At 35.2% G+C, this 72,089-nt stretch overlaps 2 protein-coding genes across 4 annotated transcripts; one reads left to right on the top strand and one right to left on the bottom strand.

Moving 5' to 3' along the window:
• The first annotated feature begins 20,992 nt into the window (after positions 1–20,992).
• On the top strand, positions 20,993–39,746 carry LOC104883223 (serine carboxypeptidase-like 51). Of its 2 annotated transcripts, XM_010667703.4 has the most exons (13): positions 20,997–21,294; positions 21,382–21,476; positions 21,632–21,739; positions 21,863–22,103; positions 26,530–26,573; positions 26,796–26,863; positions 27,890–27,995; positions 31,537–31,757; positions 31,865–31,934; positions 37,182–37,232; positions 37,758–37,810; positions 38,506–38,638; positions 39,343–39,746. In XM_010667703.4, the coding sequence occupies exons 1-13, from the start codon at positions 21,153–21,155 to the stop codon at positions 39,424–39,426; spliced, it is 1,416 nt and encodes a 471-aa protein (XP_010666005.1). In that variant the 5' UTR covers positions 20,997–21,152; the 3' UTR covers positions 39,427–39,746. The 2 variants fall into 2 exon arrangements, with proteins under 2 accessions (XP_048492324.1, XP_010666005.1); XM_048636367.2 differs by lacking the exon at positions 37,182–37,232 and having other exon boundaries at positions 20,993–21,294.
• Positions 39,747–42,255: 2,509 nt separating this feature from the next.
• On the bottom strand, positions 42,256–70,057 carry LOC104883225 (uncharacterized). 2 transcript variants are annotated; one of them, XM_010667705.4, is made up of 25 exons: positions 69,601–70,052; positions 66,385–66,552; positions 65,593–65,667; positions 64,659–64,737; positions 64,394–64,458; positions 64,187–64,276; positions 62,360–62,449; positions 62,146–62,232; positions 60,724–60,807; positions 57,141–57,260; positions 55,835–55,863; positions 55,612–55,750; positions 51,428–51,976; positions 49,429–49,976; positions 49,291–49,354; positions 49,077–49,179; positions 48,796–48,971; positions 48,009–48,134; positions 47,666–47,736; positions 47,476–47,538; positions 43,688–43,760; positions 43,017–43,136; positions 42,857–42,934; positions 42,731–42,781; positions 42,256–42,605 (listed from the first exon to the last, which is right to left on the bottom strand). In XM_010667705.4, the coding sequence occupies exons 1-25, from the start codon at positions 69,850–69,852 to the stop codon at positions 42,504–42,506; spliced, it is 3,402 nt and encodes a 1,133-aa protein (XP_010666007.2). In that variant the 5' UTR covers positions 69,853–70,052; the 3' UTR covers positions 42,256–42,503. The 2 variants fall into 2 exon arrangements, 1 of the variants encoding a protein (XP_010666007.2); XR_008967710.1 differs by lacking the exons at positions 42,256–42,605; positions 42,731–42,781; positions 42,857–42,934; ... (1 more) ...; positions 43,688–43,760; positions 47,476–47,538 and having other exon boundaries at positions 47,721–47,736; positions 48,785–48,971; positions 69,601–70,057.
• Positions 70,058–72,089: the final 2,032 nt, after the last annotated feature.

The following is a 72,089-nucleotide window of genomic DNA, read 5'->3' as shown; positions in this document are numbered from 1 at the left end:
AATCACACGCCTCCCTCCTTCTCCCCCCTCCCTCTCACTCCTACTCCTTCCTGCCATGCTCATTCTCTCTCCTTCACCCTTCACCCTTCACCCTCATGCGTTCTCTCTCCTTCACCCTTTACCCTTCACCATCCTGCATTCTCTCTCCTCTTTCTTCGCCGAAAATACACGGTCTTTGTCAAGTTTCTTCGCCGGAAATACACCACGACAGTCGTCGCTCGCGAAGCCGGCTGTCGTTCACCACTCGCCAAGCCGGTTTTGTGGTTCGAAGTGGTTCGAAGTTTGGTCCTCTTTCTGTGGTTACAGTTGTGGTTCGAAGTTGTGATTCGAAGTGCTTTTGCTTCCTCTGTCGTCCTCTTTCTCTCTTTCGTTCCCTCTAATTTATCTCTTTTTTTCGTTTTTTCTGTCGTCCTCTTTCTCTCTTTTTATGTCGCCAGATCTGATTTTTTTTTTGTAACCTTTAATTTTATGTAAATTTCTGTTAAAACCGCCAGATCTGAAGTGGTTCGAAGTGTTAAATTATGATAATGTTATTATGTACAATTTTTCTGTTTTTTCGAGTTTGAGTTTGAGTTTGGTAAACGTTTGTTATTATATGCATTATTTTGGTTGTAAGTGTTTTTTTTTTAATTTTGCTTTTTAATCTATTGTATTATTTATGTAACTAGTTCTTTTTATCGTTATATATTAATAAGATCTATATGTCATTTCATTTTCAATTCATATGCGAATTTTGTGAATAATAGATTGGTTTGTTGCCTGATTTTAATCTTACAAATCTGATTGCATAATGCAAAAACAAAAAAAAAAATTTGGTTACAAGGACCTATTGCTGCGGTTTTGGGCTCAAAACCGCAGCAATACTCTCTAATAAATCGCTAATACATAATAATATTGCTGCGGTTTGACCTAAAAACTGCAGCAATATTTGTCGATATTGCTGCGGTTTAAAACCGCAGCAATATAATTAATACCTATTGTTGCGCCCTTAATTGCTGCGCGTCCAAAACTGCAGCAATAGGGCACTTTTTAACCGCAGCAAATAACATTTATTCTACTAGTGTCAGGTTTACCCTTGCGATTATCCTGGTTATTCCTCCCTTGAAAATTCCCATTACCATTTCGGTTTTTCTTAAAATTCCCTTGGTTTCCCCCCAGCATTTACATCCTTCCTCTTCTCACCAACTATCCCATTTTTCTATCTCTCCTTGTCTGCAGTCCACAAATATGAGAAGCTCTCCCATACAACATATCTAAGGATGTAAAGGTCTCACCTCCTAATCCCAACTGAATTTCATCTGTTAGACCTTGCTCGAACCTCTGAGCCTTAAGCTCCTCAGTGGCTACAACCTCAGGTGCAAACTCAGACAGGGCTATGAATTTGCTATAGTACTCAGAAATAGTCATGCTACCCATCCTAAGGTTGATGAACTCTTGGGCTTTTTGTTTCCTCATAAAGGAAGGGCAAAACTTCCCTCTCAATACTACCACAAAAGCTTCCCAATTGAATCCTTCAGTGGCACTCAGTCTAGCACCATTTTCTCTCCATCATAGGTTAGCCTCATCCTTCAGATATAACACAGCCTGACCTACTCTCATATCAGCAGGGCAGTTCACTACCTCAAATAGCTTTTCAAATTCCCTAATCCAGTTCTCTAAGAAGGTAGGGTCATATTGTCCCTTAAAGTAGGGTGGTTTAACTTTGGCCAATCTTTCGAACAATTCTCCAGCAGTCTCAGGACGTTCAACCCTTTCCCGAGTCAGTTTCTCCCCCAAGAGGCGAATAGCAGCATCTAAATCAGTATTGTTGGCCATTCTACTCTGGGACCTGAAAGTAATATAACTCTACTTAGGTTCCAATATAACTTATATAGTCATCTAATAAGGCAACATTTGATTTGATCATTAAAGATCGCATCAACAAACAATTTCACTAGTTCCAACATGAAGTGTTCTCTAATAATCACATAATTGTTCACGTAAAATATATATTCATATCAACATGAAGGTAAAAATGAGCAAGTAATAGTATGATCACATAATGAAAATTTAAATAAAAAAATATTCCCATCACGTGCCCAAAATAAATTCTTACTCACTCAAATAAACTAAATAATATCTATATTCTTCCATAAAAGGGAAAAAACTATAAAAATAAAAATAACATCATAGCATCTATATTTTTCTAAAACATCAACTCTATAAAGCACCTCTATCCTTGTTGGCACACCTCCAACATTATTCCTATAACTAATATTCTATATATATCTGTATAAAAAAATATATGTAAGTATATATATGTATAACTCTATGGCACTACATTGCTGTCTTTATCCTCAGCTTTCTGATACTGATCAGGCATGAATGTAACATCATTAGCTTCCTCTTCTTCTTCATCCTCATAATAGTCAATGAATTTCCTTTGTATTTTGAATCTTCTAATGGGTATAGTGTCCTCATCCTCTTCAGGTTCAGTTTCCGTTTCATACCTGAAATAAGCATGATAAATGTCTTCTCTAGTTGTGCCCCTAGCATGGTCCATTTCTATTATAACCTCATCATCACTAGGTAATCCTTTCCTCAAGATGCAACGCATAGTCCAATGTAGATCCGTATACTCTCTATGGTCAATTGGTGCATGAAACTCGTCGACTTCATCGTCGCTCAGGATGATGGGGTTAAAGTAGCTTCCTAGATTAGCAGACATGATTGAAGAGCTACAATACAATAAACCATAGTGGTTTAGCACTCTCTCTAACGTGTTCCCACAAGAAATCATAAGGGTAAACAAAAACAAAGGCATGAAAAACATAACACCTTAGCAGGCAAGAAGGATATAACAGTTAGCAGGGAAGTATAATAGAATAATGCATCATCAACAGAAAGAAATGATAGTAATGCATTATTAGCAGGGAAGAAAAATAATAATGATGCTGAACTAACTTTCTAATGCAGGCATATAATGTTGCTATCCTATATGCCCTTCCTATACTACCCATTCTCACAATACAATAATAATCTGCAGACAACTTTTACTGAACTAAACTCAAAACATCATTTTAATTACTTTAATGAAATAGTTATTGGACGAGTTGACTTAACTACTAATGTGAAATGCGGGCGCGACTCCGCATTTCAGAGGGACCTGCGATATCGATGAACCTTTGAAACAAAAGAGGGATGGTGATCAATCCATTCCTAGAAAAGCCATGGGCTACCACCATGTACTCCAACCCTTAGTGTCCAACTCTAGACATGCACCAGTCTAAAGTCTATAACTTATTCTCGTTACACTTTACGTTATTACATATTATTACATATATTGACACGCACATATAAGTGACACATACATAAATAAGCAGACATTCACAACTGAACTTATTTTATCTTTGGATTTAATACGTGATCACAACTCACAATCCAAGACTACTTTAATTCCTTTTTACTCTTAGCTTTCTATACTTGTTGAACCTAGCCAACAACAATCTTACCTTTATATAGGTAAAACTTGTAACTTACCAAATAAGGTCCACGACCCTCATAAGATAATAAAATGATACGTCTCAAAGAATACATGCATTACATGATTCAATTAACATATACTAATTCTTATATGAATTAATAAATAAACTAACTTAACATACTTGCATCAATTATTCCATACAAACATTATAATTCAATAATCATAAACAATTCTAAGTCACATGTTGCACACAGGCATAGAACATGTAAAATAATTCCAGAAATCACATATACGAACAAATCAGGTTCCTATACATGACACTAATAATTTAAACCTTCCTTAAAAATATTACTAAGCCACATAGCACGTAAATAATGTACGTACCTCGTATATACTAGCCTGTAGGCCACTTTTAAATCGTTTAAAGTCTCCTACAACGTATTCTCCGCCTAGAAAATAAAGTAATTAAAATTAATAACTTGAACCAAAAATTACAGCAGCTTTAAATAAATTAAAACCCCTCAAAAACACATTTTGAAATCGTTTTTAAGTGTCAAACTTAAGTTATTTTTAATTCCTAGTATAGTACTACTATTCTAGCAATTAAAAATCCTTAAAAACTCCATAAATAATTCTTTTCTGGAATTACAGCACTTTTAAAATCTAATAACCATCCTTAAAACATATACAACGTATTTAAAATTACGTACTAAACAAATCTCATAGTTCATAATATATTTCTTTAGTTACTAGCAATTAAAAAACCTAAAAACTCTTATTTTCATGATTAAAACTAAAAATAAACTCAATATAATAAATCTGAAATTTCTGATAATACATTACTATAATAACCGAAAATATACATATAAAAAAAACAGTAATTTAACTAGTAATTATGATTAATAATAATAAAATAACATAAAAACCTAGTCTTTTAATGGAATCTTAGGAAGGAAGAAAGAAAACAACCGACAACAAAGGAGAAAAGGTAGCGCCGGCCAGCAACAGCAGCAGCAGCAACCCGGCGGCAACAAGCTTCGGTTTTTGAGAAGGTTTGTGACGTTTCTTATTGTAACGCCCCGACTCCTAAGCATCGTTAATTCACTAATTAACTCTTACTTAGCAGCGGAAGACTTAACTTAGTCGGTTCGTTACTGCCGTACTTTCCTTTTGGAAAATACAAGGCAACATAAGTTCGTTAAAGAACGTAACTTTAGAAATATTAAACTTCATAACTAACTTAGAAATGCGTAAATAACTAGGTGAAACATAATTAAGGTTCATAAACTAATGTTCTCAAGCTTAGAATACATATTAATAAGAGTCTGCATAATTTAAGTAGTAATTATTCCTCACTGCTACGCCATTCCGTCATCCCCGTCATTACCTAAAACAGAAAAGCAAAACGTCATGAGCCGAGGCCCAGTAACATACTACTCTAACATCGTAAATTCATTTCAATTCATTTTAGTTGCAAAAGGGAGGAGAGAGAATAGAGTAAAAACATTTCATAACCATTTTATGTAAACATAAATTCATTATTATCTTCATATCATAATCATCATCATTATTATCTTATTGGTAACTTGGCGAGTATAACATACAGGGACGTCTCCCATCATCATCATCATCATCATCATCATCATAATCATAGGGCAATAGCCACCAGGGACATCGTCCCTAACCAGAAGGTGGCATAAAGCCATGCATAGTGCGGTGCCACCAGGGACAATTGTCCCTAACCAGAAGGTGGCGTTTCCGCCATAGAATAGAACGGTACGTGCACGACCAACATAACATCGTACTGCCAAGAACCATCTTTCACTTTTGTTTATCATGTTTCATTTCTTTTTATTTTACATTATACTTCACAATCATCATGGAAATCATATAAAAAGATTTCATATCCCGCAATCCATAAAAGTATACATTTAACATAAACATTATATAAAGATCGGAATAAAACATATATTTAGAAAGGGAATGCGGGTGTTAGCAATAGACGTTACCTCAAATCCTGCTTAGTAACTTTGATTGCCGGGGGAGGCTTGTAATATTCCTTTTTCCTTAATCTAACCAATAATTGATAACGAGACGATTAAAATTGCAACCTTTCCTCATTTGTTATTACTATTGTTACAAAGTTGGCTCGTTAACCATATTAATTGTGAGACTATGTATAAGAACTTATTTACTAAACTTTTTAACCACCATCTTATTACTTGAATAAATAACCTTATTACTTAACTTTTCTCTAAATAAAACTAGAACTCATCATATGTATATTTTAATTAATTGAGGTCAATAATATTAAGTTAACAAAAAAAAAAAATATAAGATATGACTAGCTAGTATTAAATTTGATTAACTTGATTCATCCAACTTGTCCATTAATTAAGCTAAGTTATACTACTAAGTGGTTAGTTGTAATTAATAAGTCATACCTCCAATCTTATTAGTCTAAATAGCAACTTTAAAGTTATAACCTTGTACATTATTTGAGCCCAAGCACTAATCAGTAACATATGATCAGGTACATTAGGCCCAAAAGAGACAACAACTTAACAAAGGAAAAAAAAAATAAAAACAGAAAGGTATGTTCAGCATACCTTGCGGCAAGGACAGAGGGGGTGCGACGAGACGCGCTTCGCCGGAAATGGAGGCTGCAACGCAGCACTTGGTGAGGGTCGAGGTGGCGGAACCGCGAAGGTGGTTTCTTTCGTGGTGGAGGCTCGACGCAGGTGGGTTTGTGAGAGAAAGGGTGCTGCGGGTGGTTGTGCGAGAGGAAGAAAGGAGTGCGTGAGAGGCGAGGGTGGGTCGCTGGTGGTTGGAAGAAGTGCGGTGACTGGCGGCAGACTTAGGTGGCGAAGTGGCGGTTTGGTGGTGGTGCGGTGGAGGTCGCCCAAAAACAGAGGAAACAAAGCAGTGGTATTTTGTGGTATTTTGGCTAGCAAAAATCTGATTTTTGGTTTGCTTTGTTTATGGCAAATCCTGGAAGTCGATCGGTATTTATAGAACTTGTTGGAGGTTGCCATTGCCTTGTTGTTCAGTAATTCAAAGCATAAGAACTTTGGTCAAGTTATATTAATGAAGGAAGATGGAGAATTGAAAGTTCCAGATTTTGTGAGATATTGTAGAAAATTTTATTGACTAATGAAAAGATTTCTGACATGGGTGTTGAAATGTGGTGGTGAAATATTTGATTCATGTGTGAACATTGTAATATGTCGAAGAAGAAGGAAATTGGAGGGAGGAAGAAGATGGGCTAGAATTTTAGACTCATAGGGCACTTTTGTAATTTCTATTTTTCTTAAGTATATACTTGTTTTATTGTCCACAAGTTAGATCAAATAAAGGGACTTGAAATAGCTTAGTATACATTTTAATATCTAAAATTCTTGTTTTTGTTAGTTTGAAAAGATTTAATTTATAATTAATCCGACAATTAGTATTACTTAAATACGGGATATTACATCCTCACCCCCTTAGAAAAAGTTTCGTCCTCGAAACTTACTAAGTCAAAATAAGGTAATGCAATTCATACCAAAAATCACTATTTCATGCTTGAACATAAAAGATAATCATACTTTAGATAACATATGCAGATCAAACATGATAAACATACATAATAATCTAAGCAAATAGATGAGGGTATTTCGTTTTTATTTGATCTTCAACTTCCCAAGTTGCTTCAGTCGACGAATGGTTAGCCCATAAAACCTTTACCATGGGAATTACTTTGTTCTGAGCTGCTTTTCCCTACGGTCAAGGATTTCGATCGGTTTTTCTTCGTAAGTCAAGTCGTTCCTCAGTTGTAAAGGCTCATGCCTAATCACATGGCTTGGATCAGGTATGTACTTTCTTAACATCGATATATGGAAGACATTATGCACCTTATCTAGGTCTGTCGGTACGCCAGTCGATAAGCCACGTCATTCACTCGCTCGAGAATCTCATATGGGCCGATATACCTTGGACTAAGCTTACCAGATTGACCAAATCGCATGACACCTTTACTAGGTGAGACTTTCAGAAAAACATGATCACCCACTATGAACTCTAGTGGTCTCCTTCGTCGGTCTGCATAGCTCTTCTGTCGATTCTGCGCAGTCTTGATCCTGGTCTGAATTAATCGTACTTTTTCTGTCGTTTCTTGTATCAAGTCGGGTCCGATCATTCGAGCTTCATCAATATCACTCCAACAAAGGGGTGTTCTACATCTTCTTCCATAGAGTGCTTCATAAGGGGCCATTTTGATGCTAGCTTGGTAGCTGTTATTGTAAGAAAATTCTACCAGTGGCAAGTACTTCTCCCAACTTCCTTGAAAATCTAACATGCATGCTCTTAACATATCTTCCAGGGTCTGAATCGTCCGTTCTGTCTGACCATCAGTTGCTGGGTGGAAGGCTGTACTGAAGTCGAGTCTAGTGCCAAGAGCTTTTTGCAATTCTTTCCAAAACTTTGCTTGGAATCTTGAGTCTCGATCAGATACGATTGAACTCGGAACTCCATGTAGCCTGACAATCGTGTTCATATACAGCTCAGCTAGCTTGTCTAAGCTCCAATTATTTCTTATAGCTAAGAAGTGCGCGGATTTCGTCAATCTATCCACAATCACCCAGATAGAGTTCATGCCTCGAGTTGACGGTGGTAGTCCCATTATGAAATCCATCGAGATCGAATCCCACTTCCAAGTAGGGATACTCAAAGGTTGTAGGAGCCCTGCAGGTCTTTGGTGCTTATCTTGACCTTTTGACAAGTCAAGCATCTTGCCACAAATTCAGCGACTTCTTGCTTCATGTTGCTCCACCAGAATGTCTGTTTCAAATCTTTGTATAACTTGTTTCCTCCGGGTGGATTGAGAAAGGACTATTATGAGCTTCTTCTAAAATCCTCTTCTTTAATGTCTCCTTTTGGGGACACATAACCTTCCTTGAAATCTCAATGTACCATCCTCTTGGATCACAAATCCTGGCGACTTCCTCTTTCACATCATTCTTTATTTTCTCTAACTCTGGGTCTCCATCTTGTGCCTCCTTTATGTCTCCCAACAATGTTGGCCTCAACTCCAATGCATTCAAGTACGCACCTTCTTTTCTCTGAATGATCTCCACTTTCATTTTCCAAAGGTCATCGCTTATAGCTTTTGGTAGGGTCACGGTTGTGTTTAGGTGAGCTTTTCGACTTAGGGCATCAGCTACAACATTTGCTTTTCCAGGATGATATTGAATGTCAAGGTCGTAGTCTTTTAGGAGTTCTAGCCACCTACGTTGTCTTAAGTTCAACTCTTTTTGGGTAAAGATGTATTTGAGGCTTTTATGGTCGGTAAAGATTTTACATGAAACCATAAAATAGTGTCGCCAGATTTTCAGGGCAAATACGACAGCGGCTAGTTCAAGATCATGGGTTGGGTAATTTTGTTCATGCGGTTTGAGTTGTCGAGAAGCATATGCTATAACCTTCTCGTTTTGCATCAGCACGCATCCTAATCCATGCTTGGAAGCATCACTATACACTACAAAGCCATCTGTACCAGAAGGAAGGGTTAGAATTGGGGCAGAGGTAAGGCGTTTCTTTAACTCCTGAAAAGCTTCTTCACATTCATCGCTCCATTCAAACTTGACCGACTTCTTCACCAATCGCGTTATAGGCATAGCTATCTTTGAGAAGTCTTGGACGAATCTTCGGTAGTATCCAGCTAAACCCATAAAACTTCGAATTTCGGGGACATTGGTGGGTCTAGGCCACTCCATTATGGCTTTTATTTTCTGAGGATCAACGGAGACTCCATTCTCGAAATGATGTGCCCTAGAAAGGCAACTTCTTTCAACCAAAACTCACATTTCTTCAGCTTCGCATACAACTTTCTTTCTCTTAGTATTTCCAACACCTTTCTCAAGTGTTCTTCGTGCTCACTTGAGTTTCTTGAAAATACCAAGATATCATCGATGAATACAACAACGAATTTATCAAGGTAGGGCTTGAAAACTCGGTTCATCAAGTCCATGAAAACGGCTGGGGCATTGGTTAATCCAAAGGGCATCACCGTGAATTCATAATGGCCGTATCGAGTTCTGAAGGCGGTTTTTGAGATATCTTCTGGCTTAATGCGAAGTTATGATATCCAGACCTCAAATCTATCTTGGAGAAAATGGTTGCACCTCGCAGCTGATCGAAAAGATCGTCGATGCGGGGTAAGGGATATCTATTTTTGATGGTAATCTTATTTAACTCTCGATAATCGATGCACAACCTCATACTTCCATCTTTCTTCTTTACAAACAAGACTGGTGCACCCAGGTGAAACACTGGGTCGAATGTACCCTTTTCGAGCAATTCATCAGTTGCTTCTTCAATTCTTGCAGTTCAGCTGGTGCCATTCTATATGGTGCCTTCGAGATAGGAGCAGCTCCCGGAATAAGGTCGATGCTAAAGTCTATTTCTCTTTGCGGAGGCATACCAGGTATGTCTTCTGGAAACACGTCAGGGTATTCTTTTACTATAGGGATGTCGGACAAAGAGTCTTCAGGTTTTGTTAGGTCTATTACATTGCAAAGGTATCCGTAACAACCCTTCGCAAGTAGTTTGAATACTTTTGAGGTTGAGATAATACGGGATTTGGCTTTTCTTCTTCGATAAGAAACCTTGCACCCATCAGGTCTTCTAAGGGTTATCTCATGGTTAAGGCAATTAATGTCGCTTGGTACTTGGATAACCAATCCATTCCCAATATCACATCAAAGTCGGTTAATTCAAATTGAACTAGGTCAACTAGGAACTCATAGCCTCCTATAAGGATAGGGCAGTTTCTATACATGACATCACATGAGATAGATTCACCATTTGGGATGGAAACTGACATGGCAGAGAATTTAGGGCATGGTTTTGCATTCAAAGTTCTAGAAAATGCAGTAGATATAAATGAATGTGAAGCTCCAGAATCAAAAAGAACACAACCGGGTATAGAGTGGACAGGGAAAGTACCAGTGATGACGGTATCATCAGCTTCAGCTTCTTCTCTTTGCATCATGAACACTCTCCCAGCTTGTGGAGGTCCTCTCGGAGGATTACGATTGTTGTTCGCATTGCCGCTATAAGTGGAGTTCTGTCCATTCCCTTGATTCCTTGTGAAGCCATGGTTGTTCACGTTGTGGCCTCGTTGTTCTTGAACAGGACAATCTTTCACTATATGGCCTTGTTTACCACATCGATAACATTGGTCGGTGCCTTTACGACAGTCCCTTGCCCAATGGCCTTGCTTGTTACACTTGTTGCACCGAGGAACTTGTTTTTGATTACGATTCTCCTCCACGTAACCAGTATTCAACTTCTTGTGGAAAATGTTGCTTGATTGGCCTTCTTGAGGTTTTCCTTTCCTCTTACCATTCTCAAACACCTCCTTTCTAAGTTTCGTCTTGCGTTCGACATTGATGGCCCTATCATACAATTCCTGATAGGATTTGCTCATATGTGCTGCTAGTTTCTCCTGAAGGTCAACGTTTAAACCTCCTTCGAAACGATTCATTCGTTGGCGATCAGTGGAAACCAAGTCTGGAGCGAATCGAGCAAGTTCATTGAATTTCACCGCGTATTCCAAGACTGTCATATTCCTCTGTTTCAAATGAATAAACTCCGACTCCATTTGGAGTTGCAATGACTGAGGGTAAAACTGGTTGCGCATGGCCTCCTTTAGATGTTCCCATCCGAATCCAGGATGCTGTTGCATTTCCTTGGCAGTTTTCCACCAGAGATCGGCTTGTCCTTTCAGATAAAAGACTGCAAAGTTAACTTTCCACTTATCGGGGCACTGGGTAGCATCGAACAATTTTTCCATGCCGTTGAGCCATTCTTCAAACTCAGTGGGGTCTGGCTTTCCATCATAAGTTGGGGGCTTATGAGCCGAGAACCTCTTGAACATGTTTGAGCACTCTTCTTGTTCAGTCCTAGGCCTTTGTCGATTTCCTTGTAAAAGCTCCATCATCATCAGCCTCATTAAATCCATTCGGTTATCACTAGCATCTCCGGTGGCATCTCCAAAAACAGGGTCGCTACGCAATGCGTCAATCCTTGCCCTCATTTCTTCGAGCGTGACCTCGGATTCGTGGTTTGCGTTTCCTCCATTAATAGGGTCACTTTCGCTTGAGGCCATCGTCTAACACATAAAATATTTTACGTTTATGACATACTCATTTGCCAGCAACATACTCTGTCACAGCGTTAAAGTAGCGTAAAAGTTTCCCATTCCCGTCCTATCTCTCACACTCATATTCATTATTGTTTTCCTTATTTATCTACAACCATTTTATTTTTATTATTATTATCTCATCTTAGCTAAATTACTTATCCAAAACCATTTTAGTTCTTATTTGAAATACGTAAAACCTGTAAGGTTTTACTTAAGGTTTCGGAACCGTTGGCTCTGATACCATTCTGTAACGCCCCGACTCCTCAGCATCGTTAATTCACTAATTAACTCTTACTTAGCAGCGGAAGACTTAACTTAGTCGGTTCGTTACTGCCGTACTTTCCTTTTGGAAAATACAAGGCAACATAAGTTCGTTAAAGAACGTAACTTTTAAAGAAATTTAAACTTCATAACTAACTTAGAAATGCGTAAATAACTAGGTGAAACATAATTAAGGTTCATAAACTAATGTTCTCAAGCTTAGAATACATATTAATAAGAGTCTGCATAATTTAAGTAGTAATTATTCCTCACTGCTACGCCATTCCGTCATCCCCGTCATTACCTAAAACAGAAAAGCAAAACGTCATGAGCCGAGGCCCAGTAACATACTACTCTAACATCGTAAATTCATTTCAATTCATTTTAGTTGCAAACAGGGAGGAGAGAGAATAGAGTAAAAACATTTCATAACCATTTTATGTAAACATAAATTCATTATTATCTTCATATCATAATCATCATCATTATTATCTTATTGGTAACTTGGCGAGTATAACATACAGGGACGTCTCCCATCATCATCGTCATCATCATCATCATCATCATAATCATAGGGCAATAGCCACCAGGGACATCGTCCCTAACCAGAAGGTGGCATAAAGCCATGCATAGTGCGGTGCCACCAGGGACAATTGTCCCTAACCAGAAGGTGGCGTTTCCGCCATAGAATAGAACGGTACGTGCACGACCAACATAACATCGTACTGCCAAGAACCATCTTTCACTTTTGTTTATCATGTTTCATTTCTTTTTATTTATACATTATACTTCACAATCATCATGGAAATCATATAAAAAGATTTCATATCCCGCAATCCATAAAAGTATACATTTAACATAAACATTATATAAAGATCGGAATAAAACATATATTTAGAAAGGGAATGCGGGTGTTAGCAATAGACGTTACCTCAAATCCTGCTTAGTAACTTTGATTGCCGGGGGAGGCTTGTAATATTCCTTTTTCCTTAATCTAACCAATAATTGATAACGAGACGATTAAAATTGCAACCTTTCCTCATTTGTTATTACTATTGTTACAAAGTTGGCTCGTTAACCATATTAATTGTGAGACTATGTATAAGAACTTATTTACTAAACTTTTTAACCACCATCTTATTACTTGAATAAATAACCTTATTACTTAACTTTTCTCTAAATAAAACTAGAACTCATCATATGTATATTTTAATTAATTGAGGTCAATAATATTAAGTTAACAAAAAAAAAAATATATAAGATATGACTAGCTAGTATTAAATTTGATTAACTTGATTCATCCAACTTGTCCATTAATTAAGCTAAGTTATACTACTAAGTGGTTAGTTGTAATTAATAAGTCATACCTCCAATCTTATTAGTCTAAATAGCAACTTTAAAGTTATAACCTTGTACATTATTTGAGCCCAAGCACTAATCAGTAACATATGATCAGGTACATTAGGCCCAAAAGAGACAACAACTTAACAAAGGAAAAAAAAAAAAAAACAGAAAGGTATGTTTAGCATACCTTGCGGCAAGGACAGAGGGGGTGCGACGAGACGCGCCTCGCCTAAAATGGAGGCTGCAACGCAGCACTTGGTGAGGGTCGAGGTGGCGGAACCGCGAAGGTGGTTTCTTTCGTGGTGGAGGCTCGACGCAGGTGGGTTTGTGAGAGAAAGGGTGCTGCGGGTGGTTGTGCGAGAGGAAGAAAGGAGTGCGTGAGAGGCGAGGGTGGGTCGCTGGTGGTTGGAAGAAGTGCGGTGACTGGCGGCAGACTTAGGTGGCGAAGTGGCGGTTTGGTGGTGGTGCGGTGGAGGTCGCTCAAAAACAGAGGAAACAAAGCAGTGGTATTTTGTGGTATTTTGGCTAGCAAAAATCTGATTTTTGGTTTGCTTTGTTTATGGCAAATCCTGGAAATCGATCGGTATTTATAGAACTTGTTGGAGGTTGCCATTGCCTTGCTGTTCAGTAATTCAAAGCATAAGAACTTTGGTCAAGTTATATTAATGAAGGAAGATGGAGAATTGAAAGTTCCAGATTTTGTGAGATATTGTAGAAAATTTTATTGACTAATGAAAAGATTTCTGACATGGGTGTTGAAATGTGGTGGTGAAATGTTTGATTCATGTGTGAACATTGTAATATGTCGAAGAAGAAGGAAATTGGAGGGAGGAAAGATGGGCTAGAATTTTAGACTCATAGGGGCACTTTTGTAATTTCTATTTTTGCTTAAGTATATACTTGTTTTATTGTCCACAAGTTAGATCAAATAAAGGGAACTTGAAATAGCTTAGTATACATTTTAATATCTAAAATTCTTGTTTTTGTTAGTTTGAAAAGATTTAATTTATAATTAATCCGACAATTAGTATTACTTAAATACGGGATATTACACTTATTGAACAAGAAACGTTACTTTAAGAAGAAGAAACGAGATTTGAGGGAGAGAACGAGAATGGCGCACGAAGAGGAGAGAGAAAAAGTCGAAGGAAGAAGAGAAAAAGTGAATGACGTGATTTTGAGGAAAATAATTGTGTAGGGTGAAATAATTGGGTTTTAGGATATTTATATCAAGGCTTCCCTTTATGGGCTTAGGAAAAGAGATAATGTTTAATGAAATTTGATGACTAATAAGATGGACAACTTAAGACTTTAGTCATCAACATGACTCTTTCCCTTTATATCCTTTTAGGATTTTCGATTCCATTAAACTTCTTTTTTTTCAATATACTTTAATATTTAAAACCTTTATTAAAACATGCTTAATTAAAATATTTTTAATTTTATTAAGCTATGAAAAATAATTTCATTTGACTTTTAAAATGGTCAACCCTTTTTAAATAGTCAAATCACTTTCCAAACTCATTTGGAATTACATATAACGATATATATACTTAAATATATTTATAAAAATTCTTTAAAATTGTGGGGGATTACAGGTGGGCTCCTGTTTCGAGATTCATGGATATCCTACATGGTGGTAGGAGCGCCAGCAGGATCCTGATGGTCATGGGGGCCCTGCTGGGCATGGGGGCAGTCACACCGAAATTTGGGCCAATGCTGCTGCCACTCACGGTGTTGCTGCCACACCTATTACTATTCTTGGGGTTGCAGGCACGCCCTCTACACTCTTCATCGTGGATCAATAGAAGGCCTTGGTAGGTCTTCTTGGTAATACTAAACTTCCTGACGATCGTATGTACGGTATGTTTACTACAACTGATTGGATTGTTGATACAAGTGCTTCTAATCATATGACTGCTGATGCTTCTCTATTATTTGATATTGTTTGTATTACCGATTGTCCGGTTAGTCTTCCTAATGGTGTTGTTATTATGGCTATGCAAGAGGGTTCAGTTCGTCTTTCTGAATCTCTTACTCTCACTCATGTCCTCTTTGTGCAATTTACTTTCCGTTTCTCAACTAACTGCGACTCTGAATGTATTGTTCAATTCAATTATGACTGTTAGGAGGAATGGACTCTATTACTTTGAGGAGGGACTTCGGTGCTTCATATTTTTGTTGGAGAGGCTGCTACTTGATTAGATCTTTGGCATCATCGCATGGGACACCCTTTGAGAATATAGTGAAATTACTTCCACCAGTTCATAATTTGCCGGGTAGTTTGAATAAAAGTTGTGAGGTGTGTTTTCATGCTAACATCCTCGCACTAAATTTCCTATTAGTGACAACAAAGCCAGTAGAATCTTTGAAAAAGTTCTTTGTGATTTTTGGGGACCTCACAAACATGTATCATCATGCGGTGCATGTTATTTTTTTTTACTTTGGTGGATGATTATTCTCAAGCTGCTTGGGTTTATTTGTTGGTTGATAAAACTGAGGTTTTTTCGGATGTTTATGGCTTTTATTGCTATGGTTGATCGTCAGTTTTATCAGACTATTAAAGTTGTGCAAAGTGATAATGGTTCTGAATTTAACCGTCTTCGTGAATATTATATTGCCACTTGTATTCTCTTTCAAACCTCCTGTGTTAGTACACCTAACAAAATGGGCGGGTTACGCGTAAATATCAACATATCTTGAATGTGGGTAGAGCTCTTTTCTTTCATGCTAATCTTCCTATCTATTTTTGGGGTAAGAGTATCCTTAGACCTTAGTGTCGCTCATCTTATCAATCGCACCCCCACTCCTTTACTTTAAAAAACTCTCTATAAATTCTTATTTAGTCATCCTCGCTCTTATGATGCTATTAAAGTCTTTTGGTTATACTTTGTACATAATCAACGGTCTAAGGGGGATAAGTTTGCTAGTCGTAGTAGAAAATGCATGTTTGTAGGTTATCCTCTTGGTAAAAAGGTTTTGAAACTTTTTGAGTTGGATACTAAGAAGTTTTTTGTTTCCGGTGATGTGAAATTCTTTGAGGAAACCTTTCCCTTTTATGATCTTGAAGTTGCTAATATTGATTCATACACTCTTGTTACTAATCATGATGATACTCATCTTGATTTTGCTGACTTTGAGCCCCCTACTCCTTTTCCTCCTCCTCACAAATAACATAACCATCACCAACTCAAACACCACAATCCTCTTCAGCTCACTCCTCACAAACATCCCCAACTCATTCTCCTTGATTATTCCCCAACCCAATTCCTCTCCTTCCCCTCTAAATCATCCGTCCACTAATTTTGGATCTCACATCCCATCCACCCAGGTCCATCCTTCCCTCACATCTGTACCTCACGTCCCCTCCATTTCTCCCTCACATTTCTCGGTCCAATCTCCTCCTAATAATCAGCCCACCTACCCTCCCCACTCTACTTCTTCTCCTGCCAGCGCTCCAAATGAGCCCAACACGCGTCCTGAACTCAGCTCCCCACCTGGGCCTCTTATTTCCTCTAAGCCCAATCCTTCTACACCTTCTAAGCCTAGTGCTCCCCCTACACCTTCTGAGCCTAACACCCATGCCTCCCCTACCCTCAGTATTTCTTCTAGGCCGCAAGCTGAGCCCACTGACTTGGGTTATGGTCACCGAATGAAGACACCTTCTATTTTACTCAGAGATTATGTTACTAATTCCGTCTAAGTACAAAGTCTATCTTCTCCTTCATCTGCCCCCTTGCATTCCTCCGGTCAGCCTTATCATATTGCACATTACATTAATTGTGAAAGTTTTTCTGAGAAATATAGAAATTTTATTGCTGCTCTAACATCTATTAGGGAGCCCAAATCTTCTAAGGAGGCCATGTAGGTTGGCGTAAATCTATGAATGATGAGATTCGTGCTTTGGAGGATAATGGCACTTTGGACCATGGAGCCTTTGCCTCTTAGTAATAAGCATGCTCTTAGTAGTCAGTGGGTTTATCGCAACAAGTTTGATTCTGCTGGAAATTTGGAACAAAAAAGGTTTCATTTGGTGTTCCTTGGTAATCATCAGAAGGCATGCATTGATTACACAGAGACCTTTGCTTCTATTGCCAAGATGGTCAGTTTTCGTGCATTTCTTACCATTGCTGCTGTTGAAAATTGGGAACTCCATCAAATGGATGTTCACAATGCGTTTCTTCATGGTGATCTTGAGGAGGAATTGTATATGAAGCTCCCTCCTAACTTTGAATCCTCTAATCCCAATATGGTTTGTCGTCTTCGCAAATCTCTTTTCGGTCTTAAACAGGCTCCTCAGTTTTGGTTCGCCAAACTTGTTACTGCTCTAAAAGGGTATGGTTTCCTCAATCTTACTATGATTACTCTCTTTTTACCTTCACTAAGGATTCTGTTCAGATCAATGTATTAGTGTATGTGGATGATCTTATTGTTGCTGGGAATGATTTCGCTGCTCTGGAGGCTTTCAAAGCCTATTATTTTTATTGTTTCAAACTTAAAGATTTGGGTCCTTTGAAATATTTTCTTGGTAATGAGGTGGCTCCTAGTTCTTCAGATTTGTTTCTTTGTCAAAGAAAATATACTTTGGATATTATCTCTGAAGCGGGTTTCTTGGGTTCTAAGCCTGCTGGTTTTCCGATTTAGCAGAATTACAAACTTGGTCTTGCTACAGGTGCTTTGCTTGATTACCCTGAGCCTTATCGACGACTTGTTGGCCGTCTTATCTATCTTTCTGTTACTCGCCCAAACTTATTCCGTGTATATTTTATCTCAATTCACGCAGGCTCCGCACATTGATCATTAGGAGGCCGCTTTGCGTGTTATTCTCCATTTGGAGGGTACTCCGGGCCAGGGTATTCTCTTGCGTGCGGATAGTGCCTTAATTTATCTGGATGGTGTTACTCTAATTGGGCTGCTTGTCCTCTTACTCAGCGTTCTCTCACCTGGATGGCTTGTTTTTCTTGGTTGTTCTCCCATTGCTTGTAAGACCAATAAGCAAGCCATCGTATCTTGCTCCTCGGCTGAAGCCGAATATGGCTCCATGGTGGGCATTACTTGTGAGTTGAAATGGCTGAAAGGCCTCTTATTGATTCTTGCATCCATTATCCTACTTAGAGCTGATCATTTTGGCCCAGTTCGGGACGATTTTGGGCCGGGTTTTGGGCAGAACTTTTTGGCCTGCGGTCGGGCCCAACTCGATTTTTTTTCTTTGGGCGGGATTTGGGCAAGCCAAAAATGACTTTTTAGTCTATTTTTTGGCCCGACCCGATTTTGACCCGAAAAGTCCGCTCGTTTTGGCCTGAAATAGCGGGCTTTAGGCACAAAATGTCCAGCCCATGATCACCTCTAATCTTACTGCAATCTGCTTATTTTGTGACAGCTAATATGCGTTCCATCTTGCCAAAAATCCAGTTTTCCACGAGCGCATTAAGCACATACATTGAGATTGACTGTCACTTCATTTGTGATGTTATCACTGACGGCCTTATTGCTTCCTTACGTGCACACTACGGAGAAATTTGCAGATATTTTCACTAAGACTCTTAGGAAATTCCAGTTTGATTCTCTTCTTAGCAAGTTGGGCACTTATGATCCCCGTACTCCAACTTGAGAGGGGGAGGGGTATTGAACTATATTAGGAGGCCCGAACATGTTGATGTATTTACTTAGTTTAAGAGTCCTTGATTGGATATGATTGATGTATAATATATATTGAAAGCAGCATACCTTAATAACAAAGTAACATAAAATTAAACCTAAAATCTCTTACTAGAAGGCAACCTAAGGAGAGAGGAAGGATAAGAGAATCCCCTTCACCCAAAGTGTCCTCATTGTGATTGAACTTTTAACTTTGAGGTTGAGATTTGAAAAGCACAATCATTTCCACTACATCAAACCTAGCTTGGTAAAAAATATAATTGATCTACATAACTTTTGGATTTTTGAATTAAGCTCCTTATAAATTTGACTTTTTTTAAAAATAACCACCTTTATTTTTTTAGATTGCCACCACTTGATAAATTCAGTCGAATAAATCACCAATTTTTACACTGAATATATCCTTTTTTCCTCATAAAATCCGCCAATTGGTGGCAATCTAAAGCAAAGTTGCCTGTAACAAAAAAAAAGCAAAGAGAGTCATAAAAAATTATCATTTTTTCTTTTCTTTCTTTTTTTTTTTTTCAAAAAAAATGGCCACTTTTTTTTTTTAAAAAAAAGGTGTTATAAAATGATTGTTTACAAAAAGTGACTTAATAAGAGGGATAAACTCAATTAAGGCTATGTTCAGTTCATCTTATTTTTGCTTATTACAGATCTAATCAGATCAGATTAGATCAGAAAAAATAAGTTCATATCAGATCAGTTCAGATCAAATCATGCTTATATTTAAAAACTCATTATTACTATTAAATATCTTTCATTACATATTAGTAAAAATTATAATAATTGAATATTAATAAAGTACTCATTGAGACGAATCGAATAAGATCCCACATGACTATATTTTTTGAGAAAAATCTAAAAGATTCTCTCTAATCGTGAATAGTGTCAAGATTCTAAGTGAGAAAGATAAGAAAATACAAAAGGAGTATTATTATTATTATTATTATTATTATTATTATTATTATTATTATTTATATTATTATTATTATTATTATTTACTAGTACATTTGTTCAAACTGATTATTATTGTTGCTGTTGTACTTATTAATTATTAATATTGGTAATTATTATTAATCTTGTTGTTATCATTATAAATGTCATTGTTATCATTATTTTAAGTTATTTTATTGTTATTAGATAATAGAAAATTAAAAACCACGTGTTAAGGACATAAGATTGACGCAAAAATAAGAAATATATAAAATATGATAGCTCAAATTCATGACAAAGAAACTACTAAAATCGGATTACATTTCAAAATAAGCTAAGTGAAAGATACAAATTATAAATTAGATTCGGCATACCTCTTCCTACCGAATTCCAAATCTCTCTAACTATTTGAAGTTGCACACTATTTATTTCTTTCTTACGCAAGTCATAGTTGTTTGTATATCTTATTTTATTTTATATGAAAAAAAGAGTTGAGTCTGCCGACTTCTCAAGTTTGAAACATTCTTTTTAAGGAAAAGTGTGAAACATTGTATAAATGCTCTCTTAAATTAATGACTTGAGTTATATAATTATTTTTAGTAATAATTATTATTATTATAATTATTGTTGTTATTATAATAATGATAATTATTATTATTATTATTATTAATAAAAGTTGTGTAAAAGTTGTAATAGAAATAAAATGATAATAATAGTAATACTATAAATAAGATCTTATAATATATTGCATAATAATGAATTACAAAGTAATAATATATTTTATAAAAGATAAGATCTTGTAAATCAGATCAGATAAGTTCACATCAGATCAGATCAGATAAAAAAATTCAAATTAGATAAGTTCAAATCAAATCAGATCAGATAAAAAAAAATAAGTTCAAATTAGATAAGTTCAGATCAGAAAATTTCAAATGAACTAAACATAGCCTAATTCTACATGTAAAACAACTTTTATTATAAACAGGCTGAATCCCCTCTCTTTCTCATACTTAAAAAGGATTTGACAGTCAGTCTCCCAACAATCAAACCCCACAAACCGATTTATGGAAAAACTATTGTACCACACTATCATCATTCATTAGCAGAAGATATTAATTAAATACAACTCCATTATTAAGTGCATGTTAATCAAATCACTTAGTAATTTTTTACTAAATATATTCTACACGCCAAACTGTATAGTCAGTGACAATAAAAGCTTTTTTGGATACTCAAGTCTTTATATATACCCAAAATCAAGCAGTCTTTCTCTTATTGTGAAAACACTTCTAAAGTGAAAAATATATGGCAAAAACCTGTGTTTTTAATAAAAAAGCTCTGTTCTTTGCAACAATATTTCTTCTCTTCCACGGAAGCATTGCAAAAAAAGTGAAAAAGAATGATGGTATTGGGTTAGAAGAATGGGGTTATGTTGAAGTTAGACCAAGTTCGTTCAATTTTCTTCAAATCTTGCAACATTAATTTATATGAAGTTGTTGTTTGGTTGGTTGTGAATTATTTCTTTTCCTTGCAGAAGCACACATGTTTTGGTGGTTATACAAAAGTCCCTACAGAGTAGAACATCCAAACAAGCCTTGGCCAATAATCCTATGGCTTCAAGGTGGTCCTGTAAGTAAAAGTTCTCAAATCTGAAAAACATACCATTAATAATCATACTTTTTTTTTTCGAATTCCAAATATAAGATTGCGTACATCTGAACCTCCCCAGATCAAAAAACAAAAAAAAGATGTAATAAATGAAGTTTGGTAAATTTTAAATGCAGGGAGCTTCAGGAACTGGAATTGGGAATTTCCAAGAGGTTGGACCATTGGATACAAATTTAAAATCTAGAAATTCAACATGGTTGAAGAAAGCAGACCTTCTCTTTGTTGTAAACTCTCTTGAAAAACCTTATCTTTTTAAATCTTGTATTGTGTGTAAATTTTATAGTATTAAATTCTGGGTAATTAATGATATCTATTACTCTTGGTTTATAATAATTGGATTAAAAAAGGATAATCCAGTAGGAACAGGGTATAGTTATGTGGAAGACAAAAATATGGTAGTAAAAAGTGATGAAGAAGCAGGAGATGATCTGACAACATTATTGAAAGAGATATTTAACAAGAATGAGAAGTTGCAGAAGAGTCCATTGTATGTTGTTGCAGAATCTTATGGCGGTAAATTTGCTGTTACTCTTGGTTTATCTGCCCATAAAGCCATCATAGCTGGCCAATTGAAGCTCAAGCTTGGAGGTTAGCCCCTTTTTCTTATTTTAAGCAATAAACAAGATCTATTGTTATTGTATGGAGTAGCTATTAATTCTCTTAAGATCATAAATTTTTTGGTGGTCACTTTTTAAGATTGATCACCTAAATTAAGTGGTCTGAATGCAAGTAAGAGTTGTTGATATTATTTATACTGGTATTTGCTAGAATGAGACTTGTGAATATGAGAAACTTAGTCATAAGTAGACCTGGTTATTGGGTGGGTCGGGCCAGGGTCAGTGCGGGTCGGGTCATAAGAGAGTCGCCTCATTAAGAGTCGGTAGCGGGCTGGGCCAAATGGGTAGAGGGCTTATAGCGGGTCGATAATGGGCGGGTCGGTAAACGAGCAAGAAAAACAAAGAACAAAAAGAGCCAAAAGTAAGTATAAATGAATGCGAATCCGAATATGTAATTGTTTTTACAAAACTTATTTTATTTTTTTAAAATTATTGGGTTTCTTTGTTGACCCTATAATGACGCTATCCAATAATGATTCTGTCCAATAAAACCCTGTCCAATAAAAGCCTTGTAAAATTGACCCTAACCCTTTAACCATTGGGCTACCCTGTCCAATAACCACGTCTAGTCATAAGGTGATATAATTGTTGGTTTACATAATCAGAAAAATAGGAAAATATTATAGTATATACAAAAACCATGAGATGGACCATGTTTAGCTTTGTTATATTATGCTTTTTCATTAGAGTGAGTATAATGGTAACATCACACTAACATGTAAGTGGAAGTAATAATTAGACAAAATTTCTGATTTTAATGTGTATAACATTGTTTCTAAAGAATCACTGATTAGGATGTCTCATATATGCTGACAAACAACATTTTATAAAACTATTTCCTTAAAAAATAACATTCTATAAAACTATTGAGAAGATCCATCAGGTGATCAGGGCACCACTACTTTTTTTTTTTAAAACAAATAATTTAATAGGATATCTGTTTGGAGTACCAACCAAATTTTTGTAGTTGGTATAGTTGATTAAGAGACAGTTGATATAGTGATCGATGATGAGCTATCATATTTTATGATATTTCCTCTCATACCAGATTTTTAAAAAAATCATGTACTTAATTTAATATATTTTACGATATTTTCACTAACTTAATAATAGTTTATGAAAAGGTTTTTCAACATTTCACTATCAAACTAGTTTTTTTTTTTCACATGCGATGCCTCAAGTCAGTTATAATAAACAAATATGTTATTATTTTTAAATTTCATAGTTTATTTTGCTACTTTTCGTATTTTTTGTCTATTAAGAAATTGAAAAATTCACGTCACGATGTGATAAGTAAAAAAAAATTGAAAGGTTGAGTTTGAAAACAACACCTTAAAAAGAATTGTGGTAAGAGAATATGACATCAATATTCTCTTGTAAGTTACGTAATAAGAGTGTTAGAAATGTATATACTTGTTTAAGTCTTTTTAGTAGTTAATTATAATTATTACAAAACTTCATCATATTTTTTTTGAAACATTAGACAACAAAGGCATATATTGATGGTTAAATTCTTACTTTTCATTTCAAAGGTCACGTGTTCGATACCTTGCACTTACATATTTTTTCAAAAGTGAGGAGTACACATAAACATAAAACATTTGCATTAATAATTTGAGGAAAGTGACACGTGACACATAAGCTTTCTTTCGCAAGCCTTTTAATATATTTGTATAAATATAATAGGTAGATGATAAAACTATACTCCCTCTGTTTTTTTTTATCTTTCTCACTTGGAATCTTGACACTATTCATGCATAGAGAGAATCTTCTCAAATGTTCTCAATTTATAAGAAAAAATATAGTCACGTGGGGTCTTGTTTGATTCGTCTCAATTAGTACTTTATTAATATTCAATCGTTATAATTTTTACTAATATATAATGAAAGATATTTAAGTTTTAAAACGTGCATTGGAAGACGCGCACAGGAAAGTGAGAATGATAAAAAAAAACAGAGGGAGTATCAACATTCTCATTTTTTAAGCGTCTTTGTTATGACGAGTTCAGTCGTTTCTGAAATTTTTGTATCAGTTTAAGAAACTTTTGTATCATTAAAAGTTATATATCTACCTATTTAATTCATAAATTTATCATTTTACTTAAAATTTCTATTAGCTTGTGACTATTGTTTATAAATATTATTTATCGGCTCATTATGGGCAGAAACTCATCAGTTTATAGGCATAAACTATTAGTTTTAAGTTGTTGACCTTTTTATCTATTATTTAGGTTTTATTATCGACATAAGTTAATATATATACATACATAAACTACTCCCTCTTTTTTCATTTACTTTACTTTGGGGAGAACAAATGAGGAAGTACAAAAGTATAAGAAAGAAACTGAAAAGATGGATAGAAAAATTGAAGGGTGAGAGAGATAAACTATAAAGCTGATTAAAATATTAAAAATGGATGACATGGGTGGAAAAAAAGAGTAAGTAGATGAGACATGTTACTATAAATAGAAAAAGCAAAAGTGTGTGTAGATTAAAAAGAAACGGACTAAACAGAAAAGTGTGTAGATTAAAAATAAATGGAGAGAGTATTAGGTTATGGACATAGTTTAGGAAGCATATTATGAAACTGTTTTGTTTGGAGAAACAATATATGGCATGTATTAGAAACAATTACCTCCATTGCTTTGTAGAAACATTATAGTGGTTTAGGATCAAGGATGAGTGAGTCGACATGGACGACAAATAGATGTATCTTATATGCATTGAGGACGCGAGAGTTGTGGTTGTTAGTGTAACAGTTTCGACTAGCATAGTTTGGACATCACGGTATAGTAGTAGAGAAGGAAGAAAGCTACGACAAGCTCGACGATGAGAGGGGAGATACGAGAAAAGAAGGAAGCATTATCTCTGAAATCGCTAATTTAATTAAACACATCCACTAGTGGAAAAAAACTTTATATATCACAAGTTAGCTGATCTGGTTCAGGCAAAATCAGATCGGTTAGATCCGTAAGTTAGTTTGATGGTTCGTTTTTGTTTGCAATTTTTTTGGCCACAAACTGATCCAGTTTGGAGGAGAACCGAATCCATTAATAAACTGATTCGGTTCTCCCTCAAACTGGACCAGTTTGTGGCCCAAAAAAGTTTGACCCAAACCGACCGCAAGCCCATTTCTTTCACCCAACAAACCCTTGCTAACTTCTATTACCCTCACTCCCCTCTATCCTCTACAGATCTCCTCCCTCTCTCCTAGACTTCTCTCTCACCTGCCAAACCCTAATACTCACATTCTCCCTCTCTTACCTACGCGGTCCCCACTCCTCTCTCTCTCCTTTTCAAACCTTTTCCCTCCTCACACCCCCTCAAATCCTAAATCCTCTCTTCGGATCTCCTTCCTCCTCACCCTCTTCGTATTTTGATCTCCTCAACCACGCCCACGCGACAGCCAACCGCCAACCATCGTCTTCAAACGCCAACAAACCACCACATGAACACTAACCTTGAACCTTCAACCTTCTTCATCATCTAAACTCGGGTTTGGTTTTAGTTTCGAATCCCCGAATACACAATCTCATCGTCGAACTCCGCAGAATCCGCCGTCTTCATCGTTTGTCGCTCGAAGAACTCCGCTCAACCAGATTTTAACGTTGCTTAATTCATCTTCTTTGTCGTAATTCCAGATCTAGTTTTTTTTGTTTTGTTTTGTAGTTAGATTTGGTTTTTGTATATTTAGGTTGTAATTTTCGTTTCTATGATACAATTTTGCAAATCTTCATTGATATTCTAGATCTAGTTAGATTTCGTTTTATAATTTTTGTTCGTAGTTCACTTTTCTTTCATTTCTATAATTTTCGCTTTTGTAGTTAGATTTAGTTCATTTTCATTTTTCATTTTGAAATTCTCAATCTTCGTCATTTTGTTTCGTTCTTTAGTAATTATTGAATTGATTTATTAAAACTTTCGTTCACCTTGTTCATCGTTCATTGTTAAACTTGAATTCTTTGTCAATTTTCGTGTTCTACAAATTTTTTTTTTTATATATGTATTGTTATTGTTAAAGGTGAGCGTGAGACTTGAAAGGTAGTACAAACCTACAACCTACATGTCTGCATCTTTTTTTGACATAAATTAAAACCAATTGTTAGGGTTTTAAGGTAAAAACCGGATCAGTTAATGGTTAACTGATCTAGTTTATTTAAAATCGAATCTGTAAAATTATACATGATCAAGTACAGATCAGCTATTTACCAAACACTTTTATACAAATAACTAATACAATTAACAAGCTAAATCGGCTAATAAAGTAATATATCAGCTAACAGTTAATACAATCAGCTATCAACTATCCGATAATTGTTAAACAAGACATATAGTGTTTGTACGTATATGATTCTTATTTCTAATAGTGGATTAATTTTGTATTTGTAATTATTATAGGTATTGCCCTTGGAGATAGTTGGATTTCTCCCGAAGATTTTGTTGTAAGTTGCCTAGCTCTATGTATATGTCCTTTGTGCTGAAAAGTTAGTCAAATTGACCATTTTGCATGGACTATTGGACTTGTAGAAAAAATCATATCTTTTGATTACATTGTTTTTTTTTTTTTGGCAACATTTTGATTACATATGTGTAAGGCTGGACTGAGATGTTTTTATTTTCCCCTCTTTAACATTCAAATATTATTTGTATATTTATTGAGGCAGTTTTCATGGGGGCCTCTTCTTAAAGATGTTGCAAGACTTGATGACCAGGGATTTCAACAAGCTAACAGGTATGGATTTATTCGGGAATTTTGTGGTACAATTATTGCGCCACAGGCCCACATATATATAACTAGTATTTTGGCCTGGTAATTTTCCTGGTTATTTACAATTATCAAATATAAAATTATACATAAATTTCATAATTGATGTTATTAGCTTTTCATAATATTGTGTCTAGTGCGAAATTGGAAAATGGGTATTATGGCATTATGAGTTGTTTAAAAAAACTTTTAAGGAGTCGGGGATAAAAATAACAATTTCAATGGAATTTGGGTAAAATAATGTATTACTTGATAAAAGTGTTCGAGATCAAAAGATTTGTCTATATCTTTATAATTACATATAATTATGTTTTACTTTGAAACATTAAACACTAAACATTAAAATTATAGTGGATTAGTGGTTAAACACTCATATTTTGTTTCAGAGGTCTTGTGTTCGAATCTTAATAACTACACGATGTTAATATTTTAACATGTGTATTAGAAACTTAAGAAGAGTGCCATGTATCACCGTTCCTTTGATGAAAATGCCTTTTAATATACTTGTATAGATTCTCTCGTAATTCAGGGGAAATAGAGGGTGTTTTGGAAATTAATAGAAAAAAAATAACTTTCAATATATATTGATTGGTTAAAATTTATTTAGTTATATAGGATTTACAATGGTTTTATACTTTATTTTCTACAATTTTTGTATATCAAGTTAATAAGTTAGTTTAGTCTACGGGTGGTAGGCCTGTGTACTATACTTCCTAGTTTCCAATTTCCCTTATCCCCTTTGTAATTTGTACCTTCTTTGTGACTCATTTGTAACAAAAAAGATAAGTTATTGCTAAGTCTCTATTCTAATTTGTTTTTTGTAATTTTAAGTAAATCTTTTTTTTTCAAGTATTTTAAAATTGATGGGCTTCCTAATCTTGCAATAATTTATTACAACTCCATTACATATGTAAGATTTTGCCTACTAGAACTACATGATATCAAGAAATTATCCGAATGAATTTTTAATAAATTAAAATTATGTAATATCAGTTTAGCGAAGGAAATTAAGCAGCAAGTAGACAAGGGACAATATGAGGATGCGACAAATACATGGAGTGCACTAGAGAGTGCAATTAGCTCTGGTAGTAATTCTGTGGTAAGTGGTAACAACTTTTGAGTGTCCATGTTTTGTTTAGTGATAGAGTATAGTTTTATTTTTGGGGCCTCAATCATCAGTTTAAGCTTTTAATTAAGTTGGTCCTTTGACATGGTATCAAGAGTCAGCGTGACAAAAAGGTCATGGGTTCGAATCTCATCCACCCCTCCTTTCTCAGTGGAATATTTTGCACCAGGCATGAGGGAGGCATGTGTTGCATCCACACTTCAAGCTCAAAGGGCTCTTGTGTGAAGGGACGTGATAGAGTATTGATCTATTCATGGGACCTCAACCATCGACTTAACGTTTTGGTTGAGTTGGTCCTTTAACATTTAGCTCAATGAAATTTAATAGAAGTTCAAATAAGTGGATTCTCAAGTAAAGTTGATGGCTTTTAAACTAGTGAGCTAGTCGGGTGCCAGTCCCAGATGATATGATTAAATGTCTTCAGTTAGACCGCTTTAACTTTTGAACTCTTCATTCTTCAACTTTTGAATGCTTTTTTAATTAAATATTTAAGTTTTACTTGAATATATATATAGGGGTAAGATCACATGAGAGTGCTTCTTACATGAGAAATGAGAATGAATCTCAACTACACGATTGGACTAGTGTTACAACACTTGTTCATTAGAGTTATACCTCCCTAAAAAAATTTGAGCCCGAATTAAGAAGAAAAAAAATTTTGAGTTATTTTTTCTCGAATATTCTTTTTTTGGAGTTACATCACTTTTACATTAGAGTTACATCACTTATTCATAAGAGTTATAGCTCATAAAATTCATTCTCATTTGCACTCACTTCTATATATATATATATATATAATTATAATATATATATTATATATATATATATATATATATATATATATTGTTGAAATATGTCTTGAATTATCTAGTGTTAGGATTAACCAAGCACAAGAGTCCTTTGAATCATATAACTTTTAAACATCTTTATCTGAATCTATATATATACTTTGCTGAAAATTTATGTTTAGGTTAATTAGGAAGGGCGCTATATGAACCCTATAATTAATTTATGTCTCTATTATTCTGTAATTTGTACTCTCTCTCATAAAGATAATAAAACGTTATTATAATGCATGTGAATGTAGCTAACACATGGTTAGTGAACCATGTAATCCTTGTGTCAATTGTTTTTCAATTCTTTGTTGCTTTATAGCGTCCGTCATAACATAGTCCCTCAATATTTTAATTTATATCTTTCCTACTTTAATTGTGCGCATTTAGCAATACTTTTTTTGGCCTCAAATATCTTTCATTACATATTAGTTAAAATCATGTCGATTAATTATTAATAAAGTATTCATTGAACGAATCAAAAAAGATTTAATATGAATATATTTTTGGAAAATTCTATATGATGGTCCTTAATTATGGAAAATTCTATATGGTGCAAAGAAAAAAAATGAATTCTACAAGGTGATCATGTACTATTATTTTACAAAAAGTGACATTAATGACTTTTTCCATCATTTTTTAAAACCCTTAAATCTAATTAATAAATACTTAATTTACTTTTTAAAAAAATTTAATTTAAACCGCACCTAACCCCACCCCACCCCACCCCACCCCAGCCCTATCCCCACACCCCTCCCCTGTTACAACCCTAGCCCCCCTTTGCTAGATATTACAAATAGGGGTGTTCACAGGTCTAGGACCGAACCGGACTGAAACCAGCTGGACCGAAATATGGGAAATTTTGGACCAGGACTGGATCATAAATTTTCTGGTCCGGTTCGATTTCGGACCTTGGACCAGAATCTTAAAAAAACTTTTTTATTTGATTTAAACATATTTATAAATTATGTTACGTAGCTCTGAACTCGTAAGTTATTATTACAATCCCCAACAGTAGGTTCTAGAATAGAAGACTTGTGCAACAACGCCTGGACTCAAGACCCGAACCTGAACTCCGCCTCGAGACTTGCAAAAAAGGGACCCACCTTGGAGGTTTGGGTGGTATTTCCCCCTCCAAAGCTTAAGTCAGGTATCAGGAGTATGAAGGAACTTTTAGAGAGAGAAAGTAAGAGAGTGAGTATTTATGGCAGAATAACAGTACTATGCTCTAAAAAACGTACCTTTCCCCTGATTTCAAGGACTATTTATAGTTTCTGAAAGGACTGTTGTACTTTGATGCCACCCTAATTTGGGAGCATCTGATTGGCTAAGCAATAATGTTGTGACACGTGGCAATTACTGATTGGAGGATACACCTCACCCTTTTACATAGAAATGTTCTTTACCTTTATTGGGCCTAAGTACAATTTGGGCCATAAGAAGGGTTTTAGTACACCTTTTCCTCAGAAAAGTGTACTTTAGTCCATACAAGCTTATGACCCATGTATTTTACCAGAATAGGCAAGTGCCACTTGTAGGGCTGTGATGGAGCCACGTGTCACCTTTATAGCCGTTGATTTTTAGGCTACAACAAATTAGATACATCAAAATTTAAAATAACAATATTCCCAAAGGTGATAAATAGTAAGCTTTTAACTTTCTACATTTTAAACTTTTTTGATATATAAACTTTCTCTTTATCAAAAAATCAGGAATTTTTGGTCCACCGGTTCGGATTTGTACCGAACCGGATTGGAAACCTGGAATTCGAATTTTCTCTGCACCGAGGGTCCAATTGAAATTTTCTGTCCGGTCCAAATTACGGTCCGACCTTGGTCTTTGCACAAGCCTAACTGCAACCACCCCTGGAACCACCCTGAGTCACTGCCATCGCTTCTCCTCCCTACCCCCACCCCCAAAACCATCCCACAAGCCCTTGCCACCCTCTCCCCCCCCTATCCTTAACCCTGAAACTATCCAATCAACCTCTGCCACCCCTTCCCGACCCTAAGGCCCCAGAACCACCCCACAACCACCGCCGTCTCCTCACCTCTCCTCCCCCACCCTCGAAAATTCCACTGTTGCATTTGAATTTTGAGAGACAAAGAGAAGGGGGCGATTTCGTGGGTGGGGAAGGGAGGGGATGGGCAGTTTCGGCTGTGGGGTGGTTTCATGTGTGGAAGAGGAGAGGGAAGGGGATGGTTTTGGCTAGGGATAGTTTCATGGGTGGGAAAAGGGAAGGGAGGGGTCGTTTCGGCTCAGAGGGTGTTTTTGGGATTGGGGTTGGGGTTGGGGTGGCGGAGCGATGGCAGTGGCAGGAGGGTGGTTTTGAGGGCGGGGGTGGAGAGCGGAGGGTGGCAATGGCAGGAGGGTGGTTTCGAGGGTCAACATGTAGAATTTGGCTATTATTTTTCTGATATATTAGAAAGAATTTAGAAAATTTTCTCTAATTATAAGTGTTAAAATCTTAAGTGAGAAAGATAAAAAAAAATACAAAAACATTAGTTAACTATATAATTTTTTCCCTTCAAAACAAGAAGTGTTTGAATTTCAAGAGTATATTGTAGCTAACTCTTACTAAGCTTTAATTTGGATATGGAGTATATAACGAAGTGACGGTCTAACAACATTGATCTATGTATATTTTGTTTATGTAATTTTGTAAGAATTTAAATATGTAGGATTTTTACAACTTTCTACTGGATTCTGCACTGGACCCACTTACTACAACTACTACAACCACAGCAACAAATGTAGCATTATCACAAAAGCTAGCGTTTGGGAGATACTCAAACTACCTTACTTCTTTAATGAGTTTTCCTGCTGGCAATGGAGGTGATCTTTCTGCTTTAATGGAAGGTCCTGTAAGAAAGAAGCTCAAGATTATCCCCGAACATGTGACGTGAGCCTAATTTTTCTCTTTTTTTTTTTTTTTTGTTTTTCAAAAAAAAATATAACTATAATCAATATCACAATATGAATAAGATTTGAGTTTAAATTATTAAACAGGTGGGGAGGCCAAGCTGACCTCGTTTTTTCAGCATTACAAAGTGATTTTATGAAGCCTAAGATTGCTGAGGTAAACGAATGTGTTCATCTTTTATTTGTTTTTTCCCTTTATCATATCTTATTATCAATAGAGTCGTATAAATAGGAGTATAAGTGGTATGTAATGAATATAAAAAAAGTTCACTCTTATTACAAATATACTATCAAAAAGTAAGATATGACCACAACTTCAATACTTCTTCACTCTATTTTATCGTGGTTCCAATTTTTTAGTAACTCTCCACTTTTTTTAAGTTTCACTCGTTGTGAAATGGAGGAAATATATAAATGGAACAAGAGATACTTTATTTATTAGCCATCAAGAAATAAGAGTATCATTCTTTAACAAAGTTGACGTTTTACCTATCGATTTTTCTATCCTATGCAACTAGTGCAAATAATAAATCTATCTTTTAAGCAAATTAATTAACTAAATTCGAAAATTCTCCCTAAAGTTTTTAAATATTACTAAATATTTAACATAATTTAAGGAAAATCAAATATTTATACCTAACCTTTGCGTTTCATTTGAGCTGGAAAAAAAGTCTTAAATTTTTTTAGCCTTTTATCTCATAAACGAGTCACATAACTCTCTTGCAAAAGGATATGTATTGCTTTACTGATACTCTAATAGCAGAAAAAACACGAGTTTCCTAAAAAAACTCGTAACATATTTTATAGGATTTGTTAGCAACAGATCTCACGCAAAACTATACCATTCAAAGTTCCGTCGCATTATTTTTCCTTTCTATTTTTTATCTTGTGAAGTTTTAAAGAAAAACCTCTTTTCTTTTTCCAGAAAGAAATATACCAGTTTCTTAATATGCATCACTTTTCTTATTGAGAATAGTTAATAACAAGCGCAATTAAGCTCAAACTGCTAAAAAAAATTTAATTTATTACAAATATCTCTATTATACAAGGGGAGGGAGAAGTTATGGTGTCCCCGAATGAAGAGACTATTTTACCCACTTTCTTTCTAAACTAGTTATTAGACCCGGGCTATGGCTCGAGTAAGAAAAAAATTCATTTATTAATATAATATTTTATGATGATAACAGTGAACACAATTTAGCCTAGTGATTAAGACTTTAGTATATGTATTTGAGGTCTCGGGATCAAACCCTATACTACGAAATTTCTAAAATTTTTATTGTACATAGAATACATGAACTAAAACTCCTTAGGAAAAATCAAGGGGGTTTCAAACAAAAGTACTGGAAATAAAATTATAATAATCACTCACAAGTCAACTAAAATTATAGAATTGCATAATTTACATTATACAAATCACTCAAATGAATCCCCTCAAAAAAAAAATCACTCAAATGAAAAAACTTTACGAAAAGTAAAATATTCACTTACAAACTGCAACCAATACACTACAACGTCAATACATACTCCAAAAAATTTGACCTGAAATCAAAGTTTCCACTTTCTTCATAATCTATGAATTAGTGTGCTTAATTCAAAATTCAACAAAATTATAATATTAAAAATCATAAATAAATTCAATAAAATTTTATTTTGTTCATAGAAATTAACTTTGAAAAGTAAAAAAAACGAGTTTCTGTCTCAGAAAAATTTCAAGCACCATCGCGTTCAAAAAATGCTAGTATATATCACTAAGAACAATAGGGGACTAGTACTTTTTTGTTTCACTACTTGAATTGTCTTACCGCAAAGGCTACACATACTGGACCAGCACCTCGCTCAGATCAAAACTTGAAAACAAGGGGAAACAAGAAAATTCCTACTCCTAAGCACAATTAGGTAGTGGGAACTTGTAACCTCCAAGTCACAATGTGAGCTCCCCACCGCATCTACCAAACAAGTTTGATATATACTGAGGGCCTGTTCTCCCCAGCTTATTTTCAGTTCAGTTAAGTTCAGTTCAGTTTAGTTCAGCTCTCTTCAGTTCAGTTCAGTTCAGCTCAGTTCAGTTCAGCTCCATTCTTTTATAACCATTTTGTTAAATATTATTATTATGTCGGTATAATTTATTTTACTAATTACTCTTATTATTATTATTATTATTATTATTATTATTATTATTATCATTATTATTATTTATTTTTATATCATTACTATTAAGTATTATTATTATTATTATTTCTATATATTATTTGTTTATTATATCTTTACTCATTATTATTAGTATTATTATTAGGAGGAACATGGTTTAGGTCAAAGCGCAAATAACCCACTTTTTTAGCCCATAAACCAATCAAATCGCGTCAAAATAGTTTATGATGCAATTTTCGCGGTCCAATCCAATCATTATTTTTAATTACTAAATATTATTATATTATTAAAATAGTAATATTAATTTACTTCTTAGATATAATTGTTATTATATAATCATCATCAAGTATTAATATATTAATACAAATAATATAAAATAATAATTATTAATTATTATTATTATTAATTTATGATTATTAATATTATTTATTTATAACTCTCATTTTAAAATATCCAAAATACTATTATTATTATTATTATTATTACTTATTATTATAATTAATTATTATTTAATATTCATATTATTATTGTTTAAATATTATTTATATATTTATTACATTAAATTAATTCAATTCAATTTAATTCAATTCAATTCAATTCAATTCAGTTCAGTTCAGTTCAGTTTAGCTCTCTTCAGTTCAGTTCAGTTTAGCTCTCTTCAGTTCAGTTCAGTTCAGTTCAGCTGTTTTATGCCGAAGAGAACAGGCCCTGAGTATATGTTGGCCACACATACACTATGTTATTACCGATTAGTTATTGTTAGCTTAATGAATTCAATTCTACTCTAACTTTTTGGGCATCATACATTCATATTTCATACTAGTTAACATAGATAACTTTATTGATAACCAAGTTTAGCTTGTTACTTATTTACACTTATTTTCCCTATTATCCAAAGGGTAGTTAATAATTACTCCATCCGTTTCTTAAAGATCTTCCCTCTTTCCGTTTAAGTGTATTTCCAAAAGATATTCCCTCTTTTACTTTATTTCTTATTTGGAATTTTTTCCCTTTTTACCCTCTCATGTCCCTATCATATGGTCCACCATTATATTATTAATTCAATTTTACTCCCTTTCTCTCTCCTACTTTAACCCCTTTTATTTGTTTATTTATCTTAACTCATTTCTCTCTCCTACTTTACCCACCCCATACCCTACACAAATGGATCATCCTTGGTATCTGTAGGAACAATAACAAGGAAGATCTTTAAAAAACGATATAGTAGAAAAACAAATGTTTAGACTCAATCAAATGAGGGCAAATTTATTACCAATGATGTCTTGGTCTGGTGGTTAAGATTGAGATGCTGTGAACGATAGATTACATGTTCGAATCATCCTCCCCTTCTTTGTACTTTCTACTCCTTCGTGGCTCATATGGATAAAAAAATTGAAGGCAGACTTAGGCCTGTTCTCTTCGGCATAAAACAACTGAACTGAACTGAATTAAATTATAAATAATAGTAGTGATAATAATATAATATAATATAATTATTAATAATAAATTCACAACAATAATTTATTAATAATAATAAGTTATTAAATAAAATAATAATAAATTATTGTGAGATAGATGGAGTAGTATGTAATAAACTGATAAACTAGTAACTTGACGAACAAAATTAGAATATCGAAATATTGAATACGGATTATGAAAACTAGTTAATGTCCGATAGTATTATTATTTTGCCTAGTAATTCAACTATCAAAACGTGTATTTTTTTTTTCATTTCAACAATGACAAGTATTATTGTTGTTATTATTAATAGTATTAGTGTTGTCATCTATTAACAAATATTATTGAGATGTGTACTTCTTAGGCTTGAATTATCATTTCAATATAATTAGTCGAATCGTATAGGAAAAAAAGTATTAACAAAATAATAATTAGCAATATTTTTAATAATAATAATAATTTTAAAGGCAATAAATAGGAGTTATAATAACAGTAATAATAATATAATAATAATTATAATCATAATATTAATATTTATAATAGTAATAGTAATTGTAGTAATAATAATAATGATAATAATAATTATTATCATTGTTTTATTATCAGAGAATTAAATGACTAAACTGAACTGATTACAACCGAACTGAACTAAAAATAAATTAGGGAAAACAGACCCTTATTGAAATTGTTTCTCTATTAAAAAAACAAATGTTTGGACTTAATGGAGGTGATCATAATGCTTTACTTGTTTAGATTTATCGGGATTGTTTCCCTGCTGGCAATGAGTTTCCTATTAAAATTGACTGTAACCATTTATTTAGGTTGTTTCAATTTAATTTTCACATATCTTTTCGACAATCTTATTATGTTGAATTTTGTAGGTAGATGCTCTAAAAAAATATAATACTCCCTCCGTCCCAAAATATAGTTACCATTTCCCTTTTTTTACGGTAATTTATGCAAGTAGAAATTAAGAGGGATATTAAAGATTTTTTGTTTATTTAAATAAATGTTGTATGGGAAAAGATGATTTTGAGAGAAAGAGTGGAGAATAATTGGTGAAAGAGCATTAATTGTAACATTTTGGTTGAATAAACAAAGGAAAAAACAAATTTCAAGAAGCAAATAAATGATGGGACACGGTTTTTGTAGACAAATTACGGAAAAATGTGGAACTAAATATGGAAATGAGAATTATATTTTGGGACACCCAAAATGGAAATGGGAACTATATTTTGGGACGGAGGGAGTTTAATATTTTATAGTTTCGCCTCATATATACCCACTCACTTTTTCCACTGTGCTTTTCATCACTATCCTATAAGGAAATTTGAACAAAGAAAATTGGAGGAATACAATGCATAGTAGCTGATGTAAGTGACCTATATATAGGGTTGGGTTTTAGTGAGAATTTTTTTATGGTGAGAACCGTGAGAAACATTTAAAATAAGTAAAAATTTCTTAAAATGAATAAAAAAATATATAAAAAAATTAGCAAAAACATAGAATGAGTAGAAAACATAAAATTATTAAACTACATAAAATGCACAAAAATGTAAAAGGAGAAAAAATGAGCATAAAAAAGTTAGATGAGAAAAAACATAAAATAAGTAAAAGGTAAAATGAGCAAAAACGTTGTGAAATGAGCATAAAAATGTTAAATGAAGAAAAACACAAAATAAGTAAAACATAAAATGAGGAAAATTGTTTTCTCAAGGTTAAATTCTGACTTATGTAAAAATACAATATGCTGGTCAATTTTTTTTTTACTAACTCGCATATAATTGTGGTATAGGTTGATGAGCTGCTTTCTAAAGGTGTTAGTATCACTATCTATAATGGACAAGTACGTCTTTCTATATAACTTTTTTTTTTCCAGCAAGAGCATACATTAATAAAAACACTAAATTACAAGTGAGTCCATAAACCTGCCTTCTAGGACTAAGTTGTGGACTCCGTTTATTTTGAGACTCGATGTACATAAACTAATAGGACCAAACGACTCCAGACTAGATCTTGACACACTACTAACATCTGACTGCGGACTAGGACTTAACACATTACTGATGTCTGACATATTACTAGTAATACAAAAACTTGAAGCAGGTTTTTTCCTTGAGCGTTGGGGAGGGTCTGCACTTAAACCAGCTTTCCTCTTCATCCCAGCACGCAACCTGCCAATAAAATTAAACTTAGGATGTGCACATTCTTTCTAAACTTTTCTCATTCTTTCTAAAAATAAGTAAAAATAAATTGAAGGTAACGTAGTCTAAATTATTTTGTTTTTTTTTTTGGTTATTTTTATTTACATTGCTATTATGTACAGTATGTAACTTTTGCTTATTTCATTTTGCCTTTTTTCTATGCTTAGCTTGATGTCATATGCTCGACTAAAGGAACTCAGGCATGGGTAGAGAAGCTCAAGTAAGACCTTCCAAATCTCAATTATTAATATTTTTTTGTGGGTTAAATGTGTTATTTTAAAATATCATTTTTGTACTACTCTCTTTGTTTTTTTTAATTTACCTAATTCATTTTGGGGGAAAAACAAGAAGGAAGTATAAAAGTATGAGAGAGAAATTGAGAAGGTGGAGAGATAAATTGAAAAGTGAGATAGAAAAACAAAAGAGTGAGTTAAAAGTACTTCCTCCGTTTCAAAATAGATGGTACATTGTTGACTAAAACGCTTGTCAAGACACTACTTTGACTACTAATATCTTTAATTATGTATTAGAGTAAAGTATAAAATTTTGATTTCCTGAAAATATACATTAAGACAAATTCAACAACATATTACATTATAACATTTGATTTTACCTAATAGTAAATAATGCATGGTCAAACCTCATTCATGAATAGTGGAAAAGTCAACAATGTAGCATCTATTTTGAAACGGAGGAAGTATAAAAAAGTGAATGACATGGGGTGGAAAAAGAGGAGAAAGTAGATGTGATATGTTACTAAAAATAGAAAAAATAACAGTGTATAAATTAAAAAGAAATGGATTAAAAACAAAGTAAGTAGATTAAAAAAAGAAACGAGTATGATTGCCACAAATTATACTTTGGAGAGAACAAAAAATGAAACCATGCATTTATTATTGAAATTGTAATTTTCAGGTGGGAAGGTCTAAAGAATTTTCTAAATGAGGGTAGGACACCCCTATACTGTGAAAATGACGAGGGAACAAAAGGATTCATGAGGTCCTACAAGAATTTGCATTTCTATTGGATTCTTGGAGCTGGACACTTTGTAAGTTTCTGAAATGATTCCATTTTCATATAAACTTCAATTTTTTTGGAGTCTTTATACATCTCCTGCAATTGAGTATGTTTTTTCCATGATTTTTGCCAATTATTGGAAATCGACTGATTTACATGGCTTGCTTACACTTACCAGCTGGTGTTATTATGATCACACAATTAAATATAATAATTTTTTTTGAAAGAAAATAATAATTAGATAACTTAATCTATGTAAGTTTTATAAATTGTTCCATTTGAGGTCAAATGTTAAATTTGAGTCCATAAAGTCTATAATCAATCGGCACTTGAATTACTAGAGATTGATAAACAACTTGTGCGGAGTAATTATGAACAAATCAATTCTAATTACTTTCTCCGTTCTCAGATAAATGTAACACTTCTTTACTATGTGAGAGTTTTTTTGAGAGAAATGTTTCACTTATTTTGGAACGGATAAAGTATGAGAGGATGAGTGACAAATGATCCTCTATTATTTACCTACTCACGTAACAAACTTCTAAAATCATTTTAAATCGAAAATGTTCTACCTCTAACAAAACGGAGCTGTGTATTGTGATCTCAAATGTTACCAGCACTCAAATTCTTATCTTTTGAATTAATATGAATAATACTTCTACATTTTATCTTTTATATTTGGGTGTCCAATGATTTATCCTCATCATTATTTTTCTATTGGTGCCCATCAATCAGGTACCGCTGGAGCAACCATGTGTTGCATTAAAGATGGTGGGTAACATAACGCAGTCGCCTGCTACTTTGAAGACGTATCAGTAAGCAACAGCAAGATACATCAGATAAATTCGTACACTTTAGTCTATATTACTACTACACATTATTGATATGAGTGAACTAGTGAAAGTCAAATTTAGGAATTTAATGTACAGATGTTGAGTTGTCAAAAATCAACAGATTTCAGGGAAGAAAAAAAAAAGAAAGAGTTTGTATTCTGGTGAAAGCTAAAATAATTTAGAACTTGTCATTTTTCCGGAAAAAATTGTACTCTAGCTGATGTTCTTACAGAAAATAAGAGAAAGGGAGACCAAAAAATGAAAAAGGTGCAAGTCTGCAACTTGGTCCAATTACTTTGTTTGTTATCTTGGTGTTGTTTGGCTGTTAGATATTTGGTGATTGGATTTTTTCACTTAAGTTTACTAGTTGTTTGTATTCAAAGTTTAGGTTAGAAGTTAGTTGCTTATAAAGAATTTTTTATAAAGATTTTAATTTTTTTTTAAAAAAAATCACATATCACTACGTAAAGGTGCTTTCGTCAGCTTTTTTTTTTACTTGAAAGTTGGTTTTAGTAGATGATGAGTCATTTCCACAAACACGTTTTATTTAGGATTTGACAACCTTAAAATGTTAAATTTTAAAAGTCAACTTACGAGTCATGAATTTGCCAAATATTCCTTCATATTGTTGCATTTAGTCCCAGAATGTCAATGAAACAATACTTTGTACATCATAGTGGAATGAACACATGCGAGTAAATTTGGATGATAAGAATTTGCTCAAATTAATGATTTGTTTTGATTTACTTTTGCAAACTAAAAGAGTGGGAAATGGATATGGAAACTTTTCTTTCTCTAATTTTCCCCCCAATTAAGAGACTAAGAAGAAAAATTCTAGTTGGCTTAACTATTATAGGACATGTGCTTTCTAAACTATTACAATTAAATAACAAGCTCTAGGAAAATGCGCTCTTAAGAGATCCTGGTTGTTGAACGATCACACTTTGGACTTTTCGAGTTGCATCCTGCAGAAAAAAGATCTACATTGCTATATATTTGCATCGATATAAAATGAAATTAAGATTTTAGGGAGCATAAAACTAAAATAATCTTCGAGATGAAATTCTCTCAATCACGCAAGACCACTCATTTGATGGAAGATGAATGAATAAGTGAGGCAAGACATCAAATCGCCTAAAGAGCAATTTCAATGACCTAAAGTTAGACATAAATGAGATTCTTTGCTCTTGATCATTCCAAGAGTCACTTCTTTTAGTGACTCGATATCCAAAAACATGGGTACAAGCGGTAACTCTTTGCCATAGAAGAAGTCAGCCAAAGTTGGTGTCTTATGGAGCTCCAAACTTAACTCTTGGGAAGCCTCCTTCAAATTTGAGATTGTGGAAGCAATGACATTTGTCATTTCGAAACTTGAATAAGGGTTCATTCTTTCACATTCTGACATTCAGTCTGCTTACAAGAATTAAAGATAACAAACTTTAACTCTATTCCACACACAATAGTCACACCCTTCTTTTATTATAAGCCCTAAAGAATGACCATTGAAACCTCGAAGGAACTCTTATCTCTAAGACCTATTCCGTTGTAACTGGGGTATCAATTACACCCAATTAGAAGTGCAACACCTGACATAAATAATATTCATCCTTCTTTTGACAAGAGTAGTCCAACATTAGAGCCAAATTAATGGCTTAACCTTGACACAAATACATACAATCACAACCAACAACTTCCCATAAGAAAAATCTATCACTAGAAAACGCAATAAGCAGTCACACAAACACTTAATGAACTCACACATGCAAACACTTAACAAAATAATAAAAAAATCTAAAAATTAGAGATTGAATTTGAAACTCAAGACAATCCAAATCATATAAGGTTTGAACTAGAGTTGGAAAGCATATCAAAAAAAAAAAAAAAGAAAAAAGAGTTGAAAAGCATATCACAAAGACAAGGATGGCCTAGAGAATTGATGTAGTCGTAGACTTCCAAATAGGTTTGACTATTTCCTCTTCCCTACTCCAAAGTAACCAACTGATATAACTTTCATATTTTGGATCTAAGGAGGGAGGATGAACTGCGACTTGAATCGATGAAAGAGGAGGCTCACCGGCAGCCATCATCATCCGACCACCAGCAAACCTCTTCGTTGCTTCTTGCTTCAGAGGCTCTCGTAGAGAGAGACATGTTAGATTTAGGTCACAAATTACACTCTTGGAAAGCAGCCCATTGGTCAAAGCTAAGTTCAACTTTCATGCATTCTCTTCCCGTCATGATCAGAGTCACAATTATGTTCGTTGTGCCTTTGTTACAAGTGTGTCAATGGCAAACTACAATCACTTGTAGCTTTGTGTGTCACATCAGATTTCCAAACTACAACATTCCCAAGCTACACCATCTCCCAATGGAAAACTAGAACCAATGTGAAATGAAAAAGTAAGAGTTGAAAGTGAAAAGTGAAAGTGGAGCTTGCAAAGAGTAGAATAAAGCAAGTAGTTTTGTGGAGCTACTTGGCTTCCCAAAGCAATAAGTTTCCTTTCATTCCAACAACAAAGCTAGTAGCTCCAACTCTTTGATATTTGCAGGTAGAGATTTATTATAGTCCACTGGAGCTGCTCTAAGCGTAGCTACTTTCGTATCTCTGCACTTTCTTTGACATTACTGAATTTTCTCCTGCTATTTGAAGTTAGTTAAGCTGGGATTCTATACTTGATCCTGATGCCACAACATCAAGCAACTATCATCTTTAGACTAGGTAGGAAAAGGGAAAGTGTGACACTCCTACAGTAAGCAAAATCAAAATTCAAATGAATGGAAGACTGATGTACACTGATAAACTGAAAGCGCGAAATAAGATTAAAAAATTATATTACTCGTATATGTATAATATAATTCATTGTGATCCAAAGTTACATCTAAGTTCCTGTATTTATCAAAAGGGTGATTTTAAACCACCTTATATTACAAAATAGGATTACATGTACAACCTTCTATCTACACAAAAAATGAAGATGAGATACTATCCAATTTACATTCCAAGAAACAAGATAACTAGATACAGAAAACCCTAACACAGTTTCCAATTCAAATCTTGCTAGATCATTCGATCTTCTCAATAATTTCTAGTCTGGTTTTTCTCTTCCAACTTTTCATAGTTGCTACAAGGTTAACTAACCCTACAACTTGACTTTTGCTGTATTCCTGCAAACAATAACCATATTCATATTGTCAGATAAATGCATAAGGTAAGAAAGATAATTTTACTTCTCTCTTTTCCCCAATGATAACACTCAAGCAGAAGACTATAGAAGTGTATTTTTACATACCGGGTGTGCACGGGCCCAATGAACATACTCGGTTTCTGGAAGGTAATAGGCCTACCAAAAGAGTGGAACAGAGTTAACCCTCAAAAAAGAAACTAAGAATAGCATTACATGTACTTATATCATTACCTTAATGAATGTCTCAACTATATGCACTTTCGGTTTTACATCCTTAGACACAAAGTGCTGAAGCCCATTTATCAACACCTGAAGAAAAGAGAGATGGATAAACATCGAGAGAATAAAATATTGTAACAAAATTCTTCTGCACAGCACTTGCGAAGAAAACCTGTAGATCCAAAGACATAAGAGCTCGGCCTTCATCTGTACACCTCTTCACACGTGATAGACCCTCAACAAGTGTTTCTGAGACAATTTCGACACCATGCTCCAAAAGTTGTTCTTGAACCTAGTGGAACAGGAAAAAAGCTTCAGATGCAGCAAACAAGACAATAATAGGCCAAAAGGAAGTATTTACAGTGACAAGTTCGACAGCTATAACTCAGTAATACAGAATCTCAAAAAAAATTTCCCTCTAGCTGAAACATAAGTTCATTAGTAATACCTTCAGCAGCTAATCAGCAAGCTGATCACAATTGCATTTTTCTTTCTGGGTTTATGTTTTCTATCTCTTATCCCCTGTCACTTGGATCATATAATTCCCTCAATCCCTGACCAACTTCCCAAAGCACGTTCTGACATACAAATTGAAGCAACGGTACTGTGAAGCTAAATGTCATTCTAGTAAGAGACCAGGATCCCCAAAGTAAGCATACCACCAGAAACAGCCATTAAAGTACTGTTAACACACAAATGGTAAATGCTAATGCAGGGGCCAGGAGGGATTATTAGTGATTTAGAAAATCTAAAGCTACTAGAGAAATTGATCGTTAGCCTGATTCCTGAACTGTAACAAAATAAAAAATCAGTGCAATTAATAACCTTGCCACAAAATATTACCTCCTTGTCGATTCCTGCATGTGCAAGCCTTGTCTTATAGTGTTTAAATTCTCCCAAAAGCAAATCAACATAACTGTTCATATATGGACAACCATCAGATTACTAGCAGTATATTTGAAGCAACTGCCATATAGGTAATGATGAGAATACAACACATGTTCATATTCTAGATTTGACAACTTCCTCAACAAACAACCAATTGCAAAGTTCAGTCTTAAACTAAAGCTGAGGTTAATGACATTCTAGAAGATATTAGAAAAGTTTTATTTTGTCTAGATCAAAAGCATCAATAAATTAAAGGTAAAACTAACACTAAACTGAACTATTAGTGGTCTTCCCAAAATAATCTGAACTATTGATTAACTCAAAACAATCCAAACTATCTGATCACCCTTCTCAAAACAACCTGACTTTATTTTCAGCTTCTAAGCAGGTTAAAGTGACGTGTCAAAATTTAATTGGGCTGAAATTTTTAATTTTTTAATACTTCGTTTCGCCTCTCTCCTCCATGGTTTCCTCAGCCCTGACCTCAACAACCCTTGCAGGCAGTCTATAATGGCTTCTTCGTCAACCCGCAGGCTCCCCTCCATTCCTTTAGGGGGCCATTTGGTTGCTATGGAGTAAAGGGAATGTAATCAAGAAAGGGGTAGAATGGCAAAGGAAATCAAAACCCTTAGATTTAGAGTGGTGTTTGGTTGGTACAATGTCAATCCTCTTTCTTCCTCCTGTTACCCTTCTTCCACCACAGCACCACCACTCCTCCCTCTCTTGTTGTTCCCCTGCCGCCTCTCCCCACCCCAGTAACGACACCTTGTCGTCCCCCTCCCCTTGCCCTCCCCGCAGCGGTTCCCCCCTCCCCTTCCCACCGTCACGTTCTCCCCCTCCCCTACACCATCGCCTTCTCCCCATTCCCTGCCCCGCGCTGTTGCTTTCTCCCCCTCCCCTTCTCTATGCCGTCGCCTTCTCACCCTCCCTTTCGTGCCGCTGCTGTGTCGTTCTTCCAATTTTTTTTCTAGGGTTTGTGCCTTGTGGGTTAGTGGTTTAGGTGCTGGATGGTAGTGGTGTTTCTCAGCTGCTGGTTGTGGTGGGCCTTGTGGGTTAGTGGTTTAGGTGGTGGATGGTAGTGGTGTTTCTCAGCTGCTGGTTGTGTTGGTAGGGTGTGTTGGGGTGGAGGGGTCGGGTTGTGGTGGTAGGGTGCGCAAGTGGTGGTGGTGGTAGGGTGGTCAGGTGTGGTTGGGTGGTTGGGTCAAGGGGTGGTTGGGTGCTCAAAGAGATCGTCAGTAATGAGTCAAATAAAGGGTAAGTGAAACCCTTGGAGGGGAATGAAAGTAGAGGACTTTGGGGGTTAGGAAAGGGTAAAAAGTATCCTTGATTTGAGCAAACAAACAAGTAAGAGAGTCAGTTCCTTGTTTCCCTTACCCTTTCCACCATACCTCCAACCAAACGCCCCCTTACTTCTTCCTTTGGCTACCAACAACACCATCCCGATCCCTTACCTGGTGCATTCCCCATCAACCCCTTTCTTTTGAACTGTCTACTTTAAAAGGTGCGAAGAAAGTCGACGATAGGCAGGCACAAGACCAGATCCTATGCCATTATTCAGTAAAAAAACCTATCTAAACAGGAAACTGTCAACAAGACCTGCGGAGGTAGTTGGAAGCAGGCGATAGGCTTAGATCAGATGCAAGCAAGGAAAGCTGCCCATTAGAGGAAAGGAAAGGACGAAGCACATTGAAGTTGATTGCCACCCAGTTCGTGAGAAAAAAGTTCTTGCATGGGGAACCCTATGTGAGAGATTTGCCGGGGCTTTTAAGGGCTTTTCTTGTGCCAGGAAATGAAGCAACTGCTCTTCTTTCGGAACGAGCGAGTTCAGTAGAGTAGCGAACAGAAGTAAAAGACAGTTGTTCTATCCAGACCCCAGCCAGCCTACCATCATCTTTCATTGGTTGTCTTCTCTGACCACTACCTAATACCACCCAAATCATCTAATATCAGTACTAGCCCATTCCCAAAACCATGCTGAAGCCTTTCCAACAAAAAGAAAAAAAGAAATCTGACTTTAACCAATAGCATGAGAAACTTGGTCCAAAAATGAAAAAATCAAAAATTCAACAAAAAAAAATTTATAAATCTACTGCAGCCCAAATGCAGCACGGTAATAATAGAAAAGACTAATGGGTTGGATCACAAGGAACCTTGTAGCCAAAACACTTAGAGCATCTAGTTAAAGAATCACACCACAAAAATAAAATGTTTGCTCCTTGTTAACACAAGCGAAAAAAAAAAAGAAAGGGACCATAAGAGATTCAGATTGCGCAACTGGATTTACCCTCAGTAGAGGTGAATGGTGAGAGCGTGCAGAGATGAGGGAGAAAGAGTTTTTTCTTTTACCAGTAGAGGGGGTCACCGGTAAGGATGGACTAACATGAGAAGGGTAATTGAATAGTTGGGATTATATTGAGTAAATTAATAGTTTGGGTTATTTTAAAAAGGCCATTAATAGTTCGGATTAATAATGTTAAATTTTCCTAAATTAAACATGGTCAAAAACAAAATTTATATGTGAAGACAGATTGTGAACTAAACTAGAATGCTAGGGAGGCACCAAAAATGCAAAATATAGTCTAGTTCCTTGTACCTAATATCAAATTTTATACGACCCAGATTACTGGGTTCTGAACAGAGGTCTACAATTTGTACAGAGAGGTCAACAACATCATGGATTTATCGGGTTCGGGTTGAGGATTTGAACCAGCTAACCTATAAACCCAACATGAACTCGACACAACCCAACTTGTATGGTAGCTCTCACCATGATACCATCTTTTGCAGAGAGAGAGAGAGATCATATAATGAGGCACCTCCGAGGTGTTGGTGGCTCGTCATGAATAGGCCACGAAGGCCAGTAGTTCTAGGATTGTGTAATTATATGCTTCTTACATCCCCTGGTATTCCATACTCTTGACTTTAATTGAGGACGAAGCACAAGTAGGTAGGTGCATTGGTGGCAGCCCCCTTCCTCTTTGCTATGCACTAGATGCGAAGATGTTTTCAGGTCTCCTGCTCTTATCACAATCCTGAAGAGGCAGGCTGGCTTAGTTGTAGTCCTTTAGCTTTTCTAAAGCAGCATTCTCCTTTGACTCTCTCCCTTTCATAAAACACATGGAATTCTTCTATACTATCTTAGCATAACCCCTACATTATTTACAAAGTTACCAATGGTGAATATACCATCTCCTTCAAAAGACAACCTGTCAACCCAGTACTGAAGAGAAAAGTTGTTTTTGTCCTTGTTTTTTTTAACACCAAGTTGTCTTTCTTATGGTCACAAGATATATGAATTACTAGCCGATGCTCAAAGGAAGTTCTCATTTAACAAGTGATGAAAAACTCAACTTAAGAAAAACCAAATGCAGAGGCACCTAATGAACTGAACCGTAAGACCAACAAGCTATAACCAAAAGTATATTTTGGTGTCACTGAAGGTATACAACAGAGTCCTCAACCTTCCTAAAAGAATGAAGGACTAAATTGGCTTTTGGTGACCATTGATGTTTAAGTAATCAGAGCTGCAGAGAGAGGCACTTTGAACACCAAACATAAGCTGGGGTTTCATACTCTGCATAACATAAACAAAGAAGCTAAAATTTAGGGTCTTTCTCGTTTGTTTTGTTTTTATTTCCTTTGCTCCTCTTCAGAGGGGGGTGGGGGGGTGGTTTCGGGTGTCGGGGACAGTTATATAGATGCAAACATCAATGCTATAAAATGCACAAATAAAGACAATTTACCCATTATGCTCCATTCCAAGTTCTTTGACTTCCCATTTAGCATTGGCAATGCGATCAACATACCTGGACATAATTTGCCACGAACAAAGTAAGAAAATATATATAAAGAAGAAATCGTGTACCCACAGCACTGCATCCTATATGCATCATCAGTGTGATCATATTAATTTTAACAAGAACACTGTCTTACCCATTGATGTGAAGAAGCGATCTTGCAGTTGATCTATAAATGTGCTCTGTGAGGTCTGGCACAGAGTCAACCTGAAACCCAAAATTCTCATATCGTCATTAGTTGTACAGAGGCGACTAAAATGTTAGAAGCGCATGGCATACAGAATACTATATAAACAATTCAGCAGCAAGTAAGTGAAAAAGGTTTAGGTCATTAGATTCATGTTTGCAAGTTACCAAAAAAAGATGTTAATAACATTATGGCACAGATCAAAGGATTAAATGCAAGCAATGACATGTTTCCCAAGTGTATGAGGATCAATCTCAGTTCAAGATAGTCCTGGAAACAGAAAGGTGCATACCAGATAGACAAAGAAATCTTCAACTACAACTGGATTATTTTGCAAAAGCATGGACTGAAGATGAGGCTTTGATCTATGCAGTATTCGAGCAACAAGAGATACAGTATCAACAGCAGCACAAATTTCCTGCACATTGAAATGATATTAGGTACAGGAGAAAATACAGACTGCAGACTGTCAATTCACAGTAATAATATGATAAATACATTCCTTTATCAGAAAAGCCAAAGATTCAGTCATATCATGTCAAGAGAGGGGGGGGGGGGTATTCTTTCATCCAGCAGCACATATCATATGCAAAGTGAACACCTTCAGACAAACTTAGGTGCACAATAAGAGAAAAGCAATATAAAACAGAAAAAGGGAAGTCTACTTAGGGAGTTATGAAGAATATAGTTTATCTACAGCAATAATAACTGTAAATTTAACCATTTTACAAGAAATAAAAATGCTCAGAGTGGAGTCTTTCACATTACAGCAATTTTCTACTTAGGAATATGGCGAGTACAAAAACAAAAAACTATAGTCAATTTGTAACTAACAACATAGATGTATGCATGGTTCAATTTGATACTATGGAACATCTAACCAGTTCTAACCAAAAAATTCCTATTATTACATACAAGGTTCTCATAGAGGTTCCCCCCCCCCCCCCCACATACACACACACACACAAAGAAGCGGTGGAGCATGAGGCAGTAGGAACTTGATTGTGCATTTTCTCTGTTTCAATCCAAGAAATTTACATAAGCAATGACAAAGATTAGTGGCCCTACTAAGCAGACACCTTGAGATCTGGAGAGTGACTAAAATTTGTGCCAGGAGGAATTGTAGGTGTTAGATCCATATTCTTCAATGATGAATTAAGAGATGTAGGCAATGACACTGAAGAGGTAAGTGCCTTGGGTTTTAACCATTCTTCACAGTCTTGTGTTATTCTGTTAACCGCTGTCCTCAAACGATCTGCAAGACAAAAAAATAATCTTAAAATGAGTTGACACATGAGAAAACTAAGGCGCTGGAGAGGATGAAACATAAATGGCTACAAAACAAAACACAGTAACTTACAATTAAGAGTGTCAGCAACACCTTTCCCATTAACATAGCTGTCTTGGTGACCAAACGTGTCAAAGACAAAGTAATAATAGATCTCAAACAATTGGCATAATCCCTACAAGAATTAATCATGTGAAACAACAATTTCTTAAAAGGAGAAACAGCACGGCAGATAAAGATTACATTGCAAGTTACGGATGGAGCATATAGTTTTGCCAGAACATACTTTGAATAACTCAACATTGATCATTCCTAATTTCTGCATAAGCCTTGCATACTTGTCCATGAACCTGTTATAGATAATTTTAGCAAAGTGCATCTTCTATGTCCACGTGCATATAAATTAGAAGACAACAAAATTCACCTCAAGAGACAAAGTGATGAGCCTGTTTGTGCTGAAGCTTCATCATCTCTCCATTGAGAAGAGTGATTACGCGAAAAAAGCGGTTTAGATATCCTGCTAGGAAGTTGACTATCTTCATCGATGAAGTCAGCGAGAAGATCCTCATTTTCATCATCTAGAATATAAGTCCCATTATTTGCATGATTCATGTTATTTTCAACGGTAGATGACTTCTTAGATTCATATCTTGAAGGAGTTACACCAGATTCTACAGAACCAGATGCCTCATCAACAAATGGGGAAGATGTATGACAGTGTGCAGGAGATGAAACTTTCATCAGAAAAGGGTTTCCAGTTATAAGCCAATGAGAAAATCCACTCTTTCTAGCCCCAAATTCAGCAGAAGGCACTGATTTGTTAGAATGAAGTTGCCCGGCATTCAGTGAACTAACATCTGAGAATGCAATTAAAGGTGCTCCATCACCAACGAGGCCAGCAAAACTGACTACTTGAATAGCATCAGGAGGCAATTTCTGCCAACATTCCTTTTCCAAAACCATCTTCAAAGCCTGAAATTATAACAAAATAAATGTTATTGCACACAAAAAGCACAATCATGCAGAGCATAACTGAAAAATGCGAGTATTAGAATAGAAATAGTATACGATATATACTTTAAGAAGATGGATGTGAGCAATATCTGAGTCATACTTGCAAATGCTAGTTTTTTATATAAGAAGAGATTACTTATTTGATAAAATGAAAGAAAAGTACGACTGGGGGACATCTGACCTCGCAATTGCAATGAGAAAACAATTATATGCAAAGTCAAACTGTTCCATAAAACCGCTAAAGTATGCCTCCCTTAGGTGCTGTCCAATTGAAATTTTCCGAAGAGTCATTTGACCATTTAAAATCTGGTTGCGAGTCTATAATATTCTAATGATCTCCTTTGGATCATTTCGTGACCTCTTTCTCTACAGGATTCCTAGTCCTCTCTCAGTTATTCCCCCAACCGGCTTTTGTTGACAAACCCTTTTGCATGCAAGATTATGAAATGTTATAAATAAAAAGTACCATAAGGCCCTTCAGTCCTTCGCAAGTGAGACACTTTCCAAATTAGCAATGTTCAGTAGTTGGGACATCCCGAAATGGAAACTTTCACATTGCGCATCAGGGTTTCTATTTAATCAATTTTTCGTTGTATTAGAAATAATAACAGCTTTAACACCAGAGTTCCTTAACCATATTTTCCTGAACAACCCAAGTAGCTATCATCAAATTGTCACATCGACATATCCAAACGGTAACTTCTCCAAACATACAAGTTTGCTTTATACCGCAACGATTTCCATCTTTTTTTTTTTTTCAACTACAATTTCCATCTTTATTGTCATATTTTATCACATTTGCTGATAAAGCATGTTCATTCTGCAAGTTTAGGGTGAAATCACGGATAGTGCAAAGAATCTCACCAGAGAAGGATAGGCTTAATTTTTGTTTGCATGTGATAGGACCAAAGACTTCTATCCATCCAAAATTACAGACCAAAGACAACTGATAGGGTAATGGAATTCAAAATATGCAGCTACACTAGACACCAGCACTCATATTGAAAACGGTTACACATGGGCTTTAAGCAGTAGTAAAAAAAAGTTGTACCAACAAATAATGATGTAGTTAGAAAGAAAGTACCTAAAAAAAAGCTCCTAGTAATTAAGCAACAATTAGCTCAAAGAGAATAATATATATAGAAGAAGAGAAGATAAAATTTCCTTCCATCCCCAAAAGAACATTATTGACTTCAGCACACGTTCTAGAATACTTATTGAATGTAGATAAAATAGAGAAAGAAGATGGAGAACAGATTTAGTAAGAGAAACTGTTATGAGAAAAAAAAAAAAAGGAATTTGTGATGTAGAGAGAAGAGAAAAATTGTAATGTAAAAATTTCTTTTGGGACAGAGTAAGAACAAAAATTAATCATAGCGCATTCTAAGAAAGAACGAAATAAGACTTACATATATGTTCTGCTTATGAAAATTACTGAAGTAACTTTCACATGCAGCCTTCAATTTTTTTCTAAACTCAGAAGCATCAACTCCACAGAATGCTTCCCCAGCCAAAACATATACATTCAGATCCTCATAATTTTTGAGGAATTGGTGAATACTGGTTGAACAAAATGCAGCAGAAGAAAGCAGCACTGAAACACGACTTGTCATAAGTTGCCAAAAGTTTTTACATCCCCTCTGAAGCGACTGAGAAACAAGAGCTGTAGCATCCCTTCGCAGTTCATACCACGGAGATCCACTGTTGGACATGGTATTATCATCCAGTGGAAAATCAGACATGCCATTGCAATCCCCAGGAAGGGAGCCATTAGTTCCAGAAGCATCAGCAGAATTTCCACTTGCATATTCACCAGCAGAACAAGAATGTCCCAATCTCTCAGAAGAAGCAGCTAAAGATTCATTATCTACTCTATCTTCATAAGTTCCTGTACCTAAATTCATTGATTGAACCTCTTCTGGTTTCTGAGAAATATCATTTTGCCTGTTCAAGCTCTCCTGCATCAGGGAACCACATAAATGAAACAAGATTATAAGCACGTATCAGTATGACATGATATTCCAGAATGAATTTTTTAAAGGGCGCTAGATTTTTGCAAAAAGCATCTCCCATGATTGGGACTCTTATGAAATAATTCATAGTTTGGATTAACATGAGAAGACCATCCATTGGGATTACACCCGTGAACCATTCCTATTTTTTACATTATAAATCAATATACATCTTCAAAGTTTAAAGTGAATGACACAACTATCAAGAAATAATCTAAATTTTGGTAATATATGGCAAAATCCCAACTAATGCAATACCCAAAGCCACTTAAACCAAACTAGCAAAGTTACTACCGACATTGGCATGGCATGCAAAATTACTATTTCACATTTTCAACCTCTTCTTAAATAAAGCAGTAAAGCACTACGTCGCTCTCTTTCCACCCGTCCCACCATTCAAATTTACCTCTCTTCTGTCCTCTCCCTTATCCTTCATCTTACTTTTTATATCCTCATATGACACCAACATGAAGCTCAACCACCTTTTTTTTTTTTTAAAAAAGGCTCCTTTCTTGTCTTTTGAATCTTCTAGAATCATAAAGTAAGACCACCTTCTAGAATTTAGAATCATGACTTAAAATCTAGAGTCATCATCACCTAATAATTTTCAACATAAGGCTATTGATCAACCAAACTCCTATTGTTAAACAGCATGAGTAGAATTCCAATGCCCAAGAACATATCATTAACTTCAAGGTGCCTCAGTAGGTTCCATTAATAGCTAAATCGGAGCAGACAAGGGAGAGGGTATAGTAGTTGTGAATAATAAATTAGTACCACCTACATCGGCAGGAAGGATTTATCGAAGGTCAAGGCAAGCGAAGCATCATCGGTCAGGGATTCTCTGGGAATAGTCGCAAAAATGGAAGAGGGAGCGGGGGGGGGGGGGGGGAGAGAGAGGGAGAGAGAGGGAGGTAGGGGGGGGAGGGAGGGAGAGAGAGGGAGAGGAAGAGGGCCTCCTTAGAAGTTTGCTTTGTCCCTTTTGTGAACTTTCAGCAACTTTTTGTTGATGGTAGGGTAACACCGTAACTAGAACAGGAGAAAGAAGGGGGATATTAAAATAGATAAATAGAGGGGTAAAGTGGTAGAGGATAAAATCCATCCATGGGGAGAGCTATATGATGAGGAAGAAAAAGAAAAGAGAAAGAAATCAAGAACTAGGTTTTTTATTATTTAATTTTCTTTACAAGGGGCAAGGAGCGCTTCCAAGTAATGAAGTGAAAAGGAACTGTCATCACTTTGCTCCTTTTACATAGAACGCCTTGGTAGTTGAGATTATTGCCATGATTTCTCATAGCTTTTCACCTCCTCCCCCATCCCTTTGCTTTACTTTGGTCTTCATCCTTCCTTCTCCTTCCCTCCAATATTGTTATCCTAGTAAACAATCAGCTGTCATGTATTTTTGTATCAAAAGAGGCTAATTTCAGCAATCAAACATATATTCTTTAAAGCTTCCAACGTCGATATATATACCATATAAATGCATATTATAAGCCTCGCACACAAATCCTTCGCTTACGACAGGACCTCTGGGGGATTAGCCTTAACTGGGATATATAAGAGGCAACTTATTTTAGGTAGATAAAAGAAAGAAAAGCAAAAAACTTATGTGCGCAGCAATTACTATCAAAAAGGCAAAGCATTGAAACTTGACAGAAATTCTAGATGGTGACCCTAAGTTATGTAAAATTCTAAATGGGGGAAAGAATAGATTGATTCTAGAATATGACCTTAGGGTTTTAGAATTACCATTACCGTGACATTAAACATGAATTAGGCGTTAACTGAACATTAGTATGAAGCTTTTTATTTTTTTATTAAGTCCCTGTATCTCCACCTCTCAACCATTATGATCAAAGACATTACCTTTCAACTCCCTCCCTCTCTAGAAATCTTTTGAAATCGCAACTTTCCTTTATCGATGCAATTCCAAACTCAATTGAATAGTAGAATACTCATTCAGCATTCAGTTAGCGCTTAAAGAAAGATTAATACAGTAAATGTAATTGAGAAACCTTAGGGTCACATTCTAGAATCAATCTTTTTTCTCCCACCACCTAGAATTTTACAAAACTTAGGGTCACCATCTAGAATTTCCCTATAGTAATTTTACAAAAGCGGACCCCCCAACCTCCCTTCAAAGTTCAAACCCTAAGATCCCGGAATCAACATTTAGAATCAATGATATTTGATAGGTAACCCAACATTTTATTCAATCTAGAGGTGCAGACTGTAATAGTTTGAGAAGATTTTAGCTCATTGATTCTTTACAACTTTTTGTTGACATTACAGTATGTTGCTGCAATCTTATTAACATTAAACTTACAGGTTGTAATGAGCTTGTAAGTACTGCGCTAAGAACATTGTTATAGACAAAGATGTAAATTATTCAATATATTTAGCAAAACATAGGGCAGCAATTCACTTTTTTTTTATGTGAACCAATGATGATACCCGCTCCCCTCCAGGAAAAAAAATGATCAATACTCCCTGTTTTCATAATATATGGCCTATAATATCACAGTATAGATTAAAATGTCATCGAAAACCAATTGAACATTGAGTTATTGATGCCAATTACCAAACTTACCCTCTTTTCCCTGATATACCATCAAATGGCTATGTTTAAGAAGGATGCTTCACTCGATTGACCATTTGACCTTCTTTTTCCTGGTTTTGAGGAATACTAATTTATGCACCCAAATTATAAATGCATTATCTAATGAAATGGAGGGGGAACTACTTATCTTTTCTCCAAAAAATATCTGCACTATGTCTCTACAGTGATGGTCTATATGAAGAAAGCATTTGTAGACTATTTGTCTACAGCCTTTTATTTAAATTTTTATTCCATGACGAAATGGATTAATTAAACTTTAAAAAAGAATGAGAGGAGTTTGCATGCCTTCTTTATTATTCTATTCCTAGCCTCATATATGAGATAGCCCCTAGAAACCATAAGTAAATAGTTCCTCTAGCGGATAGGAAGTCACAGAACCCAATGACAGTGTAACAGAATAAATATGACCAGCCTTACAAGATCAAAGGAAGGAAAAAGTAAATTGAGTTACCCATCCAGAGTAAGCAAAGATTGAAGGAGCAAGCAACCATGCACATAATGCTAGAAAGTAGGATCATTGACAACCTTCTAAAATGAATATATGAATGCATATTTAGATTTCATCAAGTTGTACAGACCCATTAACTCATGCAATTACCCAATTGGTAGAACATAGGTATTAGGTAATACTTCACTAAAAAGTAGAAAGCAAGATTATATATATATATATATATATATATATATTGAGCCCATAAAAAAGAAAAAAAAAATTCTAATATTTTTTTTTTTTTGGAGTTACATCACTTTTTCAGTAGAGTTACATCACTTATTCTGCTATTCATAAGAGTTATAGCGCGTAAAATTCATTCTCATTTCTCATGTAAGTATGCATTCTCATATGAACTCAAATAAGAGCTGACACTTGTAACAACTAACAACCAATTAAGATCAGCAAATGAAGTCCATGACATAGCTAATCATAAGAAACTAAATATCACTAGTTAGAATTAAAGTATATTACCTCATTCTCTGGCTGGAAGCTCATTATTGCATAATAAGAACACATCAACCTAAAAAGTACTGCTAGTGTTCTTAGCAAACACTGTCTGAACTTAGATTCGGGTAACTGGAGACATAGGTCGCTGTAGGTAAGTCTCGAACTGGGTATTGAACAAGTGGAAAGCATATCAAAACTTCACTCAGAAAAGACAAACACATATAATGACTCAATATAGACAACTTACCTGTTTTGTAGATTGTCTGTATCCTGATCCTGCCAAAATTAGTCATGAGGGTCTATCAGAAAAACTGAAAACCACAATTATTGCATGTACTCACACATTTCAACATTTCGAATTTGGGAAAGATATTTGTTGGATGCATGAGGGCGTTACCCCACCCTCATCCCTCCATCTTTTCTCATATGCCTTGGTCTACTCGACTAATTCGTTAGTTTATGATAGGCCTGGCTAAGGGGCTCACCACCAAACCTCATTATTGTAAAAATCCCAATCCAGATCTTATGATCTTACGATCCGAGCAAATGTGATTAATCCCGTTCCTTAGTAGAATCTCAATGTTTTCAGGATAAAAAATTAAATTGTTACGATCTTACAATCCGATCAGATCCGACATGCAATGGTAAATGAGATAATACACAATTCTTCTTTACATTTCTTATTACAAATTTAGCTCATTAATTAAAGAACTTAATAGTTGTTGCTATAAATTTCATAATCCAAGACATTCATATAATTACATCTATAACCACAATCTCAATTTTGACAATTTTGCACTTGTATTCCAGAGTTTATTACTTGTAGACTTAACTCTGAAAAGTATCAACCTATTACGAGTAAAAACATGCTTTTAGTATTTCAGTTACTTGAAAGCCATGTTTTATATTGTATTACAAGTTTACAACAGCATTATCGCTATTTTTGCTATTTTAGGATCTTATAATCCTACTTCCCTATACTATCCGTCCGATCCCCCCCCCCCCAATCAATATTAGGTAGGATTCGGTCCTGACAACTTTGCCTTACAACAACAACAACAATGTCGGAACCTTAATCTCATAACAAGGCAACCTTCCCTTACCTATCTAAATTGGTGACAATTTAGAAAAACATAACAAGGCAACATAGATGTTATACTACCTCTGTTATTTATCGTTGTTTGGCACACAGTTCCAAGAGCATGATGATAAGGTAAACGGACAAACTAATCAAAATAATTCAAAAACCTATAGTCTAATCACTACTCTTTAAGTATTTTCTTCGTTTACCTTGTCTATAATTCTCTAAAACTTGCGTGCCAAACAATTTGGTAGGAACTATAAATGACAGAGGAAGTATATATTTATCTTTGCAGCAGCTAAAGAGACTTCGATGAGGGGTTTTACAAATCCTCAAAGGAAAGCATATCCAACCAAGAGAAAAGAGTAGATCTTAGGTGATTAGATCTGGATTCCTTCACATTAAAAACCACAACATCACAAGTATCCAGAAGCTCCTTCAATATCCAAACAGTTCCACTAATAATTGTTACCTCTTGAGCTGCAGTCTTCACTGCAGAATGAGTTTCAGAAAGTACTTCCTGCATGAAATAGCTCTGTATCTTTTCGGCAAGACCAGAAATATCCCCAATCAATGCATAGGCATCAACTACCTACGATAGATAATGAAACAAAAAAAGGATTAGGTCCAAGAAATTGAATTAGAATCAAGAGAGTGATATATGACATAGGTAGATATTATGGAAGAGGGGGGGGGGGTTATACAAGAGCAACCTGCAACACAAAAAGAGAAGCCTGAGTCCTCACAAGAAAAACAAAAATGCATGACAGTGTGTCAGCCACACAGATACCTAGACAGAGAAATCCCATCAAAGTTCACCAAAAGAAGGATTGTTATCCTTTATGTGTGAGATAATTCCAAATCTTGCACAGTAAAAGCAGTAGTGATTACTCAGCCATAATTCCAGGGTCATTAAAGTTGAGAGTTTACAAACAGTCCAGCAGTTAAAAGTTAAAACACAAAGGTCTAGGAGTCTATAAGGTATTGTTGACGTAATTTCTTTCTTTCTAGGTTACCATCATTTGGCTGCACCAGTGAATATTTTCTGTACAAGGGATTCTTGTAAGCAACATATATATCAAGCCAACATATATGCAAAGCTTCATATTTCAAAGAATAAATCTCCAGAAAGTTGTTCTTTGTATCTTTTGCTCAAAGTTATAACTAACAAATCTCAGCCCTCTAAACTCTAAAGTACCTAATTTAGATGAGAAATTGTCGTGGAATGGTGTTCAAATCTTCCGAGTCAATGCTGGGAACTGTACCTGCTCAATTTGCTATCTAGATTTTTCAGAACAATATTGAGATAATTCTAGGGTATGGGGCCGTATGGCTGTATGGTGGAGGTCTATTTTCTGTAAGAACACTCTGCAAAATACTCCCAAGAGTTGATAGCTCTAACTATCCTTCTTGTCCCAGTTCAAAGCCAGGGGATCCTATAAAGTTTCCAACAAAAGATAAACTTGAGTAAACCAACTTTTTTGTCCTTGGGTGTTATTTTGTGACAGTTGACACTTAGGTTTATATCTTTGCTTCAACCTGGTGCATTGAAAGATCTTCTGGAAGCTAGAAAGAGGAGGTTGAATGAGCACAAGTAGATTGCAGGAATGTAAAAGCTAGTTATTCAGACGAGCTTTTTGTGTACATGGAAGGAGAAGGAAATGGTAGATTGTTGAGACAAAAAGCCTAATCACAAAGCCTTAAATTCTATTTTTTGAGGATCAAGAGCATCACTTATCCTTCCCTACCATGCAGATAGTATGCATGATTCTAAGGATCAAGGGACAGTGCATGGGTCAATAGATTTATATGGTACAGAGACATTTCATCTCATGAAGGCTTGGTATTCTTTGACCATTCATCTTGTTTTTCTATAGAATTGACCACTCTTGGTGTCCCTTTAAAATAATTATGTACTACCTAATCTAAAAAGAAAGATTGGCAGTTATGTACCCAAATGCCAAAACACGCACTAAAGCACAGTTGAACCCCTTTCCGACCCCCCCCCCCCCAAATCCCAATAAAAGGGGAATATCGTAAATGATAGTCAATGCCATAAAACAAAAAACAGTCCACTTTGAGCACAGTGGATCAGACGGCTTCTCTCTAAGGTTTCCAGGTGAAGCTCCAACCAAGCATTGGCAGCAGACAGAGCTGAATGTGAGAGAGACAGATAAAGAGAGAGAGCAAACGAATAGTGTGAAGAGTCAGCTCCAGCAAACCTTTGCAGGGTTTATATTCAGATCTGAACATAGTAAATTAATTCTTTTTTCTTTTCTTTTTTATGCTGTAGGACAAAGAAAGAGTGCAAGTTTCACCAATATTCCCAGCATGAAACAATTTTCTCCAGATGTTTCATTAGGGAAACAAGCTTCAACATACAGACTAGCATATATAAGATGATTTGAACATAGTAAATTATTTCTTTTCTCTCTTCTTTTTTATGCTGTAGGACAAAGAAAGAGTGCAAGTTTCACCAATATTCCCAGCATGAAACAATTTTCTCCAGATGTTTCATCAGGGAAACAAGCTTCAACATACAGACTAGCGTATATAAGATGATTTGAACATAGTAAATTAATTCTTTTCTCTCTTCTTTTTTATGCTGTAGGACAAAGAAAGAGTGCAAGTTTCACCAATATTCCCAGCATGAAACAATTTTCTCCAGATGTTTCATTAGGGAAACAAGCTTCAACATACAGACTAGCGTATATAAGATGATTTGTGTTCATTGGATGTTTCAGGAACCGATACATATTTTCAAGTTGAAGGTTTAGGTTCACAAGTCTCAGTGCTTCATAGGTATTATTAGAAAAATTCCCATTTTACATTATAGTTGCCTGAGGTTTGGTAAAATTCCGCTTTGGATGCCTCTGGTTTATAGTCCCACTTATGGTAGTCCTAGTCCCACTTTGAGTAAATGAGGTTTACAAAGTTGTTCCACTCTGCGTACCACAACCAAACTTAGTTAGCTTTTGTATCCAGACGGTGATGTGGCAAGCACAAATTCCAAAAAGAAAATATATTCTAAAAAACACAAATTAATAAGTAAAGTTCATAAAATATCCTTACACAATCTATTAGATAATAATAAATCCAGGGAAAGAAAAAAAAAGAACTAGAAGAATCAGCTAAAATCTAACTATTTATCTATTCTTTGCATAAAAAGTTATCTCATCATAGTTTCGTTTGAAATATCAGTCATAATATTCGTGAATGAAACAATGTGTTAAGATGATGATGAGCTCAAATTAAGGCAAGCCATGTACTACTTTGACACCATGAAATGCTAGAATATTACTTCACTTGTATAGTTATCCTATATACTCCTCCATTCCTTTTTGTTCTTCCTGGCTGCTTCTTTTACACTTTCCAATGCAAAGTTAATATCTTTTTTTTCGTATCCTCAAAATGATGAAAAGTTTCCTGGTTGCTTTCAGAGCTATGTTGTTTTCTGTAATATAAACCTTCTGTCAAGGGAGATTGATTAGCAATTTAGAATTTCAATTTTATTTTGATGTTTCTAATCTACTATTTCTCAGAAAATTATTATGGTTATACATGCCTTATTGATATCTTAAGATGCATAATAATTCCTCTATCATCCAAAAATAAATAAATCATATAAGAAAACCCTCACTCCTCCCCCCCCCCCCACCCCCCACCCCCAACCTTGGGGCAAGACTAGGGGTAGGGACCTAAGCAAGTCTTAACTTTATAGCATATTACACCCCTCTCGCTACCCCCAATTTCTCTAAAGATACAGGAATGCTCCAAACCAAACATGAATTTTAGGATCTTCAATCCGAAAAAATTAGACCAGCAAAGCATACAATTTTATTTGTTCATAAAACAGAATAATTTTTTTTTCACATCTATTATTCTACGACAGCATTATATAAATAAAACTCAAGGTGCTCCATGGAATTTAGCTATAACGTTCCCATCAACTCAACCACATATACACGAGTAACGTAACACACAAAAAAAGAAATAACATAATATTTCACTGACTTCCTCAATCAAGCAAGAAGAATTAAGGAGCTTATACATACAATTACATATTTCTCCTTCTTGAAAACCTGACAAACTTGTAATAATAAGGAATCCAGCTTCTGAAGAGTGTTGCCCAACCAAACCTGGGAACATATGTGGAAATAAACAGAAAACAATCTTGATCATTAGCCGTCTAAACTGTAAAGTACTTAAAGAAGGGGAAAAGGTGATATCTCATACAATGAATTTAGGTAAAACAATGGAACTTGAGGGGCTGCAATTAGAAGAGTTATGAGTTATCAGAATCTTTAAGACAAATTCCTTGATTGATTGTGCACAGGAAAGGCATAAGTAATTGAAACTATTTGCAGTAGCATGATCACATTAATAGACGAAATGCTAATTGACATAGAAAAAAAACATAAGCAATCTGATTTAACAGTTGAATGCAAAATTTTCAGTCATACCCTACACAAACACATCCTAATCACAAGAAAATGTATGACATGCTATCACCGGAGTACTATCATTCATTATCTTTTAGAACTAAAAGTATCTTTTAGTGCTATATAGAAAGGTAAATTTTAGCCAAAAAAAAAAGAATCAATATTTGTAGTAGATATTGTGAGGGGAAAACCAAAATACGTGATTTAATCTCGATGAATTATATTAAAAAGATGTATTAGAATATTTTATTCAAAAGTGGAAATAATAAACTTTTAATATCAATTACTAAAATAATGCCACATCTGCTTTCTCAGACACTATATAATATAACCATAGTTTGAAAATGCAGTTTCTGTCAAGACCGAGGTAATGGTCGCAGTGATGCGGGTACGGGACTGATGCGGTTGTCGTACCGCCAAATATCGGCTTAGACCATGACATATCCCTTGACCCCCCCCCCCCAAACATACACCTTTACGATAAGAGTAGTATCAGTTCGGTAGCTTTGAAAGCCTTTACGACACGGGCGATACAATACGATGCGGCCTTGTTTTGACACCATGAGTATAACTATAGATAAATTTATATATTTATTTGATTAGATTTAATTAATTATTCATGTACAAATTACGATCAGCATAAATCTAGTTCATACCTTTCAAGGAGTATCTCAAAACTCAAAAGTTGATACAAAGAATCCTAATAATTTACCAATCAGTACACAAGCAAACTTTGCAGGGGCTCGTGAAAGAAGAAAATGTCAAAACTCCTGAAGTTCCCAAGAATATTTACTCAAGCTAACTGCTGGCTTAGTTTAATTAAGCAAGTTGCAAGTAACGCACATTAAAAACATGAATAAAGATTGTGTATTTGTGTTAGAAAAAAATATAAATTATTTCAGGTAACACTTAGAAAAAAAACGGTAAATAATCAATTTCTACTTTATCCACGTGGAGCCTTATATCCCCACCCCGAAACCCCAATACACACACTCACAGAAAGACAATAATCTACCAGACTGAAGTAATATTTACCTCAACACTGCGGCTCATTTCTTGCACAGCTGAAAGCTCTGAAAGTGTATCTAGAAGTTGTAAATATTCTGAAAGTACTTGAAATGCCTGCAATCAGGTAGAATTTGGTGAGAAGCAAGTAGAATAGAATATTGTCCTTTGAAATGTAGGAACTAAATGATAATGATGTAGATGATGACCGAATTGATAAAACGAAAGCTATACATAATTCAACCTTACAGAAGTTCCCTTCCTCAACAAGTGTTTCAAGCTCTTTCCGGATATTCAGAGCATGACATAGTTCTGTTAATACTGGGAGCACATCCTGCAAAATAGTTCGAAGATATGAAAGATAGTGTAACAGAAACTTATGCTGCCTCTTACTAATCAAAATCAAAGAACCAATCTCCAAAGCTGTTCTGGTAGTTGAGCTAGTCCCAACTGGGAGTTGTATGCGATTGCACAACACCCGGAAAAATAGGGGGTCTCATCATAGTAAAAAGAAGCAATATATTTTGATCAAAAGAAAACACAAGTGTCATTTTGTCGCCACCACTCATGATTGAGAATATGAAATGATGTTACTGAAAGATCCTTTATTATAGATGGATCATTGTCACTCTTCCCATTACTCTTTTTTGGTGTGGTTATTTTGGGGAAATCAATTACAAATCATCATTAGTCTAAGAAAATGATGACTTTTTCTGAATATTGTACAATAATAATGCGACTATCCTTTTGGATGAAAGGAGTACGTACAGATAAATATGTTGCAATAATTAGCAAAAGAGTCTAGTTGACTTATTGATATATACAGTATTCTAAATTTCTTAAAGGTCTATGGTACCCATTCTCAATTACCCAAATGAATCTTCTAGTTCCAACTTCCTCGAAAATCACAGATCCCGTTTCCTAAAATCTTTTCGAACTCGTTTAGCAGCCCCATAGCTTCTGTGGATTTAGTAGGGAATTAACAGTCTGAAATGTTCACCAACCAAAGTCCTCTTTACTCCATACACATAATGATATTATGTTTTCCAAGTATTATATTTTCACTTTTTAGGTACCCAGATTTCACATTTAACAGGGAACCCTGAGTTGATAGAGACAGCAATGGCTTAGTGGCTTACCATGAGAAGCATCATGTCAGATATATAGATCATTGTCAAAACAAAAAAAATATATGTCCGTGGAATCCATCATGTTAGAGGAAGAATAGCTCATTCGATTCGTACCAAATCTAATCATTCATCAGAAGAGACATGAGACATCTATTCTCTTTTTATGCTCACTCTGTCCGGATTAATTGTGACATTGTCCCAACACAGATAGTTAAGGATTTGGGTTTACTTTGCTACAAGGAACCTTGATAATAGTAAGAATATTTCCACAACCTCCTCACAATCCAGCTTGTAAAGGTTATTTTCAGAAAATGCATCACAAACCAATACTCTACTAGAATATTTGTGACTATAATATGTGGATGGAGGGAATAGTAAATATACTATTTTATTACAGGAGCATCACGGGAGAGTCAACCCCACACAGAAAGGAGCACTATCTTTTATTTTTACCAAGGAAAGAAAAACTAGGTCAAACCCCTACTGCGGGGGTCAAGCCTAAAATGTCCTTTTACCAGCAGGGAAAAATAAACATCATAGGAAGGAAAGAAAAGGGTAGGAGAGTTACAGAAAGGGGCACTATAAGTAAAAAAATTTATACCTCAAGACACATACAAAACTCTCACACCAATTAAAATCAGAGTAGAATTCTACTATCTTTCTGTAGTTCTCCTAGTTCCAATACAATTTAAGAAAGGTCTTTCAAGGTACAGAAATGAAAACCCCAGACTAATTATAGTCACTGCCCACTTGTTCCTTCATTTTAGACTTTTACTTTCTACTGCTTCCCAGGGAAAGATCAACACCAGCTATAACACTGGCAAGATACCACACCATCTAACATGATTCTTATCTAGAAACAAGACCACTTTAATGATAAAGTAATAGGGAGATTTTTTTTTAAAAAAACACATTGCATAGAAAAGGACATAGTTCAATACCAAGAAAGCTTGCTTCTTTCTTGAATTTGTAGTAACAATGAGATCCCTTGAAACCTCATGCATAGAAGATGTCAGATGCCTCCTCCCGTTCTGCAAATGGCAATTATGCAACATGATAAAGTTAAATTGAGGATAGACCCTTTCTGCAATCAACATGCTAGTATACTTTAGCAAAAGATGTTTCGATGTTGGTTTTCATATTAGTACCATGCAGATAACTGTGGCGATCTTCAAGTCCCTCTCCAATTCTCTTACCAATTGCATACCCCTAACTGACAGCAAAATATATTGAATCCATTATAAATTTAGAGTATTACAACCCGTATAGTTAGTCATAAAAAAAGATTCTACCAGAGTAGCCACCGTTAAAACACAGCTTCAACTAACCATGACCATTAGTTTTATATAAGCAATTGACTCATAAGCTAACAAAACATGTCACCAGAAAAAGAAGATTAAAAGAAAAGCATACCCATTTCTTCATGATGCTCCATGACATGGCGGGATAAATGTGCAGATATCTTCTCCAGTTGCGCTAGTCTAACAGTAGCCTAAAAAAGAGAAAAAAAAAAAAAAAAAAAAACTAATCAAGTAGAGAAGTCAAACCTAGCGAAACCAAATCAATCAAAATTTAACTTTCGCTCAGACAGAATGGTATACTCTGTGACAGCAAGATAAAACTAGGATAATACTGTCAAATGGTTTTCCTATTCTTTGTAAGAAGTGTAAGACATTAAGCAAGCTCAAGTATAAGCAGGTGGTTGATTGGTACATCTGATGGGCGATCAAACTGGGTAGTCCAGTCTAAGCATGTATCCTAAGGCTCCATTTGTATTGGAGAAAAACTATTTTCCCCATTTTCCGTTGTTTGGTTGGACGACGTATATAAAAAAGAAAACTAAGGTGAAAAGGACTTTTCCATCTCTTTGTAACCATTTTTCCTCCCATATTTGAAGGAAAACCATTTTCCTCCACTCTCTCATTCCCAACATCTCCAGTTTCTGCTTCTAAGCTTTTATATATATATATACTAATATTCATTTGGGTTTTCTACCAGAAAAATGTTTTCTAATAAACCAAACAAATCCTAAGTAAGACAAGGTAAAAAAAAATTCCAAAGCAACTAATAAAAAGCTAGCACTAGAATAATCAGAACTCACATATCTGAGAAACGGTCACCAGCTGCACTAACATTTTGTATTACAGATCATATACTTTATGCAGCTATAAAATCAATATTGCAGGCAGAATGTAAAATCAGGTGCCACAGACCACTTCTTGTCAAACCAATAACCCTAGTGTGGGAAACTGCCAGATGCAGCAACATAAAACAAAACATAGAAATACACATTTTAACAATCTTCGTTGTCATAAACAAGAGAATCAAGAAGATAACATAGTCGTACCTTGTTTTCATAGTATTCCAATTCATCTTCTTCAGAAGGAATATGCTCCAGAACATACATAAGTGGATCAAAATCCTGCTCACAGAAGTTCACAAAATCATAACATTAATTGAATTTTATTACAATATTCAAGTATTTTGATACTACAATGTCATTGAAAGCCTTCACTAGATAGCCAGAAAGTTTCTTTTCAAAAGAGATTAGAGAAGCAATATATATTCTCTTTCTTGCAAGAGTTTAATAAACCGTTGCACAAAATATCTAGTAAGATAGAGTGGACTCTGTGGAGTGTGGACACACAGAATTTCCAGCAACAAATCATCCTTCTGGTGTTTACAGGGTAATCTGGAAGGACAAATCTGTCAATAGAGGGAATATTTACTTTCCAACAAAAAGTAAACTAGAGGCCATGTCATATTGTCATTTAGTAACGTGCCACAAAAGTCTTACTGGTAAAGTGTCATAGAAGTTACTCTTATAGGGAAAGCTTCTATGTCCAAGAGGGACTCATGGACAAGAAATAGAAAGAAGGCAATAAGAACAAAAGGCAGTATATTATCTCCAAAATTCCCAAAACAGAAAAATGCTCATATAACATTCTCGGGGGTGAACGAATGGAAATGTCAAAAACATAGTTAATCATATGATACAAGTACAACAAATGGGCCAAAGAAAAACAAAAGTAATTGAAACAACAACGAAATACCCAATGACTCAGGCATACTACTATATAAGGAAGAAATAAAAGATAACTTCGATATGAATTAACTAAGAAACCAATCAGTGGCAAACCTCTTCATAGAATTCTTCTTCTAATTCCTCTACAATTGGATAATGAGCACTACTTCCATATATGGAACTCAGTTCTGCAGAGCTTGATGGGAGACTTAACCTCTGATCAGGAGGTAAAGTTGCAAGAGCTCGAGCAACAGCTGCTGCTGCTGCTGCCCTAGCAGGAACCTGTACAAAGTTCAAATACCAAGAGATAAAATACAAACAGATTGTTTCCACTGTACAGTAAGCTCACAGAGACTACTAGATAAATGTCATTTTAGGTTTTAGGTTTGGGCACACACATAGTAAGACTAAAATAGTACACGAGCGTAAGGATTCATTGGTAGATACTACTAGATAGTGTAGAAGTAAGATTTCAGAAATGACTGAAAGAGAGACGTAGTTAGAGGAGGAGCACATATGATCTGATTTAAGTGAGTTGGTTGGGATGTAAATTTTAGTAAGGTACAAAACATTAATAGGTGGACTGACCATAATAATATACAGGACGTTTATTTGTGGAAAAAGGGAGTAGATCATTGACGAAAACAGGATGTAAAGTCGGGAGGGGAAGATTATCGTGAGCCAGCTATACGAGGGGTATGATTGGAATTGCACAATTAATCAGTTAGGAAGCTTTAGGGAGAAGACAGTTAAGTTAGAGTGAAAGAGGTATCATTAAGACTATGAATAGATAAGAGTAAAGGGAAGAACTATGAAGAAAATATTTAGTAGTTCATTTTAGTGGTTAGGTTGGGAGTGTGTCAAGTCACTCGAATAGTTTATGTTTATCATTTTATTTTCTGTAATTTCAGACTTATTAGTGAAAATCATCTTCTTCAGTTTTTAATTAATTTGTCCACAAATCCAGTTCACATATGTCCTCCTTAAGTCAATACAAGTACATGGATGGATAGCTTCCTGTATTGAAATGAAATTCCCGTGCAGCACTAGCAGGAGTCTTTCAACAATAGGAAAGGGGATTCCTAGCAAAAGCCTCAAAATCAGGTGTTTAAACCACACATACGCCTCTCTCACAAAAAATGTTACTGGACAGCAAAGACAGATTCAATCATTACTGTCCATCTAAACATGCATATACATATACAGCTAACTGAGAGATGCCACAAAAGTTTTCGTCCCTTATCATGCCAAACATACACCCAACCACACCAAGAGCTAGTTCCACAATATTGGATTACAATGGAAAAACAAGAAATAGCACATGCACATCTTCCCATTAGCCACGCACGTAGATGGCGTCTTATGGGTCTCCACCCCACGCAATATAAACAAATCACTAGATGGCAAGTGTTAGAGCGTAAGTAAGGATACAATCAATTTGAACAACACAACTACAGACAAACTTGAACCATCGGAATAGGGCAAGGAGGTGCAGCCTGTGCATGAAAGCTTCAAGTGTCTCAGAGACAGGAAATTTACCATTTAACTGCGTAGTTTTCAGCTGAGCTTGTTGACGGCTTCAACTTTGGCTCTATTATGAAACTTACCATATCTCACATTTAAATTATAGGGTGCATAAAGCTGTTACAAGAAAACTATTGTTCAACGTTCAAGGCCAACTACAGAAAGATAGTGTAGACTGTAGACTGTAGACTGAAGAGAGAGAAAAGAAACATTGCATTCGGCTAATTGCTAAATCTATTTCTAACCTTAGCGTTGGTTGCCTGGTCAGTAATTCAGCAATACTTTCAGTTTCAAGCAACAATCATCTTGAGGCTAAAACCATCACTCATTCCTCTTCTTCAAGACTCCAACAAACAAATGATCGAGCAAGCCAATAAACGCCTAGATTAGACAGACATTACTCCTCGGTCCTCAAGCATAAATTCTTTAATTGCACTACAACTAATCCAAATCCTCACCTTTTATAAATCTAATAGTACGCATCATATTATTATGATCACATTGAATCCGCCACTTCTTCTCACACTCAAACTTCACCCTCGAATCACGAACACGCAATCGAGGGACACGCCAAGGGTCCGTGCACAACAATACTTTCAGCTCAAGCAACAATCACATAGAGGCTAAAAGCATGGTGTCACAACAAGGCCGCATCGTATAGTATCGCCGAAGTTATAAAGGTTTTTCAAATCTAGCGAACCGATACTACGCGCATCCTAAAGGTGTAAATAAACCGCGTTTTAGGTAGGTTCAAGGGATAGAGCCAATAATTTGGTGGTACAACAACCGCATCATCCCCGCTTCTGCATCACCGTGATTGTTACCGCGATCGTGACGGAAACCGCATATTCGAGTTGTGGCTAAAACCATCGCTCACTCCTCATCTCCAACAAACAAATGTTAGAGCAAGCCAATAAACGTCTAGATGAGATCGACATTACTGCTCAATCCTCAACGAGAAACTTAAAGCAAAAATTTCTTTGATTGCGCTACAACTAATCCACATCCTCACCTTTTATAAATCTAATAGTACGCATCATATTATTATGATCACATTAAATCCGCCACTTCTTCTCACACTCAAACTTCACCCTCGAATCACGAACATGCAATCGAGGGACACGCCAAGGGTTCCTGTACAACAATACTTTCAGTTCAAGCAACAATCACCTAGAGGCTAAAAGCATGGTGTCAAAACAAGGCCGCATCGTATAGTATCACCGGAGTTATAAAGGTTTTCAAATTTAGCGAATCAATACTATGCGCATCGTAAAGGTGTAAATAAACCGCGTTTTAGGTAGGTTCAGGGATGAGCCAATAATTTGGTGGTACAACAGCCGCACCATCCCCGCTTCTGCATCACCGTCATTGTTACCACGATCGTGGCCGAAACCGCATTTTCGAGCTGTGGCTAAAACCATCACTCACTCCTCATCTCCAACAAACAAATGTTCGAGCAAGCCAATAAACGCCTAGATTAGATTGACATTACTGCTCAATCCTCAAGGAGAAACTTAAAGCACAACTTTCTTTAATTGCACTACAACTAATCCACATTCTCACCTATGATAAACTACTAGTACGAATCATATTATTATGATATGATCACATAATATCCGCCACTTCCTTCTCTCACTCAACTTTCATCCTCTAATCAATAACACTCAATCGAGGCACACCAAGGCCAAATCAAACGGAAATTTCCTCAAAACAAACAAACCTAGAAATCAAATATCGACGATTCTAATCACATTAATCTCAAAAACTAGATAAAAACGGAGAGAGAATGAAGATGAGAATTCTGACCTCAGGACGATCGGAAATAGAAGGAAGAAGACCGAGCGAACGAGCGGAGCGAACTGAGCTAAGGATTCTCTCTCCGACCTTAGATATGTCCATGGAACCTCCGCCTTGAAACAACCACAAAGAAGCCAAAAACAAAACCCTAGAAGTGTCAAAACCTTCAGACGAGGTATTGCTCAATTCGCCATTAATGCTGTATAAGAAAGGTAGTGGACTTAGCGAAAATGGCGATGATGATGATGATCCCGGCTGCATTTCAGTTTAGAGGAGAGAGAATGAAATCATTGGATTCAGAATTTGGATTCTCCTGCATTGTCATTTGTCAGTTGATTTTGGATTTTGGTGTTGAAGAGTAGTGAGACGAGCAGCTGCAGATCTGATTATAATTGTTTCTTTTCGACTTTTCTGATGTCCGGAAATTTTACCTGCTTTTGATTTCCAATAATTTTACTAAGTGTCTCATTTTTAGTTTTTAGTTTTCGGCTTTGAGTTAATATTATTATAGTTTTAACACCCGTTTTATGTACGGATTTTGTAAGAAGGGGGTAAAAATTAGGAATTTGTAAAGCTGCTATCATCATATAAACTTTTTACTATCAAAGAATTAGAGCTGAATTTTTTTTTTATAACGTGTTAGGGATGATATCCTTTTTTTTTTCGAGATATCCTTCTTGTAGGTGGATCGAAAAGAAGGTTTACAATTCCGATGAGTATATCTTTTTGATTACTAACAAAAGATGGATTATGACTTACACCCAATACTCAATTGATCTACCTTTTTTCTAAGTAAGGGTCATCTATATACGTAGACTTAATAAATAAGACTATAACAGTATAATTGCTAAGTCGTCTTTCTATTATAATATTCGATAAAATTGGTTGTTCGTTATTAATGCTTGCATGCTATTTTTACACCTTTTATAATAGAAGTGCTCTTGAATTGCCTACCACCCCCTTTGAAATTGAAGGAAATGGGAAAATCATGCCCATAATGTAGGATATATGAGCCATGGATTATGAATGTTTGTAATTTTTTAACCCATAAATTATATCTCATGCATTGTTTCACCAACTTCTGAACCTACATCTTCGACTATATATTAGTTGTATGTTAAACCATGTATATATATAGCTCTAAACTATGCTTGAAAGTATATTATAAACACTTTCATTATGGAGTCTACTGTTGTAGTAACTAGCCAAGAAGTAGTAAAAGATAAGGTAATAACACTAGTTTCTCCAAAACATCCATTTCCACAAGAAACAATGTTCTTGTCAAATATTGATCAAGCAGTGAGTTTTCCCGTTGAAACCCTCTTCTTTTTTAATGTTCAAGAAGATAAAAAATCATCAACTAGTGACATAACTGAGAGAATTAAGAAAGCGACAAGTGAACTTCTCATCCCATATTATTTTATGTCTGGTAGACTTAGTTTCAATTCTGAGACTAAAAGGTTAGAGCTTATTTGTAATAATGCTGGAATTTCTTTTGTTAGTGGTACATCAAGACTTGCATTAACAGATCTTGGGAATCTTTCTCTTCCCAATCCTACCTTCGGTCATTTTCTTCATCGTCCAGGGCTGTACAAGAACTTAGCTGAAACAACCCTTTTGACCATTCAAGTAAGCTCTTACATTAATTTTGTTAGTTGTTAATTAGTTGATAAAGAACATTATATTTTTTTACTAATTAATTAATACACTCGTATGTACCTAGCTAGTAATTCATATTTATAGTTTTGTTTTTTTATGATTGTTTATGTGAATTGATAGTGTCCTAATTCGTTTTTACAAACACTTGAAAAAGTTTACATTTAGTATATAAGTAATTACTTTGAAGATCATTTTAATTATTTTGAAGCCATTGCTATCTATTCTAAGTTGTTTCTCATTTTTCTTTGATTTTCATATAATTGAATATTCATATATCTTAAGTGCACTTATTTGAAAATTGATTTGTAGGTTACAAGATTCAGTTGTGGAGGATTTTGTGTTGGGTTTCTAACGAACCATGCAATCCTTGATGGTAAAGCCGCTAGTCAAATGTTTCTAAATCTCGCCTCATTGTGTAGAGATGGGAGTTTGAAATTCCCTTTTATACATCATGATAGAACATATATTAGAGCTAGAAATCCCCCCATGATCAACTTTCCCCATAAGGAGTACATAAAGCTTCCTAAGATTTCTTCTCTAGCAACAGCCTTCACTACGTCTTATGAATCATCTCCGTCACCTTTGATCTTTGCAAAGAAGTATTGTCAAAAACTCTTCAATTTCAACGCGAAATCGATAAGTCGCCTCAAAGCGAATGCAATAGTAAATTGCTCAACGTTTGAGGCAATTGTGGCGCATATTTGGAAAGAGAGAACAAAAGTAATCTTCAATGACCCTAATGACTTCTCAACCGTACTATTTGCAGTAGACATAAGGTCCAAAATCTCACCAACTTTACCGGATGAATTTGTCGGAAATGCTATCATTACCGCCTTTGC

This window comes from Beta vulgaris, chromosome 9 (assembly GCF_026745355.1).
Source record: "Beta vulgaris subsp. vulgaris cultivar EL10 chromosome 9, EL10.2, whole genome shotgun sequence".
NCBI classification, from domain to species: Eukaryota; Viridiplantae; Streptophyta; class Magnoliopsida; order Caryophyllales; family Amaranthaceae; genus Beta; species Beta vulgaris.
This window is presented reverse-complemented; position numbering and strand designations above follow the sequence as displayed.

Excerpts from the sequence above, each read along its gene's own strand:
- LOC104883225 (XM_010667705.4), bottom strand. The coding sequence starts at position 69,852 with ATGCAGCCGGGATCATCATCATCATCGCCATTTTCGCTAAGTCCACTA. Across the intron at positions 64,277-64,393 it reads TCGCCACAGTTATCTGCATG|AACGGGAGGAGGCATCTGAC; the intron begins GTACTAATATGA and ends TGCCATTTGCAG. Across the intron at positions 62,233-62,359 it reads AGGAAGGGAACTTCTGTAAG|GCATTTCAAGTACTTTCAGA; the intron begins GTTGAATTATGT and ends ACCTGATTGCAG.
- LOC104883223 (XM_010667703.4), top strand. The coding sequence starts at position 21,153 with ATGGCAAAAACCTGTGTTTTTAATAAAAAAGCTCTGTTCTTTGCAACA. Across the intron at positions 21,740-21,862 it reads AAGCAGACCTTCTCTTTGTT|GATAATCCAGTAGGAACAGG; the intron begins GTAAACTCTCTT and ends GGATTAAAAAAG. Across the intron at positions 31,758-31,864 it reads ATTATCCCCGAACATGTGAC|GTGGGGAGGCCAAGCTGACC; the intron begins GTGAGCCTAATT and ends ATTATTAAACAG.